General features: G+C 49.1%; 1 protein-coding gene across 1 annotated transcript; it reads left to right on the forward strand.

Moving 5' to 3' along the window:
• Window positions 1-1,058: 1,058 nt before the first annotated feature.
• LOC134948471 (torsin-1A-like) lies at window positions 1,059-48,311 on the forward strand. The gene is made up of 5 exons (XM_063936462.1): window positions 1,059-1,367; window positions 8,985-9,250; window positions 11,533-11,708; window positions 20,060-20,187; window positions 47,461-48,311. Exons 1-5 carry the CDS (start codon window positions 1,205-1,207, stop codon window positions 47,751-47,753), a joined length of 1,026 nt encoding a protein of 341 aa, XP_063792532.1. The 5' UTR covers window positions 1,059-1,204; the 3' UTR covers window positions 47,754-48,311.
• Window positions 48,312-72,089: the final 23,778 nt, after the last annotated feature.

Here is a 72,089-nt window from a genome sequence, read left to right on the forward strand (position 1 = left end):
GCCCAGAAACACCCACTTCCTGTCAATCACATTACGATCACCAGAACGAAGAAAAAACCTCGTAATGCCGTGAGTAAAATACCTAACTACATAGCAAATTTACTTGGCGCAGTCTCACTGCGGACATTGCGCATGCGCATTAGCGACTAATCGCTCCGTTGCGAGAAAAATATAACGAGCGAACAACTCGGAATGACCCCCATAGTCCTTTGTACCCGTACGTCGCGCGTGCGCATTGCGGTGCATACACATGCGCAGAAATGCTGATCTTTAGCCTGATCGCTGCACTGCAAACAACGGCAGCTAGCGATCAACTCGAAATGACCCCCTATGTTTCTTAGATGTGCTATAAACTGCTGTGTGTTTGTACCGCTGGTCTAAAACAATATTGTGAGATGTGAGGTTGTCAAAATTTACTGCAAATGAGTGGATATGAAAGTTATTGAGGTTAATAATACTCCAGGAACAAAAAAACAAAACAAAAAAACTCATGTGATTTTAGTATGTCTTGTCAATTAAAAAAATAAAATCGAAAAACAGTAATGGCCGAAATCCAAAACCGGGCAACGGATTAGAATTAAAACCAGCAAAAATGATACGGCGCACATCTCTACTTTTGACAGGTCTGAATGTTGTCATCCTCAGCTCTTCCCCTGCTGTTCTCAAAGGTGTGCATGTTCAGATCTTGCTGATGGTATTCAGTTGTCAAGTAGACATTCAAAACGTTGACAGTCTTACCCTTGAATGTCGACCAGTGACATAACAAGGTTGGGGCAAGCAGGCGTGTGCCCTGGGTGCCGGTGCAAAGTGGGTGCAGATGTTTTGCCTAATGGTAGAGCCGGCCCTGCCATCACATATGAACACACCACACCTCTTACATAAGTTTACTTTCTTTATTTGTGACAAAATACACACATTCCCTATTGCCATTTATGCTCCGTTTTTATTTGCCTTTACAATACTTGTATGACAAAGGTAAGGAACTCTACAGTCTAAGAAATCTACGCCCCTTACTGCAAAATGAAACTCATAACAAAACTATACAGTGCATATTTGTGCCTGTGAGGTGCTGCTTCCTTTTCTTAGGTCACAGCTGAAATGTAACTTCCTCCAGGAGACGGCAGGCATCCTGCACTGGGACAGACAGCAGACCGCAGGCATCCTGCACTGGGACAGACAGCCTGGGTCACTATCTGAATATACAATGCCTGTGGCTCAGGGGTTACTTACTAAGACATGTGTCCTGCTCACATCGCTGGTTCTCCTGCTGAAACCTACTGTGGCATTTTCAAGCTTTTTCTCTCCCAGAGGCTTGTACTGCAGCCTGACGGAGTGCTGTGAGGAGGAAAAGCCATATAACAGCACAGGTAAGACCCCCTAGTGAGAGACAGAGCCCTTTGGGTTGTGTGAGAGGTTGGGGGGAGCACATGTAATAATGAGGGGGTATGGTGACTGGAGAAAGATTATTACCTGGTACAATCATTCTAGCACATGCATTATACAAAGCAGGGCTGTGCTAACGGTACCACAGAGGTCCCTACAAGGACTGACTATGCCACAGCCATCTTGGACCACGTCCATTGCATGGAATGTATGACATAACATAGGCAAACGCAGGGGGGTTTCTGGTTGCCCAGAAAATTCCCTCCTCTTGGCAAGTGGCTCAAATGATTACAATAGCAATGGTATATAATGCGACTACTTGAGCTGCGCCACATCATGTAGTTTAAGAGACATGCCCAATGGTAGCAGCTTCTTCTACCAAGTTTGGTGTGTGTGTGTGTGGATCTGAGTCCTCAATCAGTGCACTGGGCCAGAGGTTAGCTACTAAGAAGAAGAGACAGGAGCCTAACCATGAGGTGGGAGAATGTGTGCTTAGAAAATGCAGCACTGGTTTTATTATGTTTCTGTATTTATTATGGCATGTTTTCCTGACGACTTATCTATATTACTTAAATTTTCAACCTATACAATAGACTATAGTGTTAAAAATTAATACTGTATTCCAGTATATAAAAAGACCAATGTGTACATTAATGTCCAGGGTCATTATTAGGTTCTTCTACCTCTCCTCCAGATTCCCACAATTGCTCCAATGTTCCGCAGAGTGGGAGAATGTGGACTGCATTAGGAAACCCCCCCCTCTAGAAATCCTGCATTTGTTACTGTATAAATCAGTGGTTCTCAAACTCGGTCCTCAGGACCTCACACATCTCACGTTTTCCAAGTCACCCAGTAGGTGCACTGTGTGTCACCAACTGTCACATTTTAATAATCCACAGGTGACCCGGAAAACATGAACTGTGTGGGGTCCCGCGGACAGAGTTTGAGAACCTGTGACATAAAAGTTAGCAAATTGGCTAGCGATCACACAGGATAGATGCTGCCCTGGTCTTATACATGTGGACTATGCACCTAATGCTTTTCATACCATTCAAAATTGGCTGACATGCTCATCGGAAGTGTAGTCAACATAAAGGGGGAGATTCAAATGTTTGAAAAGTCAGATGGGTGTCTGTTTTTTCCTATCTCATACCCCTTTTCCACTAGCGCATTTACCCTTGTTTTTCCCTAGTGGAAAAGGGTCCCCCGGCAAATTCCCGGATCAAGTGATCCGGGAATCCTACCCAGGTAGCTAGCCGGGTTGAACACGTGTTCAACCCGGCTAGCTGTCTAGTGTGAACGGGAGCCGTGTCGCTCCCGTTCACAGTGTATGGGTGGGCGGTGCTGGGAGATCATGTGATCTCCCAGCGCCGCCCCTGCCACGCCACTAGCAGCGTCACCAACCCGGCAATATGCCGGGTTGGTGAGCGCTGATGAAAGGGGTCTGTAGCACGGGTCGCAGCCGTGTCAGGCGACACGGCTGCGACCCGTGCTAGCAGTGGAAAAGGGGTATAATAGACAGGAAAAAAACAGACTCCCAACCGACTTTTCAAACATTTGAATCTCCCCCAATGAGTCATTTCACAAATTCATTACATTGCATAGCTCACAACCATTCTGCTTTTTGCAGGACAGTCCCGTGTTTGGAGGAATGCCGCATGGTCCTCCAATCAGGATGTTTGTTTTGGTCCGTGAAGGAGTTGGGATGTGATGCCCAGCAGCAGGCTATGGAGGCAGGTGGTTTCACAGTGTGTGGCATTGATAATAAATAAATTCCACCATAGTCACATCAGTATTTCTCTGCAGCCATGCTTCCTGTCCCGTCGTGTAGACTTCCAGTATTGGGATTCTGGGAGAATGCATTCTCAACTGTATAAAGGAACCTAAAGGGGGGCACACACGGAGCAATGTTCAGCTAATTTCTAAGCTGCTTAGAAATTAGCTGAACATCGCTCCGTGTGTAGGGGTGCCAGTGACAGCGATGCGCGGTCCCGCGCTTCGTTATCGCCGGTGCTAGATTGGCCTGCATGCAGGCACAATCTGGCAGGTCACTCATTTCACTGCGTCCGTCCCCCTCGCTCAGCACACATCGCGCTGTGCTGAGCGGAGGCAGAGATGTGTGCTGAGCGGTCTGTGCTAGATCGCTCAGCACACATCTCTGGGGAAATCTCCCCGTCAGTACGGCCCTTAACACACAGGCTTTTCTTATATCAGCGAGCAATACTATCCATATCTTATCATCCATTCAAAGAAGTCATAAAAGTTTTCCAACTGAAGATTTTACTCCTGGTGCTTTTACTAAATACACTGATTTATCTTTACAGCTTCTGTCTATCTGTTTATATTCTTCCCTTGGATATGACACAGCTAGGCAATGTGATCTGTCCAGTAGATAGAGTGGTATCAATATGGATAGGGGTACTTTGCAGCAGTCTGAAAATAGTTTGACGGAATGATGATTAAACATATTCTACTGTATATTAAGGAAAATATATACATTAAACAATTTGTTACAGACGGTGCTACAGAAGACCCCATAGCAACTCCAGACGTTTGCAGGTAGTACCGCCCATCGAATAAAAAATAGTTTTTAGACACGATAAGCTCCAATAATGTCATAAAAACTAACTATGGTAGTACCATTTAGGAATTTCTGGAATAAAAATAATGTGCTTCCCTCATAGGTTGTTAACCATTTCGGGGGGGAATCAGCACAGAGAATGAATGATAGTGCAGTATTTTGTATAAAATGAGAAAAGTTTTAATACAAAATGCACTTACAACAATTAAGAATAAAAATCACATATAAACATCCTTTCGTGGTGACACTGGAACACTACAAGCAAATCACCCAAATCCTGTTGATGTAGTTCAGGAAGGGATTGGCAGCCACAGGTCCGGAATCTGCAGAGGCTTCTCCAGAGTGACAATGCAGGGTGAGTAAGTGTCCGACAGGCAGGAGTTTGTAGACCACACTTAACACGTTTCGGACCTCGCTGGGTCCTCACTGCACTATCATTCATTCTCTGTGCTGATTCCCCCCCGAAATGGTTAACAACCTATGAGGGAAGCACATTATTTTTATTCCAGAAATTCCTAAATGGTACTACACTCGGCATGTACTGAGAAGCTATCCACAGAAATTTGTGACCCATTCATCATTTATAAAAGCTCAGTATATTATTTTTCATTTGGAGGTGGTGCTTTGCATGTGTACACCAATTTTGCATGTTTCTTTCTGTGCACAGCCCTTTGGTATATGTTTGTTCATGGTTTGAGCAGAATAGCGCAGGATTAAGCACGTAATAAATCTTCCAGAATATTACCTAGTTTTGGAGTGTTGGATGAACACTCTATTTTTATGTGTATTCCTGCTGCATGATTTTGCTTGATTTGCGCACACTTGTAACACCTGAAACATATTTTTCATAAAAATTTGGACATCAGGCCCCACATAGTTAACATTATTGGATATCAACCTCCTTACTGATTGCAAGCCTAAATCATGAGGTATACATGTATACAGGCTGCATACATCAACCGAGTTTGGCTTGTCTGACGTCATTCCCTAGCGCCACTGGAGCTTCGGAGGGCGTGGCGGGAGGCGGCCTCAGAGACGCCGGTTCACTGGGTCTATTTAGGGGGTAAGTGTTCCTTGTATGTTTATTGTGACACATCTTGGTAAAAGTGCGCAAGCACTGAAACGTTGAGAAAGCATCTTCATGTGTCAGTGATTTATTTCTGAAAGATAGTCCTGAGTGCCGCCGTTGGAGACACATGTATGGAGCTGTATGCAAAGTGCAGCTTAATACGGAGGGCACCGGGCAAGTTATTTGTGGAGATATTCTGAGTGCCGGATTGTTGCATTTTATATATATATATATATATATATATATACTAGGTGCTTCATCGCGCCCTACGGGCACTCTTCACACCGTCGCAAGGGGCTACGCCCCCTTAACCCTTGCATGCCTTTGTGGGGTTCAATATTTGTATTATATGGAGTATTACCTGCATTCCTTTGTTAGTGGTTAAATATTGCACAATGAAAGGGCATGCGATGGTGAAGGAGGCGCAGCCCCTTGCGACGGCGTGAACAGCACCTGCAGGGCACGATGTACACAATGCAGCGGGTGCGAGGGGGACTGCGAATGGGGGAGGGTGTCTGTAGATGCTGTGGGTGGAGGGGGGGGGGGCGGAAGCGGGGGGGCCCGGATGGGGAAGGGTCGGGAGGTGCTGCGGGTGGCGGAGGGGCAGAGGAGTGGGGCTGCAGATGGGGGAGGGGTCCAGAGGCACTGTAGGTCGGGGAGGGGCAGGGGTGCCACGGGTGGGAGAGGGGCAGGTGCGGGGATGTTGCAGATGGGTGAAGGGTTCCGTAGGTGCTGTGGGATGGGAAAAGGCAAGGGTGCCGGGGGCGGGGTTCCAGAGACTGGGAATGACTGGTTAGCCCCCAGGAGATGCTGCGACTGGAGGGAGGGGGGGGGGGGTGTATGTACGCGGTGCAGACCTCGCGGCCTCTGGGCACTGTGGTAAGGGGAGACTGGGAGTGACTGGTTAGCTCCCAGGAGACGCTGCAGCTGGAGGGAGGAGGGGGTCGGAGCCTGCAAGCAGCTCGGACTTCTGCAGCGCTACCCGCTGGCTAAAGTGTGTGAAGGAGTTGGGCGCACCTCACTGCGGGCGGCAGCGCTGCAGCTAGCGTTGGGGTTGCCGGGGCTGGAGATAACAGAGGCTGTACGGAAGCTGCACAGCGGCAGGTGCCCCACAAAACTGCAGCTAAGAAGCGTGGAGTGTGCCAGAAAGTGACGCTCCTCCGCGCCAGAGAGACCCTGCTGAGTATGCTGATGAGGGGGGTCAAGCACACAGTGAGCCGGTGCCCGTCTGTCTGTATGGCATACCCCCTCACACACCCTCATACCTCCCAACTGTCCCGATTTTCGCGGGATAGTCCCATTTTTTGGGGTCTGTCCCGCTGTCCCACCCGCGGGTCGCAGTGTCCCACGTTGGGGAGGGGGGGGGCAGTTGGGAAACTCCTGTACTCGCTGTTCTGCTTAGCAGGGCAGCGGTGAATAGACGCTGTGCGCATGCGCACAGCGTCTATTTAGTGGAGACAGAGGGAGAGAGGGCATCAGGGGGTACGGATTAAGGGAGGGTTCCGGCAGCAGAGCCGGATTAAGGGGGGGCCAGGGGGTACGTACCATGGGCCCCACAGTTTTAGGGGGCCCCCCGGCTGGAGTAGCTTTGTCCCAGCTCTGAAGCTCCCCCGTCCTGCCAGCAACAGCGGCAGCATTGTGCTACAGTCAGCACACGCTGCTGCGTGTTGGCAGGTCTGTGGTGTTGCAGGGAGGCAGCAGCCTCCCTGCTTTCTTCTGCCTGTGCGGGTGTGTAGGGGAGAGCGACCACCTCCTCTGGATTTAGCCCTAGCTGAGGGGCCAAAATTCCATAAAAAAACAAACAAACAGCAATTTGCATAATGGGCGTGGCCACATGGGTCACAATTAGGCCACCCCCCCAACCCTACAGCAGGCACAGCAATGAGATAGGGCTCCCCTGTCTCAAGTGCCCTGGGCCCCCCGGACTCATAATCCGCCCCTGGAGGCATGCCAGCAGCTCACAGAGCACTGGGCATGCCCCCTCACTGACAAAAACGGGGGCCCTCCCATTAAGCCATGCCCCCTTTTCATTGGTCACGCCCCTTTTTCGCCGAGCGTGTGTCCCTCCTTCTGCCTGAAGAAAGCTGGGAGTTATGCACCCCTGTCTGCCTGAAGAAAGCTGGGAGGTATGCACCCCTGCCTGTGCCATACCCATACTATCGGCTTCTGCTCCTAGTCTCCTATAGATTTGCCCAGATCTGTGACTCATTTGACTAACTCCGCCCAGTGTTGTGACTCCGCCCAGCGTTAGCAAATGAGTCACAAAGTCACAGATCTGGGCTATTATATAGAAGAAGATATTTTACTGTTAGTTTAGTCATGAAAAAAAGTTGTCATAATAACTTTAATGATAACTTACAAACCAAATGGGAACGTTTTGCAACTTCCATTTGTACTTCTATCCCACTTCTAGCGGCAATTTGACAAACATAACAATAAAATAGATGAAAGGTACACAGAGTAAATGCAGTCCCTATGATCTCTCACTGTGATGAGTCATTTAGTCAATAAATGCTAATATTTAAATCATATTACAGGTTGAGTATCCCATATCCAAATATCCGAAATACGGAATATTCCGAAATACGGACTTTTTTGAGCGAGAGTGAGATAGTGAAACTTTTGTTTTCTGATGGCTCAATGTACACAAACTTTGTTTAATACACACAGTTATTAAAAATATTGTATTAAATGACCTTCAGGCTGTGTGTATAAGGTGTATATGAAACATAAATGAATTGTGTGAATGTAGACACACTTTGTTTAATGCACAAAGTAATAAAAAATATTGGCTAAAATTACCTTCAGGCTGTGTGTATAAGGTGCATATAAAACATAAATGCATTCTATGCTTAGATTTAGGTCCCATCACCATGATATCCCATTATGGTATGCAATTATTCCAAAATACGGAAAAATCCGATATCCAAAATACCTCTGGTCCCAAGCATTTTGGATAAGGGATACTCAACCTGTATATTAGAATCGTCTTCAAAAAATTAATCACAATCCATTGATAATGTACACATACATGTGTGATCAAGCAAGAAGACTTTAAACTGTAGACTATTCTATAAGACCATGTTATATACTCTGTGGGGGTCATTCCGAGTTGATCGCTAGCTGCCGTTGTTCGCAGCGCAGCGATTAGGTAAAAAAAGCGGCACTTCTGCGCATGCGTAGGTCGCGCAATGCGCATGCGCGACGTACTTTCACAAAAGCTGATGCAGTTTCACACAAGGTCAAGCGACGATTTTCAGTCGCACTGCTGGCTGCTGAGTGATTGACAGGAAAGGGGCGTTTCTGGGAGGTAACTGACCGTTTTCAGGGATTGTGCTGAAAAACGCAGGCGTGTCAGATACAAACGCAGGCGTGCCAGGGAAAACGCAGGCGTGGCTGGCCGAACGCAGGGCGTGTTTGTGACGTCAAAACAGGAACTAAATAATCTGAAGTGATCGCAAGCTAGGAGTAGGTCTGGAGCTACTCAGAAACTGCTCGAAAATATTTTGGTGCCGCTCTGCGATGCTTTCGTTCGCACTTCTGCTAAGCTAAAATACACTCCCAGAGGGCGGCGGCTTAGCGTTTGCACGGCTGCTAAAAGCAGCTAGCGAGCGAACAACTCGGAATGACCCCCTGTGTTCCTAAAGAGTGAGCTGACAAAGAACAAAAAAACAGTAAAGACCTACATCAGCTCGTTGTCCAATGAATGTGCATATCCCCCCACAGTCCCAATTTTCATTGGATAGCCTTGTTTATTTGCTGGGAAAAGGGCGTGGCCTACAGGATGAGAGACTATAAGGTATGGTCTATGATGCCTGAAAGTGTAGCCGATTGGGTCAAAATTGTGTATTGTGTGGATCTGGACATGGAATTCTTGGTCCAGATCTATTTTATTGATGTTGGAGGGTATGAAGAATCAGCCTGTGATTTCCAATTCTTCTTTCCTTTCAGCTATGCTTCAAGATTTGAACACAAAACTGTTCGAGCAGCACTTGGCTCATGAAATTATTTTCAAAGCCCTGACAGGATTCCTGAGCAATGAGAGCCCTGAGAAGCCCCTGGCATTATCCATGCATGGCTGGTCCGGTATTGGAAAAAGCCATGTTGCCAAAATCATTGTGAAGAATATATACAAGCTGGGAATGGAAAGCAAGTTGGTTCATTTATTTTTGCCTGAATTGCATTTCCCAAACAAAAACCTGATTTCTAAGTACAAGGTGGGGTTAGAATGATGAATTTGTTCATCAGTAGATTAGTATTTACAAGATGTAAAAGTCTCAGTTGTCTGTGGATGAAGGTGTTATGTTACGGCAGTGGCAAATGCAGGATTTCTAGACGGGGGTTTCCAACTACTTTATTTTAGAGCGCATGTGGCCAGTCCATGAAGAGGGCGTAATTAGCATGAAGCAGCTACAACATGCATCATACAAAGTGAAATGTACTGTATGTCATATTTCCCATATACTGTATACAGGGCCAGCGATCACAGTAACCCATTAGATGTGGCAGTAGGGACATATTGTCTGAGCTTTATATCAGATGTGGGCACCAATTCAGAGCATTGGAGCAAGGCTGCGGGATTGGCATAAGAAAATAGAAACTACCCTGGATGTATATGTACACATTACAGTATGAATAATTAACCCTGTAGATGATTTATAGCAGAGCATCCCTAACAGTGCATGTTTTACAGATCTCCTAGTTGGTGCACACACGTGTATTAATTACTGGCTAACACATTTTAAAAGATCCACCGGTGTTCCTAATTATCTTATTTATAATACTGAGGAGATCTTTAAAACATACAGCTCTAGTAAAATTGTAATATATACAATTGCTATAGTGGTCATCGTGTGGGCTAGAGAGGGGGGTTTCCAGGCAATCGGAAACCCCTCCTGCATTTGCCTATGTACGGTTAGAAAAAAATGAGATATTTACAATTAAAGATATGTTATTAGAACTTTTTATTGGACATAGCACTTTAATTCACAAAATATATCAGTAAATAGACTATGAACGTTTGAAATAACATTGTTACCATGATCCATAGGTCATAACACCTTCATTCACTCTCCTATTTAATTGCCTTACCCCTTCTTCCAATGTCAGGTACAAGACAGTGCAGTCAAATTATACGTTGTTACTCTGGGTGCAGTATGGCTGCCCGGCAGTCGGGGAGGCCGCCGGTCAGCATACCGACGCCGGGATCCCGGCAGCATACCGGGATCCCGGCGATGAGGGGCGAGTGCAGCAAGCCCCTTGCAGGGTCGCTGCGCTCACCACGCAGCGGGCTTGGTGGCGACCTGCGGTTGCCCCGGGTTCTATTCCCACTCTATGGGTGCCGTGGACACCCACGAGTGGAAATAGTCCCTGTTGGTCGGCATGCCGACCATCGGGATAGTGAGGGGGCGGGATTTTGGTGGAGGTCATGTGACCATCGGTCTCCCGACCGCCGGTCACATGAATACCCCCCGTTACTCTATTAGAGGGTCAGATACATGGTCTCTAATGGCTGTCCAAGCCTCTGTGCGGGCTGGCCTCTGCCTGTGGTTCTGCATTCCCCCGATGGGCCCTTCATACCCCACTCCAACACCGGCCTAGGGTGCTTCTACAGAGCTGCAGCAATCCTCGTAATCTGATTGAACATATGATCCAAAATAATTATTTAAACAAAAAATAAAACAAGGGCGCCTCCTAGTGTAATATATCACATACCACCACTGTGAAAAAGGAAGAAAAAAAAACCCAGAATAAATTGGCCTTGTACCAAAATAAGTAAAATGACTTATTTGAACCAACAAGGAACATGACCATCAATTCCGTGACTCGGTAACATCCAAGGGAGAGTATCTTCTCATATTTCAGGGAAGAGAAAGCATAACACAACCATAACACAACCATAGTGTGCAAAATGTAAACACATATTTATATGGTGGTTAAACTGCACATTCATCAAACAAATAATAAACACGTTTATCTGATGGAATGACAAAAGCGAGTTCTCCTGGCTCTATCATCCAAGACCAATCCACTAATAGCACCAACAACTACCAACGCATTTCGCCCTAACTTTTGCCTTTCTTATACAGATTCAGACATCCTACATCAGCATTACCTTCGGAATAGCTACTTTGAAGAAAATTACCTGGTGGTCATAATAATTTGGCCACTCACTATATTTGGCTCCAGATTAAGAATTGGCCCCTCTGTACTTTGCAAGTAATCCCTGCACCCTCCTCAGCTCTTCCCCTCTGCCTGTGCAGACCTCTGCAATGCTGCCATATTCCTCCACAGACTTTTGTGCCTTGGTGTAAATCTAAAAGATATCATGGAAACAGAGTCACATGTCCAACCTTGTCTAGCCCTGCGCAGCTAACATTTTATGCTGCGGAAATGCCCTCCCATATTCTCCCTCTCCTCGGTAGTAAGAATTAAAAGATCGCCTGAGACCAAAAAATGAATAATAATTATTACACTAAATCCCCTCTCTCTTTGACAGGTGCAGTTGCAGTCCTGGATTAGAGGAAACGTCAGTAATTGTGCCCGCTCTATATTTATATTTGATGAGATGGACAAGCTTCACCCTGGACTTATCAATGCTATCAAGCCTTTCCTGGACTATCATGATAATATTGACGGAGTGTCTTATCGCAAAGCTATCTTCCTCTTCCTCAGGTACAGGAGAAGACAGGGGTGGATTGGAATGGAAAGCAAGCCCGGAAAATTTATGGAAGCAGCCCTAATGGGGGTGTAGTTTTATGAGGGGTGGGGCCTGTTGAGGGGGGCATGGTCCCTCCTCATAGGGCCTGTACACAACTGTGGCCTTCCTTTGCATCTTTTGCTGCAGTTTTGTCTGAGACCAGGGGCAGATTGTGAATTAAAAGTGGCCCTGTAAAATTTTTCTAGAAGTGGCCTGACATGGGCAGCACAAGGGGTATAACATACCGTGTAGCCATGGCAGCATCACTGGATGGCAGAGGTTCTGTACTACAGAGATGGAATAGCAGAATAAATGGGGATCTTCCTGGTGAGCAGTAGTGATGTGCACCGGAAATTTTTCGGGTTTTGTGTTTTGGTTTTGGATTCGGTTCCGCGGCCGTGTTTTGGATTCGGACGCGTTTTGGCAAAACCTCCCTGAAAATTTTTTGTCGGATTTGGGTGTGTTTTGGATTCGGGTGTTTTTTTTACAGAAAAACCCTCAAAAACAGCTTAAATCATAGAATTTGGGGGTCATTTTGATCCCATAGTATTATTAACCTCAATAACCATATTTTCCACTCATTTCCAGTCTATTCTGAACACCTCACACCTCACAATATTATTTTTAGTCCTAAAATTTGCACCAAGGTCGTTGGATGACTAAGCTAAGCGACCCAAGTGGCCGACACAAACACCTGGCCCATCTAGGAGTGGCACTGCAGTGTCAGACAGGATGGCAGATTTAAAAAATAGTCCCCAAACAGCACATGATGCAAAGAAAAAAAGAGGTGCACCAAGGTCGCTGGATGGCTAAGCTAAGCGACCCAAGTGGCCGACACAAACACCTGGCCCATCTAGGAGTGGCACTGCAGTGTCAGACAGGATGGCAGATTTAAAAAATAGTCCCCAAACAGCACATGATGCAAAGAAAAAAAGAGGTGCAATGAGGTAGCTGTGTGACTAACCTAAGCGACTCAAGTGGCTGACACAAACACCTGGCCCATCTAGGAGTGGCACTGCAGTTTTCTAGCGAGAGGATGAGTGCTTCCATCCTCATGTGAATCTGAACCACTAGCCATGAACATAGGCCAGGGCCTCAGCCGTTCCTTGCCACTCCGTGTCGTAAATGGCATATTGGCAAGTTTACGCTTCTCATCAGACGCTTTTAATTTTGATTTTTGGGTCATTTTACTGAACTTTTGTTTTTTGGATTTTACATGCTCTCTACTATGACATTGGGCATCGGCCTTGGCAGACGACGTTGATGGCATTTCATCTTCTCGGCCATGACTAGTGGCAGCAGCTTCAGCACGAGGTGGAAGTGGATCTTGATCTTTCCCTATTTTACCCTCCACATTTTTGTTCTCCATTTTTTAATGTGTGGAATTATATGCCAGTAATATATCAATAGCAATGGCCTACTGTACCGTACTGCTATATATTATATACTGGTGGTCAGCAAAATTATGCACTGTCCTCCTACTATATACTGCGCACAACAACTTAAATGCACCACAGGTATGGATGGATACTAGTATACTTGACGACACAGAGGTAGGTAGAGCAGTGGCCTACTGTACCGTACTGTTATATATTATATACTGGTGGTCAGAAAATTATGCACTGTACTCCTACTATATATACTGCGCACAACAACTAAAATGCACCACAGGTATGGATGGATACTAGTATACTTGACGACACAGAGGTAGGTAGAGCAGTGGCCTACTGTACCGTACTGCTATATATTATATACTGGTGGTCAGCAAAATTATGCACTGTCCTCCTACTATATATACTGCGCACAACTTAAATGCACCACAGGTATGGATGGATAGTATACTTGACGACACAGAGGTAGGTAGAGCAGTGGACTACTGTACCGTACTGCTATATATTATATACTGGTGGTCAGCAATATTATGCACTGTACTCCTACTATATATACTGCGCACAACTTAAATGCACCACAGGTATGGATGGATAGTATACTTGACGACACAGAGTTAGGTAGAGCAGTGGCCTACTGTACCGTACTGCTACATATTATATACTGGTGGTCAGCAATATTATGTACTGTCCTACTACTATATATATACTGCGCACAAAAACTTAAATGCACCACAGGTATGGATGGATAGTAGTATACTTGACGACACAGAGGTAGGTAGAGCAGTGGCCTACTGTACCGTACTGCTATATATTATATACTGGTGGTCAGCAAAATTCTGCACTGTACTCCTACTATATATACTGCGCACAACTTAAATGCACCACAGGTATGGATGGATAGTATACTTGACGACACAGAGGTAGGTAGAGCAGTGGCCTACTGTACCGTACTGCTATATATTATATACTGGTGGTCAACAATATTATGCACTGTACTCCTACTATATATACTGTGCACAACTAAAATGCACCACAGGTATGGATGGATAGTATACTTGACGACACAGAGGTAGATAGAGCAGTGGACTACTGTACCGTACTGCTATATATTATATACTGGTGGTCAGCAAAATTATGCACTGTCCTCCTACTATATATACTGCGCACAACTTAAATGCACCACAGGTATGGATGGATGGTATACTTGACGACACAGAGGTAGGTAGAGCAGTGGACTACTGTACCGTACTGCTATATATTATATACTGGTGGTCAGCAATATTATGCACTGTACTCCTACTATATATACTGCGCACAACTTAAATGCACCACAGGTATGGATGGATAGTATACTTGACGACACAGAGGTAGGTAGAGCAGTGGACTACTGTACCGTACTGCTATATATTATAAACTGGTGGTCAGCAAAATTATGCACTGTCCTCCTACTATATATACTGCGCACAACTTAAATGCACCACAGGTATGGATGGATAGTATACTTGACGACACAGAGGCAGGTAGAGCAGTGGACTACTGTACCGTACTGATATAATACTGGTGGTCCCCAGTCCCCACAATAAAGCACATTGAGCACAGATATTTGCAGCACACTGAGCACAGATATGGAGCGTTTTTCAGGCAGAGAACGTAGATATTTTCAGCACACTGAACACAGATATTTGCATGCACACTGAGCACAGATATTTGCAGCACACTGAACACAACAGAGAGAACGCTGCACGTCCTCTCCCTATCATCTCCAATGCACGAGTGAAAATGGCGGCGACGCGCGGCTCCTTATATAGAATACGAATCTCGCGAGAATCCGACAGCGGGATGATGACGTTCGGGCGCGCTCGGGTTAACCGAGCAAGGCGGGAGGATCCGAGTCTGCCTCGGACCCGTGTAAAATAGGTGAAGTTCGGGGGGGTTCGGATTCCGAGGAACCGAACCCGCTCATCTCTAGTGAGCAGTATGGCCAATCCGCCCCTGGAAGAAGGATTGTGGGTTACTGCATATCTCTTGGGCGGGTTTCATTTAAGAATGAAAGGAAAAAATATACAAGGTGTTTTCTTCTTCTATTTATGTACAGTAAAAAAAATCAATATAATTGCAAAATATATCTGTAAATTAAGCTGCATTTATGTGACCTATTCAGAGTTCTCCAGTCAGCAAGTTGGAATATGGAGTGTGCTATTGCATTCCTCCTTAATGCTCCAGTAGATGAAGCATCCACCTTTACCAAGATGGCCGCCGTTCTTCAGTCTGCACATGAGCGGCACCATCTTATCACTGTGTTTGAGCGATGCAGTGGTACATAGACATTTACTACTCAGTTCCATGCAGGGCCGTCTTAACAGCAGTGTGGGCCCCTGGGCACAGCAACGCACTGGGGCCCCTACCCATCCTCCAGCAGTAGGGGTGGGGGGTGCTATCAGCGGCAGCTTTGATGTCCCGCGGGCAGTAGGGGATGTTCTATCTTCCGCTCAGCATATAGGACCTGGAGCAGTAATTTCTGCTAATTACTCCTTTACTGCACAGATGGTGGGAGATGGGGCAGGAGGAAGAACACTAAACTGTAGAAGGGGGCATTGGACTGAATGAAGGGGCACAGTACATGACTTCCAGGGTGGTAGGGGGTGTTTAATACGTAGGGGATAAGTGGATGGTTGTGTGGGCTTAATATTAATCATTTTCTGGTGGGAGGGCAGCTTCCCTGACTGCAGATATCTCAAGTTCCTTGAAATAGATTTCTTAGCTTTTAATAGGATAAAAAAAACTATAGAAACCCACCTTTCAGGAGGTACTGGGGACACCTTTCAGGAGGTACTGGGAACACCTTTCAGGAGGTGCTGGGGACACCTTTCCATACCTCCCAACTTTGTCCCGTCGTTAAGAGGGACACACGCGCGGCCCCGAAAAAGGGGGTGTGGCCTATGAAAAAGGGGCGTGGTTTCACGGAGGACCCGCAATCGCGAGCCACGCCCCGTTTTCGGCACTGAGGGGGCATGCCCAGCTCTCTGTGAGCCGCTGGCATGCCCCCTCTCCCTTGGTCTGCACTGAATAGACGCTGTGCGCATGCGCACAGCGTCTATTCACCGCTGCTCTGCTAAACAGGGCAGCGAGAGACAGAGCCTCCCAACTGCCCCCCCACCGCGGGACACTGCGGCCTGCGGGTGGGACAGCGGGACAGTCCCCAAAAAACGGGACTGTCCCGCGAAAATCGGGACAGTTGGGAGGTTTGCCTTTCAGGAGGTGCTGGGGATTTGTAGATCAGAGTTAGGAATCAGAGCAATCCTCCAATGAAAATATAAAACTGTATATTAGGTGTGTGGAGCTGGAGCAGGGACCGGCTGCTTGGAGGCTGATATCTCTGGTTCTGGGCATAGTAGAGACAAGCTGCCAGTGTGCACCAAAAGGGGAGAGTCCCAGCTTTTGGAGTATACCCTCAGAAAAACTTTAAGTCAGACAGAACTTGAGATATCTGGCTGGGAAGAGCAACTAACAGGCTCTGATGGGGACCACTGCTTTGAAGGCGGATATCTCCAGTTCCCCAGGGCAGATTTTAAAAAATCTGGTACCCCTGGAAAGAGGGGACCCTCAGCTATTAGCCTATGGCCCTTAAACTCTTGGGGCCCTTGGGCAAGGACCCATTGAGCCCATATTAAAAAAAAGACGGCCATGGTTCCATGGGGAACCCTGTGTAATCCTGCTTTATAATGCCTACATACATGACCGGCTGGTCCGCTGTATGCTCCACTCCATCTCAGCTTCATGCATATGTAATAATGTAACAGTGAGTACGGCTGTACCCAATCTGTGCACTACAATTAATATAAGCTTCTGGCATGTCTAACAAACTTTTTTCTACTATTTAACATCCATATCCAATACAGAGGGTTAGGGTGTACTGCACATCGTGTTGTGGATGTGATACATCCTGTCACTTATCGGGTACATACGAATAATAATAATAATAATAATAATTTTATTTATATAGCGCTCCAATAGGAGTCAAGGCACTTTAATACCAGCATTAATAAAGCCCGTATGTACCTAGAATTGTCATCAGAATCGCAAAGGACAGCTCTCCCGATACGAGCTGCCCTTTGCGATACAAGGACTTACGGGTATATGACCCGGAAGTCCTGCTGTGTGAGGGTGGCAGTGCGGTGTATTGTCTGCTGCCGTGCAGGTGTAGAATCACTACTTACCAGGCGCCGCACTCTCTCACCTTCAGGTCACGGAATCTTCAACGGACCTGGAACCTTCAGTTGGACCCGGACACGATGATCTCCTTCCAGATGCAGATGACAGCCGAACTGGGGAGGAAAGGAGATAAATGAAGGAGTATCAACTCTTTTCCCAAAGGGAAAGAGGATACTCCCAGGGTGGCGGCGACCTTCACCGTTTAGGTGAAAATCTTCATCGGCACAAAGGCTCACCAAACAGCGCTCTCACGCTGAGGTGTATTCTGGACCTCGCACGGCCGTGCAAGGTCCACCGAACCGGCGCTCAGGGGACAGACAGACAAAGGGACAGACGGACACAGATGATGCTCACCATTGCCAATCTTGAACTGCGATCTTCCTCTTCACTTACAGGTCCCTGTAAGGAGGCAAACAAACAACAGCCGTGCAGGGCCTAACTTTACCCTAGTGTGCGTCCGCTACACTAGCTTCATTAACAGAGCCCTCAAACTAGCTCAGGTGTATGTGGTGCAACACAACTATGCACAACTGTAAACAAACTTTAAAACACTTTGCCCTGCACGGTCAGAACACACATCACAATATAACAGTACAAGATCAAACTGTGCTGTCCCTTTAAATCCCTACCTACTCTTTGGGGAGTGGGCGCCACACAGCCTACCCACCTCTCGTACAGTAACTTACCAGGGTCTCAGGCCAAGCGGGCCTGCCTACATGTACACAATGGAGTGGCCTGAGCCTAGTGCCCAGCACCACCCTTATTCATCTGTTGAGCACTCCCTTTTTACACTGGGCCTAGTGCCCCCTAACTACACACACAGGCCGTAGGCCTGACTTTACCCACGGGCCTAGCGCAGGCCTATTGTGGGGCCAGGTGGAGTGACCTGGGCCTAGTGCCCAGATCACTCTTATACAGTGGAGCTCAGGCTTACAAGCCTGCCTACTTTGGGCACGTTGGTGTGCCCAAAGTACCACCCTTACTCACCTGGGGGGAACACTTATTAACTGGGCCTAATGCCCTCTAACTATCCCCACAGGCCTTTTGCCTGAACTTGCCCACGGGCCTAATGCCCGCCTACCTTGCGCCACAGGCCTGTGGCCTGACTGTCCCCCACGGGCCTAGTGCCCGATCCCTGATGGTCTAGGGTGGATGGGTGGGTGACAGGTGCCCTCACCGAGGGCCTACCTGTTCCGATGGGAGAGGCACCACCCCTGGTGACCTCTCCGGCACTCCTCTTCACTCTTCTGCCGCTGGCCCGGCTTGGCCAGCAGCGCCGCCTCTCCGCGTCCAGCCGCCGCTGGACATCTTCTTCCTCGACCGCTGTGTCTTCTGGCCTCTTTCCGCGGCCACCGGAGCTCTTCCCACGGCATCCATTTCTGCTCGGCGCCGCCCGGCTCTTCTGCTCTCTTCCGCATGGTCTTCTTCTTCCTGCTCCCAACGGCGTCTGACGTCACTTGCCTGGGGCGGGGTCTATGACGCGGCGAGCACCGTTTGGCTCGCCGCGGCCGCCCGTGATTGGCCGGCGAATGGCGCAGGATTTCAAATGCCGCAGACCGCGCTTCTCATTGGCTGCCGATTCGGCGCCAAGTTTGAAGTGCCGCTTCCGCGGCGCTGCCCGTCGCCGCCTCCGGTCCAGTGCAGGGAACCAATGCACGGTCCCGGCACCTGACACCCGCCACCACTGTACAGCCAGCGCTGGGGACAGACAAGGTGCCCCAGCGCTGTCTACGGCCTGGAACTGCAGGGGATACAAATCCCCTGCATACTGCCGCTCTGGTGTGCCCTGTGATACATCTCTACACACGCACAGAATGCATAGGACACTGGGAGGGACTCAATTGATCCCTCTCAAAGGAAAATGCAGAAAAGAAGACCATAGGCTTCTATTGGGCAACACCATCTATAAATGGCCACCGGGTCCAAGCCCCAGAAAGAATCACATTCCGGAGCTTTGTACATACGGAGAATGTGGCCAATACCCAGAAAACGATAGTTTGGGGATTTTTGGCCGCATTTTTCTTTTAGTACATCCCACCCAGAATAGTATACACATATCAACATAATGCACCCTCTCCTCTAACCTTGAACACTGGTATCTAATTCCCAACCCAGGGCACTGTTGGCCTGGCCTGACATCCTGGAGCTCCCAATTTACACTTGCTCAGATGGGGTGATCATTTCCTATGTGTTGAAACAGCAGCATGAGGGAGACTCAGCATGGAAATACTCAGAGGGACTGATGTGTGGTCAGTTCTTCTATGGAGGGTGAGAGGTCAGGCAGATGATTCTGGTCAGCCAGATAATACAAGGGTTTAATGGAGACTGATGATTAAAAAAAAGGGCTAATGATGGAGCATGAAGAATTAATGATTATTGCAGGATGAGTTTTAAGGGTCTATTCATGAAGCAGTGAAAAGTGTGGAGAAGTGAGCCAGTGGAGAAGTAGCCCATGGCAACCAATCAGCATTGAAGTAACATTTATAATTTGCATACTTTACAATTGTACGGAGCAGCTGATTGGTTGCCATGGGCAACTTCTCCACAGGCTCGCTTCTCCACTCTTTTCACTGCTTCATGAATAGACCCCTCAATGAAGAATGATGATGAGATGGGGACGGGTTCATTTTGTACTGAGAATTTGTTATATACATATGAATATATATTATATATCTGGTCCTGTTTCATATCAGTCTAATCTATAGTTTTTCTTCTGGTTTCAGCAATCAAGATGGCAATCTGATAAATAAAAAGGCGATGGAATATTGGAAAACAGGGAAAGAAAGGGAAGAGATAAAGTTGCAGGATCTGGAATCTGGGCTCTCTCTAGAACTTTACAACAACTTGAACAGTAAGTTGCCATATTGTGCTATCAGTAAAAGTAAACCATTGATTTTAACTTTGGATAAGAACAGGCGTCTGGGAAATGCGATTTGAATTTCAGTGGGCACAGCATTTACCCAAAGGACAATCCTGAACAGCAGCAATATGATTTTGCTTGTTGATCACAGAAAGTAGACTAAGGTGGGAATTCAGACGCTAAATAAATTGAAACAAATAAGGACAACTACTGTAGTTGCACTTACTTTGTCCAATATGATCCTCAAGACTCATTATAAAAATAAGCATTGTCCATTCTCCAGTAGAACAAATGGAAAATCCTAGGACAACCAGGAGACATTGCTACCTTATAAGAGAAGAGATACTGGACCTAATTCATGTTTGTACATCCGTGCTAAAGCAAGTGCGATTTTCTAGGCTACGGAATGGCTAACGTTAGTAAGTGAAGCTAACGCCCTGAAATAAAAAGAGATGCCCACCGGAACCGCCGCAAACTCATTCGCAACTGCGTACTCATTCTCAGCCTATATGCAAGAATGAGGAACATCGACTGTAAGGGTTGTCCTATGGCTACGCAGACTGGGGCAGTACTAGCGACTCTGGCGCCATGTTTCTCTATGTTCATGATCGCAGATGAAGGCAGATACATGCCCCAAAAACGACCATGATACACCTGCGTTTTTGTCGCCACTTCCCATTAACTCACTCACATGGTCACTTCCTGTGAATCACTCTGTGATGGAAATCCTCACTGCGCGCACAATCGCAAAGTGTGCAGTCTGCTGGTAATTACTCCGTTGCAAAAACATCGGCATTGCGTATAAACATGAATTAGGCCCTGCGCAGTGCCTCCCCCAAAACCTCATTACTGTCGGGTGCTCAAGCATAGTGCTCTGATCTCCTTTATATGGCCCACCATATAAAAGGTCATTGACCCCCCATTTCCAATCGATGTTGACTAAGTTTGCTTTCTTTTTGGTCCCACGCAGGTTCCAGACTGTGTTCTTGACTTATACATTATACATATTACCTTATAGTGCACAGGACTATGCTGTATTTTGTACAGTACATTGCTGTTATTAATCTGGTACATTATCATGCATGCGCTAGCTGTATTTACTATATATATATATTTACTAGGCGATTCATCGCGCCCTACGGGCGCTCTTCACACCGTCGTTAGGGGCTTCGCCCCGTTAACCTCTGCACGGCTTTGCCGCGGGTGGGGGAGGGGGCAGTTAGCCGGGGTGGTGCGGTTGGGGGTGGGTGGGTGTGAGGGTGCTTTGGTTGCAGGGGCGGGTGGGGGTGGTGCTGCAGGTAGGGGAGGGGTGGGGGTGCGGGAGCAGGGGTGCTGTGCGTAGTGGAGGGTCAGGGTGCCATGGGTGGGGAGTTGGGAGCAGGGGTGACGTGGCTTTGGGAGGGCTGTGGGAGAAGCTGGTGTGGGAGTGCCGTGGGTAGGGGAGGGGGGGGTTCTGGGCGTGGGGGCGTTGTGCCATGGGTGGGGGACAGGTGTGGGAGGGCAGTGGTGGTGCGGATGGGGGGTGGAAGGTGGCTGCGGGGGTTCTGAGGGTTGGGGGTGTGGCGTGGGTGGGGGAGGGGGTGCAGGAGCAGGGGTGTGGCGGATGGGAGAGGGGTGGGTGCAGGAGGGGCAGATGCGGTGGTGGTGCGGGTGGAGTGGAGGATGCAGGGGTGTAGTGGGGGAGAGGTGGGTATGGGGGTGGAGTAGGGGGGTGCCACGGGTGGAGGGGGCGGTTTGCCGGTGTGGTGGGTTTGAGGGTGCCACGGTTGCAGGGGCGGGTGCTACAGGTAGGGGAGGGGTGGGGGTGCGGGAGCAGGGGTGCTGTGCGTAGGAGAGGGGCGGGGGTGCCATGGGTGGGGGGTTGGGAGCAGGGGTGATGTGGGTGTGGGAGAAGCTGGTGTGGGAGTGCCGTGGATGGGGGAGGGGGGGTGCTGGGGGTGGGGGCGTGGTGCCATGGGTGGGGGCTGGAGCAGTGGTGGTGCAGTTGGGTGGTGGGAGGCAGCTGCTGGGGTTCCGAGGGTTGGGGGGGGGGGGTGTGCGGGTGGGGGAGGGGGGGGTGCAGGAGGGGCAGATGCGGTGGTGGTGCAAGTTGGGTGAAGGGTGCAGCGGGGGGGAGAGGTGGGTATGGGGGAGGGGTGCTGCAGGTGTGGGAGCTACGGGTGGGGGCGGGAGTGCCGCGGGTGGAAGCGGATGTGGGGGATGCGTTGGGTGCCGCAGGGGGGGGCAGTGGGTGTTGGTGCTGTGGGTGGGGGAGGGGGCAGAGTGCCACGGGTGTTGGTGCTGTGGGTGGGGGAGAAGGAGTGCCACGGGTGGATGCGGTGGGTGCCGCGGGTGTTGGTGCTGCGGGTGGGGGAGAGGGTGGGAGTGCCGCGGGTGGGGGGCGAATGTGGTTGGCTGCCACGGGTGTTGGTGCTACGGGTTGGGGGCGGGAGTTCCGCGGGTGGGTGGCGCGGGTGTTTGTGCTCTGGGTGGGGGAGGGGACGGGAGTGCCGCGGGTGTTGGTGCAGCGGGTGGGGGAGGGGTGCCACGGGTGGTGGGTGGATGCGGTGGGTGCCGCGGGTGTTGGTGCTGCGGGTGGGGGAGGGGGTGGAGTGCCACGGGTGGTGGGTGGATGCGGTGGGTGCCGCGGGTGTTGGTGCTGCGGGTGGGGGAGAGGGTGGGAGTGCCGCGGGTGGGGTGCGAATGCGGTTGGTTGCCGCGGGTGTTGGTGCTACGGGTTGGGGGCGGGAGTTCCGCGGATGGGTGGCGCGGATGTTTGTGCTCTGGGTGGGGGAGGGGACGGGAGTGCTGCGGGTGGTGCGCGTGTTGGTGCAGCGGGTGGGGGAGGGGGGGAGTGCCACGGGTGGTGGGTGGATGCGGTGGGTGCCGCGGGTGTTGGTGCTGCGGGTGGGGGAGGGGGTGGAGTGCCACGGGTGGTGGGTGGATGCGGTGGGTGCTGCGGGTAGGTGGCGCGGGTGTTGGTGCTGCGGGTGGGGGAGAGGGTGGGAGTGCAGCGGGTGGGGGGGCGAATGCGGTTGGTTACCACGGGTGTTGGTGCTACGGGTTGGGGGCGGGAGTTCCGCGGGTGGGTGGCGCGGGTGTTTGTGCTCTGGGTGGGGAAGGGGACGGGAGTGCCGTGGGTGGTGCGAGTGTTGGTGCTGCGGGTGGGGGAGGGGGGGGAGTGCCACGGGTGGTGGGTGGATGCGGTGGGTGCCGCGGGTGTTGGTGCTGCGGGTGGGGGAGAGGGTGGGAGTGCCGCGGGTGGGGGGCGAATGCGGTTGGTTGCCGCGGGTGTTGGTGCTACGGGTTGGGGGAGGGGGCGGGAGTTCTGCGGGTGGGTGGCGCGGGTGTTTGTGCTCTTGGTGGGGGAGGGGACGGGAGTGCCGCGGGTGTTGGTGCAGCGGGTGGGGGAGGGGGGGGAGTGCCACGGGTGGTGGGTGGATGCGGTGGGTGCCGCGGGTGTTGGTGCTGCGGGTGGGGGAGAGGGTGGGAGTGCCGCGGGTGGGGTGCGAATGCGGTTGGTTGCCGCGGGTGTTGGTGCTACGGGTTGGGGGAGGGGGCGGGAGTTCCGCGGGTGGGTGGCGCGGGTGTTTGTGCTCTGGGTGGGGGAGGGGACGGGAGTGCCGCTGGTGGTGCGCGTGTTGGTGCAGCGGGTGGGGGAGGGGGGGGGGAGTGCCACGGGTGGTGGGTGGATGTGGTGGGTACTGCGGGTAGGTGGCGCGGGTGTTGGTGCTGCGGGTAGGGGAGAGGGTGGGAGTGCAGCGGGTGGGGGGCGAATGCGGTTGGTTACCGCGGGTGTTGGTGCTACGGGTGGGGGAGGTGGCGGGAGTTCCGCTGGTGGGTTGCGTGGGTGTTTGTGCTCTGGGTGGGGGAGGGGACAGGAGTGCCGCGGGTGGTGGGTGAAGACGGTGGGTGTTTGTGCTACGGGTGGGGGAGGGGGCAGGAGCAGTGGCGCCACAACGTGGGTGCGGGGAATGCGGCCCGCACCCGGGTGTTACCCTCTGAGGGGTGACACCAAAGTGCCGGCTCCTGTCACAGCGCAGAAGCCAGCACTGCAGATTCAGCAGTGTCCCCCGAACCACAAAGTGCGGAAAACGGGGGTCGGGACGCGAAGCCACGCCCCCTTCCGCGAAGCCACGCCCCCTTTTCGCCCGCGACCGCAGCGGGTGTTATAAAAGTGAAGACTCTGGGCGGGAGTGCTGCGGATGTTGGTGCTGCGGGAGGGGGAGGGGACAGGAGTGCCGCGGGAGGGGGGCAGATGCGGGTGGTTGCCGCGGGCGGGAGGGAGGGGGGGGGGGGGCGAGTTACTGTTCAGCATGTCTCCCTGACTCAGTGCCAGCCGCAAGACTGTGAGGCGGGTAATGCGAGTTCCGCTCACAGTCAGCGGCTGCGGTGTCACCACTCACCAGGGGCAGTACGGGGAGAAGGGAGACAGGGGACTGGGCGGAGATCGGGAGGGGACTGGGCGGAGAGAGGGAGGGGACTGTTCCTGGCCAGATCTGTGCCTGTGACTCCGCCCAGCGTTACGGCCAGCACAGAGTCACAGACTTGGGCAAATATATAGGAGATCAAGAGGTCCAGCCCATGCACTCTCTAATGCTTAGGCAAACCAATGTGGTAGCTGGCCACACCCCTTCTGGAGACTGGCCATATCCCTAAACATGGGCCCCTACCACTGCATTAACCCGGCTGGCCCTTTATGTCCCAGTCCAACACGGTTCCGGTATGAATGGTCGACCATGTTATGGTCGACAGTCATTAGGTCGACCACTATTGGTCGACATTGACATGATCGACATGGACACATGATCGACACATGAAAATCGTCGACACATGAAAGGTCGACACATGAAAAGGTCGACATGAGTTTTTTAACTTTTTTTGGTGTCGTTTTCTGCGTAAAGTGACTGGGAACCCCAATTAGTGCACCGCGTCCCCTCACATGGCTCGCTTCGCTCGCCATGCTTCGGGCATGGTGCCTTCGCTCCGCTACCGCTTCGCTTGGCACAGATTACCGTTCCAATCGTAGTCCACGTGGATCGTAAAGTATGGAAAAGTTCCCCAAAAGAAAAAAAAGTAAAAAAAAATCATGTCGACCTTTTCATGTGTCGACCTTTCATGTGTCGACCATTTTCACGTGTCGACCATGTGTCCATGTCGACCATGTCCATGTCGACCAATAGTGGTCGACCTAATGACTGTCGACCATAACATGGTCGACCATGTGAACGGATACCGTCCAACACTGCAAGTCTCCTCAACCACCAATAGCCCGAGAGTCCGGACTGAGAGGTTAGAGGGCCCTGCTTATCTGGAAGACTCACATGTATCAAATTCCTATTCCCTTAGATGTGAGCAGGGCCTTCTGACCTCTCTGCCTGTCATTACCCTGTCTTGTTTTTATAGTTTTTCACATTTTATTATTTTCAAAGAATGTTTTACAGCAAAGATTAGCCAGTCCTGTTCTATTATTGTGTTGTTCTATTACTGCTTTGTTCACAATTAGAAAGTATAAGGCAGGGGTGGGGAACCTTTTTTCTACCGAGGGCCATTTGGATATTTATAAAATCCTTCGGGCGCCATACAAGTCTGCCCCCGCGCGCGCCCAAAAAATGGGTGTGGCCAGTTAAAATGGGACGTGATACACATATGCCCCCAATAGTGCAGTGCCAGATCCACAATTGCCCCCACAGTGCCAGGTATACAAATGCCCCCACAGTGCCAGGTATACAAATGCCCCCACAGTGCCAGGTATACAAATGCCCCTCACAGTGCCAGGTATACAGATGCCTCCACAGTGCCAGGTATACAAATGCCCCCACAGTGCCAGGTATACAAATGCCCCCACAGTGCCAGGTATACAGATGTCCACACAGTGCCAGGTATACAGATGCCCCCACAGTGCCAGGTATACAAATGCCCCTCACAGTGCCAGGTATACAGATGTCCCCACAGTGCCATGTATACAGATGTACCCACAGTACCAGGTATACAGATGCCCCTCACAGTGCCAGGTATACAGATGTCCCCACAGTGCCAGGTATACAGATGTCCCCACAGTGCCAGGTATACAAATGCCCCTCACAGTGCCAGGTATACAGATGTCTCCACAGTGCCAGGTATACAAATGCCCCCACAGTGCCAGATATACAAATGCCCCCACAGTGCCAGGTATACAGATGTCCACACAGTGCCAGGTATACAGATGCCCCCACAGTGCCAGGTATACAGATGCCCCCGCAGTGCCAGGTATACAAATGTCCCTCACAGTGCCAGGTATACAGATGCCCCCCCACAGTGCCAGATATATAGATGCCCCCCCCCCCCCCCGTCCCCGTCCTGCTTACCGCTCCTTTCGGCGGGGACACGGAGGAGAGCGCGGCTATGTTGGGCGGCGGCGTGTAAGACTTGAAACCAGCCGCCGGTTCGAGAGCCAATCAGAGCTCGCGGACCGGCAGCTGCGGCTCCTGATTGGCTGCCGGTCCGCGAGCTCTGATTGGCTCACGAACCGGCGGCTGGTTTCAAGTCCTACACGCCGCCGCCCGACAATAGCCGCGCTCTCCTCCGTGTGGTGACAGCTGAGACACGCTGCCGCCGGGCTGGACCAAACGGCTTCGCGGGCCTTATACGGCCCGCGGGCCGAAGGTTCCCTACCCCTGGTATAAGGGAATGTGCCAGAACTATATATATATATATATATATATAATCTACTTGCAAGTAAATTTACCACTGAACTCCTGCACCATGGGAACGCGCATGCCAGAAGGTAACACTACGCTTACAACTTGGCACATTGTGGGAGTATCTTCACTAGAGCCGCAGCAGGGAGAGGTATGCACACAGAAAATAGTCACCGCACGTAGTATGTATGGCTGTACTGGCCCAGACTGCAGTCTGCCTGATCTGTGTGTTCTACAGGTAGTCCTGCACAATCACCCCAATACTGTATACCACAGTATGTGGGTTCCCAACTCCTGACACACATTCTCTACAGCCTTCCACAGCCTTTCCCATCCCCATAATATCCTACCAATGGATAACAATAACACCTGCATCACAGAGATGAACTTCATATTAATAGGCTAATTTATCAATGAGTGATAAATTTCACTGTGAGTGATAAATTGCACCAGCCAATCAGCTCCTAACTGCCATGTTACAGACTGTGTTTGAAAAATGACAGTTAGGAGCTGATTGGCTGGTGCAATTTATCACTCAGAGTGAAATTTATCACTCATTGATAAATGAGCCCTTAAGCTTCTACACTATCTTAAGTCTATAGGCCCATACACACTGGGTGATTTTGAGCTGAAAGCAGATCACTGTTGGTGTGTTGAGCTGATTTCAGCTCAAAACTGCCCAGTGTGTATGCCCCGGTGATGAGCGATGATGCGTGCCCCCGCTACATCGCCGGCGTCCGCCATTCATCTACTAGTTTCTCTAACGTCCTAGTGGATGCTGGGAACTCCGTAAGGACCATGGGGAATAGCGGGCTCCGAAGGAGGCTGGGCACTCTAGAAAGATCTTAGACTACCTGGTGTGCACTGGCTCCTCCCACTACGACCCTCCTCCAAGCCTCAGTTAGATTTCGTGCCCGGCCGAGGTTGGATGCACACTAGGGGCTCTCCTGAGCTCTTAGAAAGTTATAGTCTTAGAATTTGTTTTTTTCAGTGAGACCTGCTGGCAACAGGCTCACTGCAGCGAGGGACTAAGGGGAGAAGAAGCGAACTCGCCTGCTTGCAGCCGGATTGGGCTTCTTAGGCTACTGGACACCATTAGCTCCAGAGGGATCGACCGCAGTCCCAGCCTTGATGTTCGGTCCCGGAGCAGCGCAGCCGTCCCCCTTACAGAGCCAGAAGCAGGAAGATGGTCCGGAAAATCGGCGGCATGAAGACGTCCTGTCTTCACCAAGGTAGCGCACAGCACTGCAGCTGTGCGCCATTGCTCCTCATACACACTTCACACTCCGGTCACTGAGGGTGCAGAGCGCTGGGGGGGGGGCGCTCTGAGGCAGCAATAAAAACACCTTGGCTGGCTAAAATACCTCAATATATAGCCCCTGGGGCTATATATGAGGTAAATACCCCTGCCAGAATCCCAAAATAAGCGGGAGAATAGGCCGCGAAAAAGGGGCGGAGTCTATCTCCTCAGCACACTGGCGCCATTTTTCCCTCACAGCTCGGCTGGAAGGAAGCTCCCTGGCTCTTCCCTGCATTTCTACAATACAGTAAGAGGGAAAAAGAGAGGGGGGGCACTAAATTGGCATTGTATACAGTATAAGCAGCTATTAGGGACATAACTCAGTTAGTCCCTGTATATATATAGCGCTCTGGTGTGTGCTGGCATACTCTTACTCTGTCCCCCCAAAGGGCTTTTGTGGGTCCTGTCCTCTATTTGAGCATTCCCTGTGTGTGTGGAGTGTGTCGGTACGGCTGTGTCGACATGTTTGAGGAGGATAATGATGTGGAGGGGGAGCAGATGCCTTTAGCAGAGATGTCACCCCCTGCGGGGCAGACACCTGAGTGGATGGTATTATGGCAAGAAATGAGTGCACGTATAGACTCCTTACATAAAAAATTTGCCGACATGCCGACTGTGGGACAGCCGAGTCTTCAGCTCGTGCCGGTCCAAGGGTCTCAAAAGTCATCAGGGGCTCTAAAACGCCCGTTATCTCAGGTGGCACAAGTAGATGTCGACACGGATACTGACGCCAGTGTCGATGACGATGAGTCAAATTTAATGCCCGTTAAGGCCATTCGCTGCATGATTGAGGCAATGAAAGAGGTGTTAAATATTTCTGATTTACATCCAGGTACCACAAAAAAGGGTATTATGTTTGGGGAGAAAAAACTACCTGTAGTTTTTCCCCCGTCAGATGAATTAAATGAAGTGTGTGAAGAAGCGTGGGCTTCCCCTGATAAGAAATTGGTGATTCCTAAGAAATTACTAATGGCGTTCCCTTTCCCGCCAGAGGATAGGTTACGTTGGGAAACACCCCCGAGGGTGGATAAAGCGCTCACACGTTTGTCAAAAAAGGTGGCACTACCGTCCCAGGATACGGCCGCCCTTAAGGAACCTGCTGATAGAAGGCAGGAGGCGATCCTGAAGTCTGTATATACACACTCAGGCATTATACTCAGACCAGCAATTGCGTCAGCTTGGATGTGCAGTGCTGCCGCTGCATGGTGAGATAACCTGTCAGAAAATATTGACACACTAGACAGAGACACGATCCTGTTAACAATTGACCATATAAAAGACTCAGTCTTATACATGAGAGATGCACAGAGGGAAATCTGCCGGCTGGCATCTAAAGTAAGTGCACTATCTATCTCTGCTAGGAGATGCTTATGGACTCGCCAGTGGACTGGAGATGCAGATTCCAAAAGGCACATGGAAGTTTTGCCTTATAAAGGGGAGGAATTATTTGGGGATGGTCTCTCCGACCTAGTTTCCACAGCAACGTCTGGGAAGTCAGCATTTTTACCCCATGTCCCCTCGCAGCCTAAGAAGGCGCCATTTTATCAGGTTCAGTCCTTTCGATCCCAGAAAAATAAGCGGGGAAAAGGAGGGTCTTTTCTGTCAAGAGGCAGAGGCAGGGGAAAAAGGCTGCAGCAAACAGCAGGTTCCCAGGAACAAAAGTCCTCCCCCGCTTCCTCTTCCAAGTCCGCCGCATGACGGTGGGGCTTCACAAGCGGAGCCGGGTACGGTGGGGGCCCGCCTCAGGAATTTCAGCGATCAGTGGGTTCGCTCACAGGTGGATCCCTGGATCCTTCAAATAGTATCTCAAGGATACAGGCTGGAATTCGAGGCGATTCCACCCCGCCGTTTCCTAAAATCCGCCTTGCCGATTGCTCCCTCAGACAGGGAGGCAGTGCTAGCGGCAATTCACAAGCTGTATTCCCAGCAGGTGATAATCAAGGTACCCCTACTCCAACAAGGCCGGGGTTACTATTCCACACTATTTGTGGTACCGAAACCGGACGGTTCGGTGAGACCCATTCTAAATTTGAAGTCCTTGAACACATACATAAAAAAATTCAAGTTCAAGATGGAATCGCTCAGGGCGGTTATTGCAAGCCTGGCCGAGGGGGATTACATGGTATCCCTGGACATCAAGGATGCTTACCTACATGTCCCCATTTACAATTCTCACCAGGAGTACCTCAGATTTGTGGTACAGGATTGCCATTACCAATTCCAGACGCTGCCGTTTGGACTCTCCACGGCACCGAGGGTATTTACCAAGGTTATGGCGGAAATGATGATACTCCTTCGAAAAAAGGGAGTTTTAATTATCCCATACTTGGACGATCTCCTAATAAAGGCACGATCCAAGGAACAGTTGTTAGTGGGAGTAGCACTATCTCAGGAAGTGCTGAGCCAGCACGGTTGGATTCTGAATATCCCAAAGTCACAGCTGGTCCCCACGACACGTCTAATGTTCCTGGGAATGATTCTGGACACGGCCCAGAAAAAAGTGTTTCTCCCGGAGGAGAAAGCCAGGGAGTTGTCTTCTCTAGTCAGAGACCTCCTAAAACCAAAACAGGTATCGGTGCATCACTGCACGCGAGTCCTGGGAAAGATGGTAGCTTCCTACGAAGCAATTCCATTCGGCAGGTTCCATGCCAGAATCTTTCAGTGGAACCTGTTGGACAAGTGGTCCGGATCGCATCTTCAGATGCATCGTTTAATAACCCTGTCTCCACGAACCAGGGTGTCTCTTCTGTGGTGGCTGAACAGTGCTCATCTTCTGGAGGGCCGCAGATTCGGCATACAGGACTGGGTCCTGGTGACCACGGATGCCAGCCTACGAGGCTGGGGGGCAGTCACAAAGGGAAGAAATTTCCAGGGACTATGGTCAAGTCAGGAGACTGCCCTTCACATAAATATTCTGGAACTAAGGGCCATTTACAATGCCCTAAGTCAAGCAAAATCCCTGCTCCTACACCAGCCGGTGCTGATCCAGTCAGACAACATCACGGCAGTCGCCCATGTGAATCGACAGGGCGGCACAAGAAGCAGGACGGCGATGGCAGAAGCCACAAAAATTCTCCCGATGGGCGGAGAATCATGTACTAGCACTGTCAGCAGTGTTCATCCCGGGAGTGGACAACTGGGAAGCAGACTTTCTCAGCAGGCACGACCTCCACCCGGGAGAGTGGGGACTTCATCCAGAAGTCTTCCAAATGATTGTAAATCAATGGGGTCGTCCACAGGTGGACATGATGGCGTCCCGCATAAACAAAAAACTAGAGAAGTATTGCGCCAGGTCAAGAGACCCTCAGGCGATAGCGGTGGACGCCCTAGTGACACCGTGGGTGTACCGGTCAGTGTATGTGTTCCCTCCTCTACCTCTCATACCAAAGGTACTGAGAATAATAAGAAAGCGAGGAGTAAACACAATTCTCGTGGTTCCGGATTGGCCAAGAAGAGCGTGGTACCCGGAACTTCAAGAGATGATCTCAGAGGACCCTTGGTCCCTGCCGCTCAGACAGGACCTGCTACAGCAGGGCCCCTGTCTGTTCCAAGACTTACCGCGGCTGCGTTTGACGGCATGGCGGTTGAACGCCGGATCCTGAAGGAAAAGGGCATTCCGGAGGAAGTCATTCCTACGCTTATTAAAGCCAGGAAAGATGTTACGGCAAAACATTATCACCGCATATGGCGGAAATATGTTGCATGGTGCGAGGCCAAAAAGGCCCCAACAGAGGAATTTCAACTGGGTCGATTTCTGCATTTCCTGCAAGCAGGAGTGAATATGGGCCTAAAACTAGGCTCCATTAAAGTACAGATCTCGGCTCTGTCGATTTTCTTTCAAAAGGAACTAGCTTCAGTACCTGAAGTTCAGACATTTGTGAAAGGAGTGCTGCATATTCAGCCCCCATTTGTGCCTCCTGTGGCACCGTGGGATCTCAACGTGATGTTGAATTTCTTGAAATCACATTGGTTTGAGCCACTAAAAACCGTGGATCTGAAATATCTCACGTGGAAAGTGGTCATGTTATTGGCCCTGGCATCAGCCAGGCGAGTGTCAGAATTGGCGGCTTTATCATGTAAAAAACTTATCTGATTTTTCATATGGATAGGGCAGAATTGAGGACTCGTCCCCAGTTTCTCCCTAAGGTGGTGTCAGCGTTTCACCTGAACCAGCCTATTGTGGTGCCTGCGGCTACTAAGGATTTGGAGGACTCCAAGTTGCTAGACGTTGTCAGGGCCCTGAAAATATATGTTTCCAGGACGGCTGGAGTCAGAAAATCTGACTCGCTGTTTATCCTATATGCACCCAACAAGCTGGGTGCTCCTGCTTCTAAGCAGACTATTGCTCGTTGGATTTGTAGTACAATTCAGCTTGCACATACTGTGGCAGGCCTGCCACAGCCTAAATCTGTCAATGCCCATTCCACAAGGAAGGTGGGCTCATCTTGGGCGGCTGCCCGAGGGGTCTCGGCTTTACAACTTTGCCGAGCAGCTACTTGGTCAGGGGCAAACACGTTTGCAAAATTCTATAAATTTGATACCCTGGCTGAGGAGGACCTGGAGTTCTCTCATTCGGTGCTGCAGAGTCATCCGCACTCTCCCGCCCGTTTGGGAGCTTTGGTATAATCCCCATGGTCCTTACGGAGTTCCCAGCATCCACTAGGACGTTAGAGAAAATAAGAATTTACTCACCGGTAATTCTGTTTCTCGTAGTCCGTAGTGGATGCTGGGCGCCCATCCCAAGTGCGGTCTATCTGCAATACTTGTACATAGTTATTGTTAACTAAATCGGGTTATTGTTGAGCCATCTGTTAACTGGGTTTCATATCACGAGTTGTTCGGTGTGATTGGTGTGGCTGGTATGAGTCTTACCCGGGATTCAAAATCCTTCCTTATTGTGTACGCTCGTCCGGGCACAGTACCTAACTGAGGCTTGGAGGAGGGTCATAGTGGGAGGAGCCAGTGCACACCAGGTAGTCTAAGATCTTTCTAGAGTGCCCAGCCTCCTTCGGAGCCCGCTATTCCCCATGGTCCTTACGGAGTTCCCAGCATCCACTACGGACTACGAGAAACAGAATTACCGGTGAGTAAATTCTTATTATTACCAGCAGATGAGCGGCGGGAGAGAACGGCTTTCCATATCGTCCTGCTATGGAAATCCGTTCACCCCCGCTGACATCGCTGGGCAGGGGGGAAAAGCGCTCAGTGTGTATGCACCTTATGACTGTATAGATCAGTGGATTACCACCACAGTTAAAAAGCCTGCTAAATACTGGTGGCCAACTTGCTGTAGCCACTTAGAGACTGAGCAAAGTGGCATCACTTCTACCCTGATATATGTGTGCCGGGAATCCATAATCAGCTTATATATGCCTCAATATTGGTTATAAACATAATTATCTGTTATCATTCCACATAAAAAGAGAATGTATCCGGTCTCTAGGTCGACAAGACTTAGGTCGACAGTGTCTAGGTCAACCACTATTGGTCGACAGTAACTAGGTCAACAGGGTTTCTAGATCGACAGGGTCTCTAGGTCGACATGTTCTAGGTCAACAGGTCAAACGGTCGACATAAGTTTTTCACATTTTTGTTCTTTTTTTTTAAACATTTTCATACTTTACGATCCACATGTACTACGATTGGGAACGGTAACCTGTGCCGAGCGCAGCAGTAGCGGAGCGAGGCACCTTGCTCGAGCATGCGAGGGGACACGGTGCACTAATTGGGGTTCCCAGTCACTTTACGAAGAAAACGACACCAACAAAAAGTGAAAAGACCTAATGTCATGTCGACATAGTACATGTCGACATAGAGTCCCTGTAGACCTAGAACCCATGTCGACCTACTTACTGTCGACCAATAGTGGTCGACCTAGACACTGTTGACCTAACTCTTGTCGACCCTCCATACCACACCCAAAGAGATGCTTAAAAACTAAATAGATAGAAATGAATCTCTACTGCCCTCATGTGGTCACAGGTAAAATCACAGTGCCCCAGTTTCTAAACTCAGTTTCTTCATCAAGACTTGGCAATGAGGTAGTAAAGCCAAACACATTTCTGCATCTATTCCATATCAGGTGGAGTGGCCAGTGATAGCCCTGCCAGCAAACTCTACTCTCTACTGGAGTGACAACTGCTGATCCTGAGAGTTATCTGACACTTGTCATATACTTGCATAATGGCAAACACAAGAGAAAACCTATAATGGGCCCTACACACTTAGCGATTACACTGATAGATATGAACGATCTCGAGATATCATTCATATCTTTCAGTGTGTAGGCGCACTCGTTCATCGTTGGTGCCGGGTCATTTATACATGCATTTCAATATGGACAATCTTGTCCATATTAGCATGCAGGGCTATGGGGCCGGGTGACCAGGGGGAGTGAGGAAACTTCACTCCCCCCATCACCCCTCCCCCCTTCCCCGCCGCTGGGCGGTCGGGCGCCTCGTCGGTAAATCCGCCAGTGTGTAGGGCTCTTCAGCAGGATATCAGGAAATCAGCGGATCCAGCTCATCGTCTAGACCTATGACACGGTTTGAAGACATTAATCACCTTTAGTATGAGCAATAATACCCAGCCATCCTCTCCTACCTCTCCTATTTTCAAACTCTACCTAGTGAACAAGACTTACCAGCCCAGAATGACTTAAAAGTGTTGGAATTGACACTGCAGCATGTAATACATACAGGGCGGGATGTATTAAAATACACTGCCGCCCACTGCAGCGATGCTAAATATGTACTAACATGTGCCATTTGGGTGGTGCAAGTTGCGATGGTGAGTCCGATGGTATAAGAACGCGCTAATCGGTTACTACAGAGTGCATGGACGGTGACAGTGGGCGTCCCTGTCCTCGCACATTCAACGGATGCACATTCAAGCTGCAGACACTTCTACCTCCAGCTCGGAATGAGGTCCATAACATGTAAGGACAGTAGGACACAAAGACCTTTTCCCAATTGGTGCATCGATAGACCAAGGGATGGAATCTCCAGATGGAGGAGATCCTTAAGAAATGAGAAACATGTACGGTCTGGAATTTGATCTATTGACAGTACAGGGCAGTACGGATGGCGTAGTGGTTAGCATTACTGTCTCACAGCACTGAGGTCATGGGTTCCATTCCCACCATGGCTCTACCTGTGTGGAGTTTGTATATTCTCCCCGTACTTGCGTGGGTTTCCTCCGGGTACTCCGGCTTCCTCCCACAATCCAAAAATATACAGGTAGGTTAATTGTCTCCCAACAAAATTAACCCTAGTGTGAATGTGTGAGTACATGTGATAGGGTTCAATTCCCACCATGGCCCTAACTGTGTGGAGTTTGTATATTCTCCTTGTACTTGCGTGGGTTTCCTCCGGGTACTCCGGTTTCCTCCCATACTCCAAAAATATACTGGTAGGTCAATTGGCTCCCAACAAAATTAACCCTAGCACAAATGTGTCTGTGTGTACATGTGATAGGGAATATAGGGGGTCATTTCGACCCGATTGCTCGCTGCAGTTTCTCGCAGCGCAGCGATCGGGTCGGAACTGCGAATGCGCCAAATGCGCCAGAGCTGCAGTGCGTCGGCGCATGGCAGTTGTCGTTGCCTAGCGACCACCTCTGAGGCAGAGGCGGTCGCTGGGCAGGAGGGGGCTGGATGGCGTCGTTAAGCCGCCGTTTAGGGGGCGCGGTCTGGCCAACGCAGGCGTGGCCGGACTGTTGGGGGGGCGGTCCGCGGCGGCTGCGTGCGGGCTGTCACACGCAGCCGCTGCGGGCTGGGGAGCGACGAGTAGCTCCCGGCCAGCGCACTAAAGCTGCGCTGGTCGGGAGCTACTCTGAAAGTGCAAAGGCATCGCCCTGTGCTGGGCGTCAGTGTGAATGATCGTAGATGTGCCAAATTTAGCACAGCTACGATCAAATAACTGATAATAAATATTGAGATCTAATAAGATCCAGATATACTAAGATCTTTCTTTGCATACACTCCAATTACACAGCATACTGAAGCCCTAAACTGTCGACAGTCATTATGATGTCTGACACCCACATGCCGCTTTGTGGATCTGGCCTAGGGGACGTGACTGAGAGGGGTGTGGTTCATTTTTTTTTTTTGTGTCGTTTTCTTCGTAGAGTGACCGGGATCCCAAATTAGTGCACCGCGTCCCCTCGCATGGCTCGCTTCGCTCGCCATGCTTCGGGCATGGTGCCTTCGCTTCGCTCGGCACACTTTACTGTTCCAATCGTAGTCCACGTGAATCGTTAAGTATGAAAAAATTCAAAAAAAGAAAAAAAAATGTGAAAAACTCATGTCGACCTTTAGACCTGTCGACCTAGCACATGTCGACCTAGAAACCCTGTCGACCTTCCATCCATGTCGACCTAGTGACTGTCGACCTATAGTGGTCGACCTAAACATTGTCGACCTAGACACTGTCGATCTTCAGACCGGATCCCGACTGGGAGCATCTGGCTGAGGTATGGCGGCTGGTGGAGCACTGGGATCAGTGTGAGTTAAAGGGAGGATTTCCTTTTTGCCTTGGGAGCTATGCAAAAGCCCACAGGCCCTGGTCCACATGCTCTCCAGTGTTGCACACTGTTAGTAATAGCAAAATATGGCGTTTGGGCGTCAATGCTCTTTCTTACATAGGGCCAAAATGTCTAGTTATGGCTCTGTATAGGTCAATATATCTTTATTCAATGCAGACATGAAGCTTTTTGCAAAACTATTAGCAAATACATTAAAAACTCATCTTGCAAAAAAATAGGATTTTGGTACTTACCAGGTAAATTCTTTTCTTTGAATCCATAGGGGGCACTGGAGTACTCTTGGGATATGGACGGGGCGTAGCCGGGAATGGCACATATTTAAATTAGTAACTGGCCATCCCCTCCATACTCCCATAAACCCTTCAGTATTTTTACTGAGCCGAACAGGAGCGATAGAGAAGATGAACAATAGAGAATTACATATAACAGTATTATATAACGGTCAACACTAAAGTTGACACATAACGTAACTGACAACTAAGCAGTTGACACCATAATAGATATCACCGTAACACATACTTGCCTACCTGACCCTCTCCATGAGGGAGAAAATGCTCTGTTCCTGGACTTTCCTGGTAATGTATGATTGCCATCACCTGTGGTGAGCTGGGTAATTGATAAGAAAGGTGTTTCACCACAGGTGATGGCAATCATACATTACCAGGAAAGTCCAGGAACAGAGCATTTTCTCCCTCATGGAGAGGGTCAGGTAGGCAAGTATGCCGTAACATCGTATCCATTGGTGATAATGGGGGGTCATTTCGAGTTGTTCGCTCGGTAAATTTCTTCGCATCGCAGCGATTTTCCGCTTAGTGCGCATGCGCAATGTTCGCACTGCGACTGCGCCAAGTAAATTTGCTATGCAGTTAGGAATTTTACTCACAGTTTTTTCCTCGTTCTGGTGATCGTAATGTGATTGACAGGAAGTGGGTGTTTCTGGGCGGAAACAGGCCGTTTTATGGGAGTGTGTGAAAAAACGCTACCGTTTCTGGGAAAAACGCGGGAGTGGCTGGAGAAACGGAGGAGTGTCTGGGCGAACGCTGGGTGTATTTGTGACGTCAAACCAGGAACGACAAGCACTGAACTGATCGCAGATGCCGAGTAAGTCTCGAGTTACTCAGAAACTGCACAGAGATGTCTTATCGCAATATTGCGAATCTTTCGTTCGCAATTTTTAGAAGCTAAGATTCACTCCCAGTAGGCGGCGGCTTAGCGTGTGCAAAGCTGCTAAAAGCAGCTTGCGAGCGAACAACTCGGAATGACCCCCAATGTGTTCCCATAAGATCCACTGAGCTTACCACAAGACAGGTAAAACTGCTCTGGGTGGGCGTCCAGTGCCCCCTATGGATTCAAAGAAAAGGATTTACCTGGTAAGTACCAAAATCCTATTTTCTTTTTCATCCTTTAGGGGTCACTGGAGTACTCGTGGGACGTACCAAAGTTCCCCCTTGGGCGGGAGAGCTGTTTGGCACCTGTAACACTAGACGGCCAAAGCAAGATGCTGATGCCATAAACGTATTAAACTTGTAACAACGCACAAACGTATGCACTGATGACCATGCACTCATGACCTTGTAGCAGCGCGTTTAAGTTGTTTCGTAGAAACTTCAGAACCTGCTGGCCATGACGTTCCCAAAGAACTTGTGGAATGGTCTGACACTGATGTAGGCGGTTGTAGCCTGCCTATGACGTTCCGAAGAACGTGTGGAATGGCCTGACACTGATGTAGGCGGTTGTAGCCTATTATGAAGCTAAGCCTGACGTATGGTATAAGGTCTGCTTGGAAGCTGGCTAAGCTATCTTAACTATATTATAGAGAACAAACAATGTAACTGTTTAACGTAAATGTTTGGCTACATAAACGCGTACCACATCTAAAGTAGCTGAATTTCCTGAACCTACTGATAACAGAGGAACTACGATTGATTAAGTGATGTGTAACATTATACCATCTTTGGTAGGAAAACGGAATTCGTGCGAAGTTCCGCTCTATGATTATAAAACACCAGATAAGGTGGCTTGCATGACAAGGCACCCAATGTAAAAAGTTAAACACGCCTTGCTGAGGCTAAGGCTAAGAAAAAATGTTTTCCAAGTGAGAAACTGAACCTCCACTTGTTGTAAGGGTTCAAAATATGAAGACTGTAAAAAATCAACAACCAGATTCAAGTCCCATGGCGCTGTAGGTACTATAAATGGAGGTTGTACTCTGAGGACACCTTGCTGGAAAGTAAGTACAGTCAGCAAAAGAGCCAAACGCCTTTGCAGGTAAATTGACAAGGCCAAGACCTGCACCTTGAGTGTAGAAACGTAGTCCTCCACCTAACTCAGTCTGTAAAAATATTAAAAGACGGGATAATGATAAAGATAATGTCGGAACTTCCGAGCTTCACACCAACCTATATAGGCACGCCAAATTCTGTGATAATGAGCTGGCGTAACTGGCTTCCTAGCACTTAACATGGTTGGGAGAACAGATTGTGGAATGCCCTCCCTTCTTAAGAGGACGGTTTCAACAGCCTCCCCGTCAAGCGCCGCCTCGCGAAATCGGGGTAAGGGCACGGAGCCTGTTGTAACAGGTCCGGACGTGGCAGGAGCGGTTAAGAATCGGCTGCGAGTAGGTCGCGGAGATCCGAGAACCATGCTCTCCGAGGCCAATGAGGCGCCACTAGTACGACCGTCGTGGACTCTCGTTTGGTCTGTTTTAGCAATCGAGGAAGCAGCGGAAACGGTGGAAACAGATGCACAAAGCTGTACGGCCACGCGATCATGAGAGCATCCACTGCCTCTGCCTTTGGAGCTCTTGTTCTGGACACATTCTGAGATGTTTGATGATTTTTTTGGCAAGATGCCATTAGATCCCCCTGTGGGTAACTCCACCGCCGGACCAACATCAGGAACGCTTCTGAATTTAATGCCCTGTTTCCTGGATGAAAATCCTGACCGCTGGGATAATCTGCCTCCCAGTTGTCCACTCCCAGAATGAACACTGCCGACAATATCACCTGGTGACGCTCGTCCCAATTGAGGATTAGAGCACTTGTCACATTGCCATGCGACTTCGAATTCCTCCTTGTTTGGTGATGTATGTGATTGCCGTCGCGTTGTCTGACTGCACTTGGACAGTCTGAGCCCGGAGCATGTGCACCACTTGGCACCCAATGCAAAAAGTTAAACACGCCTTGCTGAGGCTAAGGCTAAGAAAAAATGTTTTCCAAGTGAGAAACTGAACCTCCACTTGTTGTAAGGGTTCAAAATATGAAGACTGTAAAAAATCAACAACCAGATTCAAGTCCCATGGCGCTGTAGGTACTATAAATGGAGGTTGTACTCTGAGGACACCTTGCTGGAAAGTAAGTACAGTCAGCAAAAGAGCCAAACGCCTTTGCAGGTAAATTGACAAGGCCAAGACCTGCACCTTGAGTGTAGAAACGTAGTCCTCCACCTAACTCAGTCTGTAAAAATATTAAAAGACGGGATAATGATAAAGATAATGTCGGAACTTCCGAGCTTCACACCAACCTATATAGGCACGCCAAATTCTGTGATAATGAGCTGGCGTAACTGGCTTCCTAGCACTTAACATGGTTGGGAGAACAGATTGTGGAATGCCCTCCCTTCTTAAGAGGACGGTTTCAACAGCCTCCCCGTCAAGCGCCGCCTCGCGAAATCGGGGTAAGGGCACGGAGCCTGTTGTAACAGGTCCGGACGTGGCAGGAGCGGTTAAGAATCGGCTGCGAGTAGGTCGCGGAGATCCGAGAACCATGCTCTCCGAGGCCAATGAGGCGCCACTAGTACGACCGTCGTGGACTCTTGTTTGGTCTGTTTTAGCAATCGAGGAAGCAGCGGAAACGGTGGAAACAGATGCACAAAGCTGTACGGCCACGCGATCATGAGAGCATCCACTGCCTCTGCCTTTGGAGCTCTTGTTCTGGACACATTCTGAGATGTTTGATGATTTTTTTGGCAAGATGCCATTAGATCCCCCTGTGGGTAACTCCACCGCCGGACCAACATCAGGAACGCTTCTGAATTTAATGCCCAGTTTCCTGGATGAAAATCCTGACCGCTGGGATAATCTGCCTCCCAGTTGTCCACTCCCAGAATGAACACTGCCGACAATATCACCTGGTGACGCTCGTCCCAATTGAGGATTAGAGCACTTGTCACATTGCCATGCGACTTCGAATTCCTCCTTGTTTGGTGATGTATGTGATTGCCGTCGCGTTGTCTGACTGCACTTGGACAGTCTGAGCCCGGAGCATGTGCACCACTTGCCGCAGCGCGTTGTAAATTGCCCTGAGTTCCAGGACATTTAATTGACAGCAATCTTCCAGGATCTGTGAAGTTGCCAATTTTGGACTACAGCGTCCCAACCTCTGAGACTCGCGTCCCTCTTTAGAATTATCCAATTACAGACGCCGAACATTCTCCCTGCCGTAAGATTGTATACGTGGAGCCACCAGAGTAGTGATACTCTGGTCCTTGGAGACAAATGCACTTTCTGATGAAGTTGTAGATGCATGCAATAACATCCAGGTGAAAATTACGTGAGTAAACTCTTGCGAACTGGAGTGCGTCGAAATATACCACCCTCCTTTGTGTTGTGGTCAGGCAGGTAAATCCGTTTATCCACGGAATCATTCCTAGGCATGAATCCTTTGTGACGGAATGAGACTTGATTTCTTGAGGTTGACAATCCAATCGTGCTGAACGACGGCATTGTACATTAGTAAGTCACGTTGCAGGAATAAGCGTGGAGACGGAGCTTTGATGAGCAGATCTGCAAAGCAGGGAACTGTTATCACTCTCAGGGGTCTGAGATGAGCTATCCTGACTCATGTGACTACCCGAGGCGCCGATAAGAAGCCAAACGGTAGCACTTGAAAGTAAGCATTGTTTCTACAGCAAACCATAAGTAGGCCTGATTCGTCTAAGTACGAGATCCATCCTAATCCAGAATTACTGTGGATTCCAACATGCCGACCGCTAGTATTCCATGTTGAATCTGTAGTAAGTGACGTACTGTCTGTAGTGTCAGTAGTGGACTGACAGAGTCATCCAGTTTTGGAACTATCCAAAACTGGAATAACTGTAACTCGGGTGTTAACTGCGGTATCAAACTGCTGAGCCTAATAGAGTCTGTGTCACGGTCTGCAAAACCGCCATCTTGTTTTATGACGTAGGTAGACCTGTCCTGCAAATGGCAATGATGGAAACCCGTCAAACTGTATTTTGTACGCTGTGAACCGAAAATTTGCGGATCAACCCAACTGTGGATGCCCACAACTGACGTTCGGCGATGGCCTGGTACTCCATTATGTCAGTGGCTTAGGTGTAAAGGCCACTGAAACTTGGTTAGAGATGTCTTGAAGTATATGGCAGTACCTTACCCGTATTCTACCCCATGGTCTGGGTATGGCTGCTGCTGTAGCACGGCCTTGAAAGGACTGAAGTGTAAAGCCTATATCCTGAGCATTTCTAGTCAGGAATTTGTAAAGACAAAGGTATGAAATCAGATTTTTCCCCCCTCGTGGTCTGCGAAAAGCCTGTGTCCAAGACAGGACCAAACCTGTAAAGTAAAGCTTCTATTCTCGTTTATAATCTGACTCCGCCTGTTAAGAACGTAGCGAAAGTGCACATCGTGCCGTAACTAGTGAAGCTGTAAGGCGAGATGAGCAGAATCACAAACGTGATCAGCGAGAAGTCTAAGGTGTTCTTATTGTAGGGCAAACGTGACCTGTATTGCCATGCCACTACAGCCTTGGTAACCTGAAACCCCCACCAAAGCAGGGCGAAGCAACACCCATACTGCTGTATACTGTAGGGTACGCTCTAACGGGTATTTAAACATCGTAGCCTGAAACTGGCAAGGTATAACACCAATAATAATAATGGTCTCTCATTGGAAGAATGTGGTTAAGTCTTCGTGGAGAACCTGACGTACTGCCCTGTTGCCTGCTATGTGATATGAGGGCTGGCGTCGATTCGACAGCAAGCAACGTAGCTGAAACACTCAAATTATAAGACAAATAATAACAATTTTCCCCAGGCAGTACATGCGCCAGCCTTCCCCCCAAAGAGGATCGGCAAGGGTGCAGTCGTATTTGCCCGACATACTGTCTGACCGACTCTACAGTGAAGCTGCTTGCTTTGTATTTAGACCTACTGATTATGTACACTGACAAGCCAGTCTAGAAGGACAGACCAGTACCGTGACTTAGTACCACGTTAGGTGTGTATAAATCTGCATTACATTGCACGTGTTTAACTGCAATAGTGAAACCTGCACTACAAAAACAAAGAAAATAAAATTCCTAACACCACCCCGGCTCCTCCAGAGGCTGAGTGTTGTAGGGCAGCAACTTCCTGGGAAGAACCAGGAAGTAATGTTAAAATGGTGTCCGGCCATGTGCTTGCTATTGCAAGAATAGATTTTCAATGTTAGCTGATACACCAATCTCCATATACATATATCATACCTCCCAACTGTCCCGATTTTCGCGGGACAGTCCCGTTTTTTGGGGACTGTCCCGCTGTCCCACCCGCGGGCCGCAGTGTCCCGCGGTGGGGGGGGGGGGGGGGGGGGGCAGTTGGGAGGCTCATGCACCCGCTGCCCTGCTTTGCAGAGCAGCGGTGAATAGACGCTGTGCGCATGCGCACAGCATCTATTCACTGCAGCCAAAGGGAGAGGTGGCATGCCAGCAGCTCACAGAGCGCTGGGCATGCCCCCTCAGTGACGAAAACGGGGGCGTGACTCGCGATCGCGGGTCCCCCTGTGAAGCCACGCCCCTTTTATTCGGTCACACCCCTTTTTCGGGAGCGCGCGTGTGTCCCTCTTTATAGGAATCAAAAGTTGGGAGGTATGATATATATATATATGCACCCAAGCACACCTCTGTAAACATATGCATATCCATGTACACACACACAGTATATAATCATATATATATACCCCTCTACAGGTAACAGAGGCTCTTGTAGTGCCCAGCAGCACTTAGTAATAACTTTTACCCCCTTCCAGGCTTAAAGCCTGATCTGTTTGCTACCTTTAACACAGCTTAGTTATAGGGCCTCCCTGCGGGTAATCCTCCCCCCCTCTCTCACCTGCAGCGTCGGACCGCGGCAGCCATTAGAGATGTCCGCGGTCATCTGTCCGTTAAGCGCCGACTTCCCCCACTGCTCCCCCCCTTGTTTCAGCGGACGGGAGTCGGGGAGCAGCGGAGTTGTATACGGGGAGCGGCGAGTGCAGGGAGCCGGGGAGCGGCGTGTGCGCACCTGTGCTAGTAGCTCTAAAGCGGCGTGTGCGGCTTCTACCCCCTCACCCCGTGCTGGGATCCGGGGAGCGGCGTGTGCGCGGCCTGTGCTGGGAGCCGGGGAGCGCGGCATCATCAGAGACTGGGGAGCGGATGAAAGAGCGGACCGCGGCAGCAGGGAGAGCTGTCCACGGTCAGCTCACCCGCTCTCTCCTTTGCAGAAGCTATTCACCGCAGGATGGAGGAGGAACGTGTGCGGCCGCCTGAGAGCCGGGGAGTGGCGAGCGTCCCTGCGGCAGTGCCGGGGACTGCTCGCTGGCTCCCCCTGCAAGCGCCCAGCGGCACCGGTTTACAGTGGCCGGCAGCAGGGAGAGCGTTCTGTGGCAGGCAGGATATGAATAAAACAGCTTTTGTGAATAACAATATATACAATCACATAATGGACGGCAGCGTGAGCTGACCGTCCGGCATAGAAAGTAAGTGAGTGAGCGGCGGCAGTGAGAGCTGCCTAACCGCTCAGTACCTGCACCGCCCGTGGAGGCCATGACAGGGCTTCTCTGCTAAGCTCCGTCCTGCTTCCTTGTGCAGCCAGAGGCTGCCATCAGCTCGGCTGATTTTGGTCAATGGCGGGGCTCCTTTTATGAGCACCGACAGACCATCTGCTGCCCTTCTGCAGCACCAACAAACCCGGACCCAAGTATCTTTATAAACTGGGAAGGGAGTGTGGAAAAAAAATGAGAAAAAATAAAAACCTTGAAGTTTCTGTGGAACTCTCGTCCACTAGTACCTTCCCGACTGGAGGCACAAAAAAATACTGAAGGGTTTATGGGAGTATGGAGGGGATGGCCAGTTACTAATTTAAATATTTAAATATGTGCCATTCCCGGCTACGCCCCATCCATATCCCAAGAGTACTCCAGTGACCCCCTAGTGGATGAAAAAGAAATAGTACATCCTGTCTAAGGTAAGTGACCTGATACACCTACATCTATGCTCCTTAGAGGTTGCCAAAAAGACATTTGATAGAACAGACTGGAACTTCATGCAGAGCTTGTTGGGACACCTGGGACTGTGTGAAAGTAGTATGTAGTAGAGTTTCTGTACACACCAGCGGATGCCTTCCAACTACCAACAGCACAGTTACTTAACAAGTGAAGTAGTTTATTGAGCATAAAGCAGCCATACTCCCTGTTGTATTCACACTAATAGATGAAGCAGAGCTGGGTGTCATACAGCTCACCAGCCGGTGAGTGTATGTAGGTACTGAGTAGCGGTGCAGGATGCTGGAGCCGCGTCTGTAATGGCAGGTAAATGCAGGTCTCTCTGGAGCTTAATGAAAACTACTGTCTTCCACTGTGGTACTCCCACACAGTCTCACGATGGTTCCACACATGCTCAGTAGTAGCAGCCTCAATGGCCATCTTGGTACAGGGAATGAAGCTTTAGTGGAGCAGTAGCAACATGGAGTCTGCGCAGTAGGGGCACGGCACTTTCAACAAAAACTTGACAGCTTATATAGGTGCATATATGTGGGAGGACTTAAACTCACTTATTTGACTACCTATTATGGGTAGGCTTGATTAGGATCCTTGACATGACGAGACCGAGGGAAGACAAGCAGAGGTTAGAATTTTAGAAACTTTCCCTTTAAGTTCCTGCTAACATTTTGCCATGGTTTTTCCAGTTTGCCAAGTTCACCTCCACCAACAGATAGCCTTACATTGGCAAGCTGGGGTATTCTGCAACAACGAGAATACATCTACTCCTGACCTCTCCCTCAAGAGATTCAGATGGGGCCTTCAGGCTTTGGTGGGAGACTTCCACACACCTAGCTGGTGGCTGCCGTGGCTTTTAACCCTTTGAACAATCTACATTACTGCTCCACAAGTATGAGGGGAACTAAAACCTAAGAAATTAGGGAATGGCTTGATGTCCAGATAACATCCTTGAATAATGGAGGGAATATGATTGTTTGGAAGAAAGATTTGATGATGGTGTAAGCTACTGTATGATACAACGTAATAACACAGTGTTACAGACTGCTCCTTCTGATCACTAGCGTCAGCTGTAAAGTAGAGTATGACAGGATGATCGTAAGAACTTACCATAATGGTATTATCACTAAGTCTGAGCTATTTTTTGGGCAAGTCACCTTCCATCCCTACATACACATTTACTGCAATTCTAAGGTCTTAACAAACTTGCTTTGCCTGTTCACCCTCTATACTGCAGGCCACAGTCATAGCTAGGGTTACTTGGCTCTAAAGCCGTGAGGTAAGTAGAATGGACCAACCCCCTTAGCAGGAGGATTATTTAGCCAGAAGCAACCTTTTAGGCCTCATTTGTTCTTGAGCCTGCAACCAAACTTATCAACCCTAACAAATTTTGTGGAGTACCAAGGACTGTCAAAAGAGTCCCGCCATTCACCCCATTCGCTGTGTAGTGGAAAGTGCCTGGCCCCTTCCCCATAGTAATCAGCTGTATCTCCCCTTTAGGAACTCTCATTAAGAAGATAATTTTAAAGTTGTCAGGTATGCTGGACTTGCCCCTGACTCTAAGGAGTCTATTCATCATCACTTCATTTATACAAAAGCAGATGAAAATTAACATTTTCACCCCCTTTTTAAAATTAAGTCAGAGCCATTGAGATGACGTACTGCTCCTGAATCTGGTCACAAGCTGCAGTTTACACAGCAGTTTATACAGGAAAAGGATCTTTTCAGATCCATTCCCACTGCCATTGGCTGCCTGAGCCACTCCTGGGCCAACGCCATCCAATCTCCCTCTGCAGCACCTGCAGTCATCAATCCAATTACAGTATCACCTTATATTATACACTTTAGAACCCGCCGGTGTTTAAATGTATGGAGCACACCCAATCAGTGGCACACACGCTTGCCTGGACACTTGCTGGTGCTGCACAGTGTATGGAGCACACCTGATACCCACTGTTGTGACTCCTGCTGCCACGCTGCTGTGACCCCAGCTGCTGTGATCCCTGCTGCTGTGACCCCTGCTGCTACGCTGCTGTGACCTGCTGCTAAGCTGCTGTGACCCCTGCTGCTAAGCTGCTGTGACCCCTGCTGCTCCAAGGCCATATTTATGGTGGCAGGCGTAGGATGGGAACTTTTACATATATGCAGTATTGCTGAATGTTACTAGGGGCTCACTACGATATGCCGGCGGTCGGGCTCCCGGCGACCAGCATACCGGCGCCGGGAGCCCGACCGCCGGCTTACCGACAGTGTGGCGAGCGCAAATGAGCCCCTTGCGGGCTCGCTGCGCTCGCCACGCTACGGGCGCTACGTGCGCCACACTATTTTATTCTCCCTCCAGGGGGAGTCGTGGACCCCCACGAGGGAGAATAAGTGTCGGTATGCTGGCTGTCGGGATCCCGGCGCCGGTATACTGTGCGCCGGGATCCCGTCAGTCAGCATACTAGATAGCAACCGGTGGTAATAATCTGAACCCCACTCTTCTCACTCTGTTACTTCCTTATCTCCAGGTGGATTTGGGCGGAGCACCCTCATTAAACAGAACATGATCGATTTCTTCATCCCTTTTCTGCCACTGGAGCGTCGCCATGTGGAAATGTGCATCAAGGAAGAGCTACGACGGTATGGGCAGCAGGAGGATAGAAATATAATAGACACAGTGGCAGATATGCTACAGTATGACCCAAAGGAATACAAATTATTTTCTGTCAGTGGCTGCAAGCATGTTCCATCCAGAGTGACCCTGGTACTCAAGCCCTGCCACCTGACTACTCCACCCAGCTGCCAGTCAGATTACACATGAGCATTGTCACTAGTCAGTTGCAGTAATGTAAAGGTTACTCTAACGCAGTTTCTGGGACATTTTGGGCAGCGCTCCCAGGAGAGTGGACAACCTCCTGCACCCTCTAATGGGCAAAACCATGTGTAATGCAGGGGGGGGCCCGATATAACATGTACAGAGAAAGTTAGATTTGGGTGGGGTGTGTTCAAACTGAAATCTAAATTGCAGTGTAAAAATAAAGCAGCCAGTATTTACCCTGCACAGAAACAATATAACCCACCCAAATCTAACTCTCTCTGCACGTTATATCTGCCCCCCCTGCAGTGCACATGGTCTTGCCCATTAGAGAAAGATTTTGCTGCTGTGATCAGGTCTGAATTAGGCCCTTTATCTTGTCTGTTACTACCCAGTCCATGTTTTACTGCTGTTTGTTTACAGTTGTAAAGCGCTACAGATTATGCCAGTGCTATATAAATAAATATGGCCATATATATTTGCTGAGTTCTACCTTGAAGAAGGTTCTCCAGAAGGACCAAAACGTTGATGATGTGTGAATAAAGTTACACTTAATCTGTTTAATGCTGAGTGCCCTCTCTGTCATTCACTATAACATTGTGACCTGGCCAGGATTAATTGGGAAAGCACCCCCACAGTTGTAATGAGGATCTATGAGTGCAAGCATACATACACATACATATCTTATGCTACAGGAACGCAGTTCAATACTATATTACCAGAAATCAGAAGATCCCTCACTGGCTGGACTTTCACCTTAGGGATAACAAACTAATACCAGGAGTCCCTCTCCAGAAACAATTGCGAATTAGTAGCCCATAGGCTACTGTAGGGTAACACCATCTGTAGATAGCACTATCCTGTCGATGCAAAGTACCACAGAATGATTTATGGTTATCCCCTGAAAATAATTATTTGATAAATAGGCCCCTATATATTAGTGATGAGCGGGTTCGGTTTCTCGGAATCCGAACCCGCCGAACTTCAGCTTTTTTTACACGGGGCCGAGCAGGCTCGGATCCTCCCGCCTTGCTCGGTTAACCCGAGCGCGCCCGAACGTCATCATCCCGCTGTCGGATTCTCGCGAGGCTCGGATTCTATCGCGAGACTCGGATTCTATATAAGGAGCCGCGCGTCGCCGCCATTTTCACACGTGCATTGAGATTGATAGGGAGAGGACGTGGCTGGCGTCCTCTCCGTTTATAGAGAAGAGAGTAGAGAGTTAGAGACACTATTTACTAATTTTGGGGAGCATATTAGGACTGGAGTACTACTACTTGCTGATAGTGTGACCAGTGACCATTGACCACCAGTTTAATTAATCCGTTCTCTGCCTGAAAAAAAACGATACACAGTGTGACACAGTCACATACCATATCTGTGCTCAGCCTCAGTGTGCTGCATCATCATATGTAATACTGTATATCTGACTGTGCTGAGTGCTCACTGCTCACACAGCTTAATTGTGGGGGAGACTGGGGAGCAGTTAGAGCAGGAGTACATAAATAATATATTTTAAGTACAGTGCACACTTTTGCTGCCAGAGTGCCACACTGCCAGTGTGACTGACCAGTGACCACACTGACCACCAGTATATTGTGATTGTCTGCTTAGGACGGAGTACTACTTGCTGATAGTGTGACCAGTGACCACCACCAGTTTAATTAATCCGTTCTCTGCCTGAAAAAAAAAACCGATACACAGTGTGACACAGTCACATACCATATCTGTGCTCAGCCAGTGTGCTGCATCATATGTAATACTGTATATCATTATCTGACTGTGCTGAGTGCTCACTGCTCACACAGCTTAATTGTGGGGGAGACTGGGGAGCAGTTATAGCAGGAGTACATATTTTAAGTACAGTGCACACTTTTGCTGCCAGAGTGCCACTGCCAGTGTGACTGACCAGTGACCACTGACCACCAGTATATTGTGATTGTCTGCTGACCACCAGTATATTGTGATTGTCTGCCTGAAAAAGTTAAACACTCATCGTGTGGTGTTTTTATAAACGCATTCTGCAGACAGTGTCCAGCAGGTCCGTCATTACATAATATATACCTGTCCGGCTGCAGTACTAGTGTGATATATATATATTTTAATTTTATCTCATTATCATCCAGTCTATATTAGCAGCAGACACAGTACGGTAGTCCACGGCTGTAGCTACCTCTGTGTCGGCAGTCGCTCGTCCATCCATAGTTGTATACCACCTACCCGTGTTTTTTTTTCTTTCTATCTTCTTGATACTAGTAGCTTACTTTAGGAGTCTGCAGTGCTGACAGACAGTGTCCAGCAGGTCCGTCATTACATAATATATACCTGTCCGGCTGCAGTACTAGTGTGATATATATATATATTTTAATTTTATCTCATTATCATCCAGTCTATATTAGCAGCAGACACAGTACGGTAGTCCACGGCTGTAGCTACCTCTGTGTCGGCAGTCGCTCGTCCATCCATAATTGTAATCCACCTACCCGTGTTTTTTTTTTTCTATCTTCTTGATACTAGTAGCTTACTTTAGGAGTCTGCAGTGCTGACAGACAGTGTCCAGCAGGTCCGTCATTACATAATATATACCTGTCCGGCTGCAGTACTAGTGTGATATATATATATATATTTTAATTTTATCTCATTATCATCCAGTCTATATTAGCAGCAGACACAGTACGGTAGTCCACGGCTGTAGCTACCTCTGTGTCGGCAGTCGCTCGTCCATCCATAATTGTATACCACCTACCCGTGGTTTTTTTTTTTCTATCTTCTTGATACTAGTAGCTTACTTTAGGAGTCTGCAGTGCTGACAGACAGTGTCCAGCAGGTCCGTCATTACATAATATATACCTGTCCGGCTGCAGTACTAGTGTGATATATATATATATTTTAATTTTATCTCATTATCATCCAGTCTATATTAGCAGCAGACACAGTACGGTAGTCCACGGCTGTAGCTACCTCTGTGTCGGCAGTCGCTCGTCATCCATAAGTATACTAGTATCCATCCATCTCCATTGTTTACCTGAGGTGCCATTTAGTTGTGCCTATTAAAATATGGAGAACAAAAATGTTGAGGTTCCAAAAATAGGGAAAGATCAAGATCCACTTCCACCTCGTGCTGAAGCTGCTGCCACTAGTCATGGCCGAGACGATGAAATTCCATCAACGTCGTCTGCCAAGGCCGATGCCCAATGTCATAGTACAGAGCATGTAAAATCCAAAACACCAAATATCAGTAAAAAAAGGACTCAAAAATCTAAAATAAAATTGTCGGAGGAGAAGCGTAAACTTGCCAATATGCCATTTACCACACGGAGTGGCAAGGAACGGCTGAGGCCCTGGCCTATGTTCATGGCTAGTGGTTCAGCTTCACATGAGGATGGAAGCACTCAGCCTCTCGTTAGAAAAATGAAAAGACTCAAGCTGGCAAAAGCACAGCAAAGAACTGTGCGTTCTTCGAAATCCCAAATCCACAAGGAGAGTCCAATTGTGTCGGTTGCGATGCCTGACCTTCCCAACACTGGACGTGAAGAGCATGCGCCTTCCACCATTTGCACGCCCCCTGCAAGTGCTGGAAGGAGCACCCGCAGTCCAGTTCCTGATAGTCAGATTGAAGATGTCAGTGTTGAAGTACACCAGGATGAGGAGGATATGGGTGTTGCTGGCGCTGGGGAGGAAATTGACAAGGAGGATTCTGATGGTGAGGTGGTTTGTTGAAGTCAGGCACCCGGGGAGACACCTGTTGTCCGTGGGAGGAATATGGCCATTGACATGCCTGGTGAAAATACAAAAAAAATCAGCTCTTCGGTGTGGAAGTATTTCAACAGAAATGCGGACAACATTTGTCAAGCCGTGTGTTGCCTTTGTCAAGCTGTAATAAGTAGGGGTAAGGACGTTAACCACCTCGGAACATCCTCCCTTATACGTCACCTGCAGCGCATTCATAATAAGTCAGTGACAAGTTCAAAAACTTTGGGCGACAGCGGAAGCAGTCCACTGACCAGTAAATCCCTCCTCTTGTAACCAAGCTCACGCAAACCACCCCACCAACTCCCTCAGTGTCAATTTCCTCCTTCCCCAGGAATGCCAATAGTCCTGCAGGCCATGTCACTGGCAATTCTGACGAGTCCTCTCCTGCCTGGGATTCCTCCGATGCATCCTTGCGTGTAACGCCTACTGCTGCTGGCGCTGCTGTTGTTGCTGCTGGGAGTCGATGGTCATCCCAGAGGGGAAGTCGTAAGACCACTTTTACTACTTCCACCAAGCAATTGACTGTCCAACAGTCCTTTGCGAGGAAGATGAAATATCACAGCAGTCATCCTGCTGCAAAGCGGATAACTGAGGCCTTGGCATCCTGGGTGGTGAGAAACGTGGTTCCGGTATCCATCATTACTGCAGAGCCAACTAGAGACTTGTTGGAGGTACTGTGTCCCCGGTACCAAATACCATCTAGGTTCCATTTCTCTAGGCAGGCGATACCGAAAATGTACACAGACCTCAGAAAAAGAGTCACCAGTGTCCTAAAAAATGCAGCTGTACCCAATGTCCACTTAACCACGGACATGTGGACAAGTGGAGCAGGGCAGGGTCAGGACTATATGACTGTGACAGCCCACTGGGTAGATGTATGGACTCCCGCCGCAAGAACAGCAGCGGCGGCACCAGTAGCAGCCTCTCGCAAACGCCAACTCTTTCCTAGGCAGGCTACGCTTTGTATCACCGGTTTCCAGAATACGCACACAGCTGAAAACCTCTTACGGCAACTGAGGAAGATCATCGCGGAATGGCTTACCCCAATTGGACTCTCCTGTGGATTTGAGGCATCGGACAACGCCAGCAATATTGTGTGTGCATTAAATCTGGGCAAATTCCAGCACGTCCCATGTTTTGCACATACCTTGAATTTGGTGGTGCAGAATTATTTAAAAAACGACAGGGGCGTGCAAGAGATGCTGTCGGTGGCCAGAAGAATTGCGGGACACTTTCGGCGTACAGGCACCACGTACAGAAGACTGGAGCACCACCAAAAACGCCTGAACCTGCCCTGCCATCATCTGAAGCAAGAAGTGGTAACGAGGTGGAATTCAACCCTCTATATGCTTCAGAGGTTGGAGGAGCAGCAAAAGGCCATTCAAGCCTATACAATTGAGCACGATATAGGAGGTGGAATGCACCTGTCTCAAGCGCAGTGGAGAATGATTTCAACGTTGTGCAAGGTTCTGCTGCCCTTTGAACTTGCCACACGTGAAGTCAGTTCAGACACTGCCAGCCTGAGTCAGGTCATTCCCCTCATCAGGCTTTTGCAGAAGAAGCTGGAGACATTGAAGGAGGAGCTAAGACAGAGCGATTCCGCTAGGCATGTGGGACTTGTGGATGGAGCCCTTAATTCGCTTAACAAGGATTCACGGGTGGTCAATCTGTTGAAATCAGAGCACTACATTTTGGCCACCGTGCTCGATCCTAGATTTAAAACCTACCTTGGATCTCTCTTTCCGGCAGACACAAGTCTGCTGGGGTTGAAAGACCTGCTGGTGAGAAAATTGTCAAGTCAAGCGGAACGCGACCTGTCAACATCTCCTCCTTCACATTCTCCCGCAACTGGGGGTGCGAGGAAAAGGCTCAGAATTCCGAGCCCACCCGCTGGCGGTGATGCAGGGCAGTCTGGAGCGACTGCTGATGCTGACATCTGGTCCGGACTGAAGGACCTGCCAACGATTACGGACATGTCGTCTACTGGCACTGCATATGATTCTCTCCCCATTGAAAGAATGGTGGAGGATTATATGAGTGACCGCATCCAAGTAGGCACGTCAGACAGTCCGTACTTATACTGGCAGGAAAAAGAGGCAATTTGGAGGCCCTTGCACAAACTGGCTTTATTCTACCTAAGTTGCCCTCCCACAAGTGTGTACTCCGAAAGAGTGTTTAGTGCCGCCGCTCACCTTGTCAGCAATCGGCGTACGAGGTTACTTCCAGAAAATGTGGAGAAGATGATGTTCATTAAAATGAATTATAATCAATTCCTCCGTGGAGACATTGACCAGCAGCAATTGCCTCCACAAAGTACACAGGGAGCTGAGATGGTGGATTCCAGTGGGGACGAATTGATAATCTGCGAGGAGGGGGATGTACACGGTGATATATCGGAGGATGATGATGAGGTGGACATCTTGCCTCTGTAGAGCCAGTTTGTGCAAGGAGAGATTAATTGCTTCTTTTTTGGTGGGGGTCCAAACCAACCCGTCATTTCAGTCACAGTCGTGTGGCAGACCCTGTCACTGAAATGATGGGTTGGTTAAAGTGTGCATGTCCTGTTTATACAACATAAGGGTGGGTGGGAGGGCCCAAGGACAATTCCATCTTGCACCTCTTTTTTCTTTAATTTTTCTTTGCGTCATGTGCTGTTTGGGGAGTATTTTTTTGAAGGGCCATCCTGCGTGACACTGCAGTGCCACTCCTAGATGGGCCAGGTGTTTGTGTCGGCCACTAGGGTCGCTTAGCTTACTCACACAGCTACCTCATTGCGCCTCTTTTTTTTCTTCTTTGCGTCATGTGCTGTTTGGGGAGTGTTTTTTGAAGGGCCATCCTGCGTGACACTGCAGTGCCACTCCTAGATGGGCCAGGTGTTTGTGTCGGCCACTAGGGTCGCTTAGCTTACTCACACAGCTACCTCATTGCGCCTCTTTTTTCTTTGCGTCATGTGCTGTTTGGGGAGTAGTTTTTTGAAGGGCCAGCCTGCGTGACACTGCAGTGCCACTCCTAGATGGGCCAGGTGTTTGTGTCGGCCACTAGGGTCGCTTAGCTTACTCACACAGCTACCTCATTGCGCCTCTTTTTTTCTTTGCGTCATGTGCTGTTTGGGGGGTGTTTTTTGGAAGGGCCATCCTGCGTGACACTGCAGTGCCACTCCTAGATGGGCCAGGTGTTTGTGTCGGCCACTTGGGTCGTTGAGCTTAGCCACAGCTACCTCATTGCGCCTCTTTTTTTCTTTGCATCATGTGCTGTTTGGGGAGTGTTTTTTGGAAGGGCCATCCTGCGTGACACTGCAGTGCCACTCCTAGATGGGCCAGGTGTTTGTGTCGGCCACTTGGGTCGCTGAGCTTAGTCACACAGCTACCTCATTGCGCCTCTTTTTTTCTTTGCGTCATGTGCTGTTTGGGGAGTGTTTTTTGGAAGGACCATCCTGCGTGACACTGCAGTGCCACTCCTAGATGGGCCAGGTGTTTGTGTCGGCCACTTGGGTCGTTGAGCTTAGTCACACAGCTACCTCATTGCGCCTTTTTTTTTTTCTTTGCGTCATGTGCTGTTTGGGGAGTGTTTTTTGGAAGGGCCATCCTGCGTGACACTGCAGTGCCACTCCTAGATGGGCCAGGTGTTTGTGTCGGCCACTTGGGTCGTTGAGCTTAGTCACACAGCTACCTCATTGCGCCTCTTTTTTTCTTTGCGTCATGTGCTGTTTGGGGAGTGTTTTTTGGAAGGGCCATCCTGCGTGACACTGCAGTGCCACTCCTAGATGGGCCAGGTGTTTGTGTCGGCCACTTGGGTCGCTTAGCTTAGTCATCCAGCGACCTCGGTGCAAATTTTAGGACTAAAAATAATATTGTGAGGTGTTCAGAATAGACTGAAAATGAGTGGAAATTATGGTTTTTGAGGTTAATAATACTTTGGGATCAAAATGACCCCCAAATTCTATGATTTAAGCTGTTTTTTAGGGTTTTTTGAAAAAAACACCCGAATCCAAAACACACCCGAATCCGACAAAAAAAATTCGGTGAGGTTTTGCCAAAACGCGTTCGAACCCAAAACACGGCCGCGGAACCGAACACAAAACCAAAACACAAAACCCGAAAAATTTCAAGTGCACATCCCTACTATATATAGCCCTGTAATAACTTAAAAAAAAAAAAATGGCATACTCTTTTGTCCCAATACTTACAATTTGTTACTGGCTCTTATAGTGGCAATAAGAAATTAAGGATCTCTGGAATGTACCACAGATCACTTAGGACAACCTCGCTGCCATGTGGGCCATAGTTGAGGTGAAAAGCAGGGTGACCATGGACCAGTTAGAGAAGGAGATAGGCATCTCATGGGGATCCATCCGCTTGATACTCCATGGAAAGCTTGGTCTGAGGAAGGTTTCTGCACACTGGTTGCCCCATCATTTGACTCAAGAGCAGAAGGAGGCTAATGGACAGGCCCACCGGTCTCAGCACCAAAGACGTTTCGACCCTAACTGGTTAGACCAGTGGGCCTGTTTAGGACAATTCCAAAGACCCTGTTTTTCACTAGTTCCCTGGAGGTATGCAGAGATTTTGAACTCAGGTCTTAGTCTGGACTTTTACCTGACTTTTGAATTGCATTTCATACCAGCCAGAACTTTATAACATCTTATTTGGACTTTTGATCAACATCTATCAGATTGTCACTGGCCTATTCTGGTTTTATCTTAATTTATATCTGTGTGAGATCAGCACTTAAAAGAAACAGCTATGTGCGGATCGCAACCTATTAACAAGTGAGTTGGGTACGCATCATTTTCCTGATACTGTCTGCGTATATAGGTCTGTTTCTCTCTTGCCTTCCGGTATGAAGATACCGTTACGTGCTTTATACTATACTCGAGATACAAGTTTGTTGGTACGCGCCGTTGATTATATTGTGGTGCTGAGGTTCTATCCCATCCATTCTTCTTGGAAGCTATTTACATCACCCCTATTTTTCTGTGCACAAGGGGATTGAGTCCATTGATTTGTTTACATTACTACACATTATTGTTCATTTTTGTTTCTTTCACATGTACTTACCTGGACTACCATACACCTATTAGGAAACACTGAGTTTTGGACATTCCGTCTAAAAATAGAAGTCAAGTGATGTTTCTTATTGTTATTTCATCAATCTAAAAGTGTTGTATATTGAAAGTATTAATGCATTTGACTCTACTATTCTCTATCGCCCTTGATCCACCACTACCCTACCTCTTAATTACATAATAGTTTAATAATGCCTGGGTACTGTTTAAAGCACCACCTAATTGAGAGAGAACTATTTTATAAAGTGTTCTTGTAGTGGAACAAAGATAACTTAAACAACGTTAAAATACACATAGAAAAATAAAATCTATAATTTATCTTGCGACATGGAAGAATAGCAGCAGCCTCTGTACTACTTACACACTGGGACAGGACTCAGGAGGACTCTCCGTGTGGGTCTCAGGGTTTTATCACCAAATTGCATCATCATTTTATAATTGACCTTTAACCCCTGTGCAACTATTTGCTCTATCACCCGATAATCGGAAAACTGCCTGAAAGTTGCTACATCTATCGCACCTGTATCAGGCCCACTGTGCAGCTATTTATCCTATGCTATTGACTATAAAGTGTCTGCAGTTCTAAATATATTTGGACTCAACAGTAGGCGCCTATAGCTACAGTGTTTTGTTATTTATTTCACTGCTTTCTCTTTTGAACAGTAGATGGCGACAAAGTCTTTAACATCTGAACTAAATAGTGATAGCAGCACCCATACTGTAGGTTTCTATAGGGGCTTGTGAATGTTCACATTTTTAATAGCTTTGGAATATGAATCTTTCCCAGACTTGGCCATAGTGGCTAATGCCATCTTCAGATGGCATTAGCTCAAGGTAACCAATAGACTACTCCTATGCATGTTTTCCACAGAGGGAACCAGAGGATCCCTTTCCATCAGCCCCGCCTAATGCATGCGCACAGCAATGGCTGCGCATCTAAGGTATGAGTGGTAGCTATCACCTTGCTTCAACCCATTTACCAGGTCAGGGCTTTATCGGATGCTCTATCCCAGTACCTACAGAATAGTTAATGCAAGAGTTAATTAACAAGTCCCAACCAGCTTGCAATAAATATGCCCCATAGTGAAGTAAAATACTGCTTAATGATGTACTTCTACCCTACACGAGCTTTGGCCACGCAGGGAAACTTGGGAAATTATATGGAATTGTATTAGCCTGAATTGATAAGCAACAACCACAGCCTCAGTATTAGGTCATTGTACTGTAGCATACGACCACCGTGGACCAAAAATGTTGCTCAGACAGAAGCTCCAACAAACCCCAAAACACTTCCAAGGTTTTATTCTAGGGTAGACTGAAACTCACCATCTAGGATTAAGCTCCTTTGTTGAACAAGGATGATGACGACGACCGTATGGTACTGTTATCTGCAGGCTTCAGTAAGCCATATGAGATGCAGAGCCTTGGTCATGTTCCACTCTCAAAAGGTAAAGACCACCCATCCTAACCACTGGATTTGTGGGTCTCCTTCTGCTGACCAGCAACATAGCCCAAACTGAATGGAGTATTAAAGACAAGCACTCATCCAAGTTGTCAGTGGTAGTTGACAGGACTGGCTGGGGGTACAGCTGATGTTGGATTGCCCACAAGGATTACTGCAAGGCTTCACACTGAATCTGAAGAATTGCTAACCAGACCACAATACCTCTATAGATCTGTATGATGATGATGATGATGATGGTGATTATTATTATTATTATTATTATAATCTGTAGCCACTCTAGGAGTATTGAGGAATGGTGAAAATGCCAGCAGAATAAGTCCAGGGGTGATCATCCATTACTGGAGTAATTTACAGTAAATCAGCTGAGTTTGGGCACATTCACCACCGGTTGGCATGAGCGCTGAGCCATGAGGAGACCTGGGACTATTTATTTAAAGTAAAAAAATAAACATGGTATGGAGCTTCCCACAATTTTGGCACTTAGATAACACCCTGTAATCTCTCGGCATTGGGATCTGCTCAGTGGAGGGGTTGACACCAGCTGACTGTCATCCAACAGGTTGTCAGCAGACCTTCTCAGCTACTGTTGTATAGAATGTACTTGGTAAATGTTAGCTGTAAGCTGATTGGTTGATCTCTTTAGAAGGTTCGCTATATCTGCCCCTAAATCACTGAGCATGCTCAGTCGGTATTCCTGCACTATACTACATTACGGTGCCTCAGCACCCAGCTACCCCTCATGTCTGTGACCATCTTTTCCTGTACCCTGTACCTCAGCACTTCCACACTCCCTGTTCTACCTGGCTGCCAGTCGCTGTGATCCATCCCCTACTACCAGGACAATAAAACCCCCGGCTAGGGGCCTAATTCAGCATCAGTTGCAGTTTTTCTAAAATAGCTAAACTGCTACTGCTTGCGTTCGCATGCTGGGGGCCGCCAAGCAAGCTAATTATCGTCCAGCGATGCGATCGCAATTCAATTGCGATCACATTGCAGAATCTGCAATTAGAGGTAGACCACTGCCATGCTGCATACGCAGGTGCACCGGCGCTTTGCTTCCACCGCAGCAGCCGCGTGTGACATCACGCGGCCACCTCTAAAACACCTTCGTTGTCCACACCACTCCCCCCTGATACCACGTCGCAGCCCCCCACCCCACCCCCCGACGGTCGCCTCCTGCCATTCAAGTTGCGATTGCATCCTTCCGGTATGTGATCACAATCTGAAGGTCCGTTTGCGATTTTCGCATATCAGCGACGGAAGCTGAATTAGGCCCTATATCTGTATTTCCATCTAGCGACATTTGCCGTGGTATGAAAGGTACGAACTGGTACTAGATATGTACAGTAGGGGTTCACTACGGCTGGCCGGCGGTCGGGCTCCCGGCGACCAGCATCCCGGCGCCGGGAGCCCGACCGCCGGCTTACCGACAGCTTGGCGAGCGCAAATGAGCCCCTTGCGGGCTCGCTGCGCTCGCCACGCTACGGGCACGGTGGCGCGCTACGCGCGCCACACTATTTTATTCTCCCTCTATGGGGGTCGTGGACCCCCACGAGGGAAAATAATTGTCGGTATTCCGGCTGTCGGGCTCCCGGCGCCGGTATACTGAGCGCCGGGAGCCCGACCGCCGGCAAACAGAAGACCACCCGTACAGTAGATATAGGATTAACAGGTTGATCTGTATAAAAGAGAGAGTTTATACAAGTCCATATGTATGTGTATAATTTATCATCGTTCTCATATGTTACCTGGAGAGATACACTATGGTATGTATCAACATTTCCTAGGAATCCAAAAACATCCTGTATTATAGAACGTTTGATTAATCCCCAGCCATAAAAATTAGGCTTTACTTGTATCTCATGTATCTTTAAGGCCTCATTTGGGGTTGGAAGCATTTCACATAAAAAAAAACACATAAAGATTAAAAAAAAGAAAAGACAATGACCTGATCGCTGCTGTGCGTTTTCACACAGGGGGGGTCATTCCGAGTTGTTCGCTCGCTAGCTGCTTTTAGCAGCATTGCACACGCTAAGCCGCCGCCCTCTGGGAGTGTATCTTAGCTTAGCAGAATTGCGAATAGAAATTTCTTAGCAGTTTCTGAGTAGCTCCAGACTTACTCAGCCATTGCGACCAGCTCAGTCCTTTTCGTTCCTGGTTTGACATCACAAACACACCCAGCGTTTGCCCAACCACTCCCCCGTTTCTCCAGCCACTCCTGCGTTTTGCAACTCGAACGCCTGCGTTTTTCCGCACACTCCCATAAAACGTCCAGTTTCCGCCCAGAAACACCCACTTCCTGTCAATCACACTACGATCAGCACAGCGATGAAAAAGCTTCGTTATGCCGTGAGTAAAATACCTAACTTTTGTGTAAAATAACTAAGCACATGCGCTCTGCGAACATTGCGCATGCGCAGTTAGCGGATAATCGCCGTATAGCGAAAATCGGCAACGAGCGAACAACTCGGAATCACCCCCAGAGTGTGATCAGATCTGAACCGTGCATGCGTATGCACCGCAATGCGCAGGCGTGACAGACCGCAGCACAGCCACTTGTGAGTCCAGAGTCTCAGTACAGCCAGTACATCAGAGTATAGTGCAGTGTGCCCCCTATACACAGTCACAGCACAGCCACTTGTGAGTCCGGAGTCTCATTAGAGCCATTACAGCAGAGTACAGTGCAGCTTTCAGCAACGTGCCCCCTATACACAGTCATAGCACAGCCACTTGTTAGTCCGGAGTCTCATTACAGCCATTACAGCAGAGTACAGTGCAGCTTTCAGCAGCGTGCCCCCTATACACAGTCATAGCACAGCCACTTGTGAGTACAGAGTCTCAGTACAGCAGAGTATAGTGCAGCTTTCAACGGTCTTCCCCCTATACACAGCCACAGCACAGCCACTTGTGAGTCCGAAGTATATTTATATATATTGTAGGGGCTCTGCACTCACTATATTAACTAACAATAATAATAAACAGTGGAGTTTTAGTTCATGTATTGCTCAAAAGCAATAGAGTAGGACCTGTAGTAAAGTGGGGTCTCTTGCCAGGGGCTGCATGCTTAAATGCATTGATCAATACATGAACTAAAACTCCACTGTTTATTATTGTTAGTTAATATAGCGGGAGCAGAGCCCTTGTGATTTCTATTTAAACAATGTGGTCACAAACCATGTTGCACCCCAAATCTAGAAATAGGTGAGTGCCGTGGAATTGTGTTTAGATAGATAGATAGATAGATAGATAGATAGATAGATAGATATATGTAGTATATTTATTACTGTGGGTATCAGGCACATCAGAGCATGAATTATGAGTTACATTTTCCCTAGTGTACCCATCAGTCAGTCTCATAACACAATGGGCCTGATTCAGAGTTCTACGCAATGCCGATATTTACGCAGCTGGGTGATAATTGTCCGACTGTTGCACTGTGCCAGATACTTTTGCACTGCCGCTCACAGTGAGGATTTATTCACATACAGGAATGGACCATTTGGCAAGAACGCAGGCGTGTTTCGACCATTCTCGGGACATGTCTCTGCCTATATTTGCGATTGTGCACGTAGGAAACATAGCGCCAGCGTTGCAGCTCCCGTGGCCATTCTGCGAGAGCACAGACACACTCAGGCATCTGCGTTGATGTTGCGTATGTGTACGCAGTTGCTGGGTTGGTGTGATGGGTCCTTAGGGCGTCTCTGTTCCTTTCTGGGCAGCTGCTACACTTGCGTTGTTGCGCATGTCCGTAGGCTGTAATAAAATCCCAGCTGCATAGCTGTACAAATCGGAGTGAGGCCAAATATAAAGAGATAATGTGGAATTTGCCATTTATGATGAAAGGAAAGTAAAAAGTGCTCTGTACAAATCGTACTAACAAAGTTCCAGTGAATGTGAAATACGACTGCACAGCACATTTTTACCTTCATTCCTCACATTTGGGTTTATGTGATGGACGGTTTTAGTGCCCATTGTGCTACCTGGCAGGACAGCCTGTAATCTAGTGGTGCCCTGTAACAGCCGCGTTGCTTTGTTTGTGCCCAAATACAAATGTTGTGTACTTAACCCTAAATGGTATGCGGTATGTAATGACGGAAGAATGGAATGCTCTGGTTGGGTTTTTGTGATGGCTGTTACTGTGCTTCTTTCTCCTTAAAGAGTGTATGGCCAACCCAGGCACAGAGGGGCTGATTCCAGTGGTGCAATTAAAAAAAAATGTCTGATAGGCACTGTGTGGGCGCGCGCCAAAAAATGGGCATGGCCAAGTGCCACATGGGGCGTGGACAATGAAAATGGGGGCTTGATACACATATGGGGGCGCCAGATACACATATGACCCCAATAGTGCCAGATACACGTTACCCCACAGTGCCAGATATACATTGCCTCCACAGTGCCTGATACACAAATGCCCCCACAGTGCCAGATACACATTGCCCCACAGTGCCAGATACACATTGCCCCCACAGTGCCAGATACACAAATTCCACCACTATGCCAGATACACAAATGCCCCCACAGTTGCAGATACACATATGTCCCCACTGTGCCAGATACACAAATGCCCCCACTGTGCCAGATACACAAATGCCCCCACTGTGCCAAATACACAATTACCCCCACAGTGCCAGATATACATTGACCCTCAGTGCCAGATATATACAGTACATTGCTCCACTGTGCCAGATATGCATTGCCCCACTGTGCCAGACATACAATGTCCCACTGTGCCAGATATACATTGCCCCACTGTGCCAGATATACATTGCCCCACTCTACCCCCCCTGCTCACCGCTGCCTCTGTTGCTTCTTCTATGTGAGGGGAGGAGAGCGCAGCGCAGCACCTCTTCTGCCCCTCAATGCTCCAGAAGTCCGGTGACATCTCCGGCGGCGGGTATCTCAAATGAGGCACCGGTTTGTTAGCCAATCAGAGCTCGAGGACCAGCAGCCAATCAGGAGCCGTGGCTGCCGGTCCGCAAGCTCTAATTGGCTAGCAAACCGGTGCCTTATGGAAATTGACCCCACCACCTCCGCTGGAGAGTGAGACAGTAAGACCGGGCATGACAGAGAATTGAGGGGCAGGAGAGGTGCTGCGCTGCACTGGGTGTGGTTCATCAAATCGACAGTGTCTAGGTCGACAATGTTTAGGTCGACCACTATAGGTCGACAGTCACTAGGTCGACATGGATGGAAGGTCGACAGGGTTTCTAGGTCGACATGTGCTAGGTCTCCTGCCCCTCAGTAGTCTCCATTATTCAAATTATGATGCACAGTAGCACCACTACACCAGGTAAAGCCCCTTTCTCTAACGTCCTAAGTGGATGCTGGGGACTCCGTAAGGACCATGGGGAATAGTGGCTCCGCAGGAGACTGGGCACATCTAAAGAAAGCTTTAGGACTATCTGGTGTGCACTGGCTCCTCCCCCTATGACCCTCCTCCAAGCCTCAGTTAGATCTTTGTGCCCGAACGAGAAGGGTGCACACTAGGGGCTCTCCTGAGCTTCTTAGTGAAAGTTTTAGTTTAGGTCTTTTATTTTCAGTGAGACCTGCTGGCAACAGGCTCACTGCATCGAGGGACTAAGGGGAGAAGAAGCGAACTCACCTGCGTGCAGAGTGGATTGGGCTTCTTAGGCTACTGGACATTAGCTCCAGAGGGACGATCACAGGCCCAGCCTGGATGGGTCCCGGAGCCGCGCCGCCGGCCCCCTTACAGAGCCAGAAGGCAGAAGAGGTCCGGAAAATCGGCGGCAGAAGACGTCCTGTCTTCCACAAGGTAGCGCACAGCACTGCAGCTGTGCGCCATTGCTCTCAGCACACTTCACACTCCGGTCACTGAGGGTGCAGGGCGCTGGGGGGGGGCGCCCTGAGACGCAATAAAAAACACCTTGGATGGCAAAAAATGCATCACATATAGCTCCTGGGCTATATGGATGCATTTAACCCCTGCCAGAATACATAGAAAAACGGGAGATAAGGCCGCCGATAAGGGGGCGGAGCCTATCTCCTCAGCACACTGGCGCCATTTTCCCTCACAGCTCCGTTGGAGGGAAGCTCCCTGTCTCTCCCCTGCAGTCACTACACTACAGAAAGGGTTAAAAAAGAGAGGGGGGGCACTAATTACGCGCAGTATTAAACATACAGCAGCTATAAAGGGAAAAACACTTATATAAGGTTATCCCTGTATATATATATATAGCGCTCTGGTGTGTGCTGGCAAACTCTCCCTCTGTCTCCCCAAAGGGCTAGTGGGGTCCTGTCCTCTATCAGAGCATTCCCTGTGTGTGTGCTGTATGTCGGTACGTTTGTGTCGACATGTATGAGGAGAAAAATGATGTGGAGACGGAGCAGATTGCCTGTAATAGTGATGTCACCCCCTAGGGGGTCGACACCTGAGTGGATGAACTGTTGGAAGGAATACGTAACAGTGTCAGCTCTGTATAAAAGACAGTGGTTGACATGAGACAGCCGGCTACTCAGCTTGTGCCTGTCCAGACGTCTCATAGGCCGTCAGGGGCTCTAAAGCGCCCGTTACCTCAGATGGCAGATATAGACGCCGACACGGATGTTGACGGTGAAGAGACAAATGTGACTTCCAGTAGGGCCACACGTTACATGATTGAAGCAATGAAAAATGTTTTACACATTTCTGATAATACGAGTACCACCAAAATTATGTTCGGTGAGGAAAAACTACCTGTAGTTTTCCTGAATCTGAGAAATTAAATGAGGTGTGTGATGATGCGTGGTTTTCCCCCGATAACAACTGATAATTTCTAAAATGTTATTGGCATTATATCCTTTCCCGCCAGAGGTTAGGGTGCGTTGGCAAACACCCCCTAGGGTGGATAAAGCGCTCACACGCTTGTAAGGGCTCTACCCTCTCCTGAGATGGCCGCCCTTAAGGATCCTGCAGATAGAAAGCAGGAGGGTATCCTAAAATGTATTTACACACATACTGGTGTTATACTGCGACCAGCAATCGCCTCAGCCTGGATGTGCAGTGCTGGCTTGGCGTGGTCGGATTCCCTGACTGAAAATATTGATACCCTAGATAGGGACAGTATATTTTTGCCTATAGAGCATTTAAAAGATGCATTTCTATATATGCGTGATGCACAGCGGAATATTTGCCGACTGGCATCAAGTTTAAGTGCGTTGTCCATTTCTACCAGTAGAGGGTTATGGACACGTCAGTGGTCAGGTGATGCGTATTCCAAACGGCATTTGGAAGTATTGCCTTATTAAGGGGAGGAGTTATTTGGGGTCAGTCTTTCAGACCTGGTGGCCACGGCAACAGCTGGGAAATCCACGTTTGTACCCCAGGTCGCCTCTCAACATGAGAAGACGCCGTATTATCAGGCGCAGTCTTTTCGTGGACAAGCGGGCAAAAGGTTCCTCATTTCTGCCCCGTGACAGAGGGAGAGGAAAAAGGCTGCAGAAATCAGCCAGTTCCCAGGAACAGAAACCCTCTCCCGCCTCTGCCAAGCCCTCAGTATGACGCTGGGGCTTTACAAGCAGAATCAGGCACGGTGGGGGGCCCGTCTCAATGAATTTCAGCGCGCAGTGGGCTCACTCGCAAGTAGACCCCTGGATCCTTCAGGTGATATCTCAGGGGTACAAATTAGAATTTGAGACGTCTCCCCCTCGCCGTTTCCTAAAGTCGGCTTTACCGATGTCTCCTTCTGACAGGGAGACAGTTTTGGAAGCCATTCACAAGCTGTATTCCCAGCAGGTGATAATCAAGGTACCCCTCCTGCAACAGGGTACGGGGTATTATTCCACACTGTTGTGGTACCGAAGCCGGACGGCTCGGTGAGACCGATTCTAAATCTAAAATCTTTGAACACTTACATACAGAGGTTCAAATTCAAGATTGAGTCACTCAGAGCAGTGATTGCGAACCTGGAAGAAGGGGACTACATGATGTCTCGGGACATCAAGGATGCTTACCTTCATGTCAAAATTTACCCTTCTCACCAAGGGTACCTCAGGTTTATGGTACAGAACTGTCACTATCAGTTCAGACGCTGCCGTATGGATGGTCCACGGCACCCCGGGTCTTTACCAAGGTAATGGCCGAAATGATGATATTCCTTCGAAGGAAGGGAATTTTAGTTATCCCTTACTTGGACGATTCCCTGATAAGGGTAAGATCCAGGGAACAGTTGGAGGTCGGTGTAGCACTATCTCAGGTAGTGTTGCGGCAGCACGATTGGATTCTCAATATTCCAAAATCGCAGCTGGTTCCGACGACGTGTCTTCTGTTCCTAGGGATGATCCTGGACACAGTCCAGAAAAAATAAGATTTTACTTACCGATAAATCTATTTCTCGGAGTCCGTAGTGGATGCTGGGGTTCCTGAAAGGACCATGGGGAATAGCGGCTCCGCAGGAGACAGGGCACAAAAAGTAAAGCTTTTCCAGATCAGGTGGTGTGCACTGGCTCCTCCCCCTATGACCCTCCTCCAGACTCCAGTTAGGTACTGTGCCCGGACGAGCGTACACAATAAGGGAGGATTTTGAATCCCGGGTAAGACTCATACCAGCCACACCAATCACACCGTACAACTTGTGATCTAAACCCAGTTAACAGTATGATAACAGCGGAGCCTCTGAAAGATGGCTTCCTTCAACAATAACCCGAATTAGTTAACAATAACTATGTACAATTATTGCAGATAATCCGCACTTGGGATGGGCGCCCAGCATCCACTACGGACTCCGAGAAATAGATTTATCGGTAAGTAAAATCTTATTTTCTCTATCGTCCTAGTGGATGCTGGGGTTCCTGAAAGGACCATGGGGATTATACCAAAGCTCCCAAACGGGCGGGAGAGTGCGGATGACTCTGCAGCACCGAATGAGAGAACTCCAGGTCCTCCTTAGCCAGAGTATCAAATTTGTAAAATTTTACAAACGTGTTCTCCCCTGACCACGTAGCTGCTCGGCAAAGTTGTAATGCCGAGACCCCTCGGGCAGCCGCCCAAGATGAGCCCACCTTCCTTGTGGAGTGGGCCTTTACAGATTTAGGCTGTGGCAGGCCTGCCACAGAATGTGCAAGTTGGATTGTGCTACAGATCCAACGAGCAATCGTCTGCTTAGACGCAGGAGCACCCATCTTGTTGGGTGCATACAATATAAACAACGAGTCAGATTTTCTGACTCCAGCTGTCCTTGCAATATATATTTTTAATGCTCTGACAACGTCCAGTAACTTGGAGTCCTCCAAGTCACTTGTAGCCGCAGGCACTACAATAGGCTGGTTCAGATGAAATGCTGACACCACCTTAGGGAGAAAATGCGGACGAGTCCGCAGTTCTGCCCTGTCCGAATGGAAAATCAGATATGGGCTTTTGTAAGATAAAGCTGCCAGTTCTGACACTCTCCTGGCCGAAGCCAGGGCTAGAAGCATGGTCACTTTCCATGTGAGATATTTCAAATCCACCTTCTTTAGTGGTTCAAACCAATGAGATTTTAGAAAGTCCAAAACCACATTGAGATCCCACGGTGCCACTGGAGGCACCACAGGAGGCTGTATATGTAGCACTCCCTTAACAAAGGTCTGGACTTCAGGGACTGAAGCCAATTCTTTTTGAAAGAAAATCGACAGGGCCGAAATTTGAACCTTAATAGATCCCAATTTGAGACCCATAGACAATCCTGATTGCAGGAAATGTAGGAATCGACCCAGTTGAAATTCCTCCGTCGGAGCACTCCGATCTTCGCACCACGCAACATATTTTCGCCAAATTCGGTGATAATGTTGCACGGTTACTTCCTTCCTTGCTTTAATCAAAGTAGGAATGACTTCTTCCGGCATGCCTTTTTCCTTTAGGATCCGGCGTTCAACCGCCATGCCGTCAAACGCAGCCGCGGTAAGTCTTGAAACAGACAGGGACCCTGCTGAAGCAAGTCCCTCCTTAGAGGTAGAGGCCACGGATCTTCCGTGATCATCTCTTGAAGTTCCGGGTACCAAGTCCTTCTTGGCCAATCCGGAACCACTAGTATCGTCCTTACGCCTCTTTGCCGTATAATTCTCAATACTTTTGGTATGAGAGGCAGAGGAGGAAACACATACACCGACTGGTACACCCAAGGCGTTACCAGCGCGTCCACAGCTATTGCCTGCGGATCTCTTGACCTGGCGCAATACCTGTCCAGTTTTTTGTTGAGGCGAGACGCCATCATGTCCACCATTGGTCTTTCCCAACGGGTTACCAGCAAGTGGAAGACTTCTGGATGAAGTCCCCACTCTCCCGGGTGAAGATCGTGTCTGCTGAGGAAATCTGCTTCCCAGTTGTCCACTCCCGGGATGAACACTGCTGACAGTGCTATCACATGATTCTCTGCCCAGCGAAGAATCCTTGCAGCTTCTGCCATTGCACTCCTGCTTCTTGTGCCGCCCTGTCTGTTCACATGGGCGACTGCCGTGATGTTGTCCGACTAGATCAACACCGGTTTTCCCTGAAGCAGAGGTTCTGCCTGGCTTAGAGTATTGTATATTGCTCTTAGTTCCAGAATGTTTATGTGAAGAGACGTTTCCAGGCTCGTCCATACTCCCTGGAAGTTTCTTCCTTGTGTGACTGCTCCCCAGCCTCTCAGGCTGGCGTCCGTGGTCACCAGGATCCAATCCTGTATGCCGAATCTGCGGCCCTCCAATAGATGAGCACTCTGCAACCACCACAGAAGAGACACCCTTGTCCTTGGAGACAGGGTTATCCGCAGGTGCATCTGAAGATGCGACCCTGACCATTTGTCCAACAGATCCCTTTGGAAAATTCTTGCGTGGAATCTGCCGAATGGAATTGCTTCGTAAGAAGCCACCATTTTTCCCAGGACTCTTGTGCATTGATGTACAGACACCTTTCCTGGTTTTAGGAGGTTCCTGACAAGCTCGGATAACTCCTTGGCTTTTTCCTCCGGGAGAAAAACCTTTTTCTGAACCGTGTCCAGAATCATCCCTAGGAACAGCAGACGAGTTGTCGGCATTAACTGGGATTTTGGAATATTCAGAATCCACCCGTGCTGTTTTAGCACTTCTTGCGACAGTGCTAATCCCATCTCTAGCTGTTCTCTGGACCTTGCCCTTATTAGGAGATCGTCCAAGTATGGGATAATTAATATGCCTTTTCTTCGAAGAAGAATCATCATCTCGGCCATTACCTTTGTAAAGACCCGAGGTGCCGTGGACAATCCGAACGGCAGCGTCTGAAACTGATAGTGACAGTTTTGTACAACGAACCTGAGGTACCCCTGGTGTGAGGGGTAAATTGGAACGTGGAGATACGCATCCTTGATGTCCAAGGATACCATAAAGTCCCCCTCTTCCAGGTTCGCTATCACTGCTCTGAGTGACTCCATCTTGAACTTGAACTTCTTTATGTACAGGTTCAAGGACTTCAGATTTAGAATAGGCCTTACCGAGCCATCCGGCTTCGGTACCACAAAAAGAGTGGAATAATACCCCTTCCCTTGTTGTAGAAGAGGTACCTTGACTATCACCTGCTGAGAGTACAGCTTGTGAATGGCTTCCAAAACCGTCTCCCTTTCGGAGGGGGACATTGGTAAAGCAGACTTCAGGAAACGGCGAGGTGGATCTGTCTCTAATTCCAACCTGTACCCCTGAGATATTATCTGCAGGATCCAGGGATCTACCTGCGAGTGAGCCCACTGCGCGCTGTAATTTTTGAGACGACCACCCACCGTCCCCGAGTCCGCTTGAGAAGCCCCAGCGTCATGCTGAGGCTTTTGTAGAAGACGGGGAAGGCTTCTGTTCCTGGGAAGGAGCTGCCTGTTGCTGTCTCTTCCCTCGACCTCTGCCTCGTGGCAGATATGAATAGCCCTTTGCTCTCTTATTTTTAAAGGAACGAAAGGGCTGCGGTTGAAAAGTCGGTGCCTTTTTCTGTTGGGGAGTGACTTGAGGTAGAAAGGTGGATTTCCCGGCTGTAGCCGTGGCCACCAAATCTGATAGACCGACTCCAAATAACTCCTCCCCTTTATACGGCAAAACTTCCATATGTCGTTTTGAATCCGCATCGCCTGTCCACTGTCGCGTCCATAAAGCTCTTCTGGCCGAAATGGACATAGCACTTACCCGTGATGCCAGTGTGCAGATATCCCTCTGTGCATCACGCATATAAAGAAATGCATCCTTTATTTGTTCTAACGACAGTAAAATATTGTCCCTGTCCAGGGTATCAATATTTTCAATCAGGGACTCTGACCAAACTACCCCAGCACTGCACATCCAGGCAGTCGCTATAGCTGGTCGTAGTATAACACCTGCATGTGTGTATATACTTTTTTGGATATTTTCCATCCTCCTATCTGATGGATCTTTAAGTGCGGCCGTCTCAGGAGAGGGTAACGCCACTTGTTTAGATAAGCGTGTTAGCGCCTTGTCCACCCTAGGAGGTGTTTCCCAGCGCTCCCTAACCTCTGGCGGGAAAGGGTATAATGCCAATAATTTCTTTGAAATTATCAGCTTTTTATCAGGGGCAACCCACGCTTCATTACACACGTCATTTAATTCTTCTGATTCAGGAAAAACTATAGGTAGTTTTTTCACACCCCACATAATACCCTGTTTAGTGGTACCTGTAGTATCAGCTAAATGTAACGCCTCCTTCATTGCCAAAATCATATAACGTGTGGCCCTACTGGAAAATACGGTTGATTCGTCACCGTCACCACTGGAGTCAGTGCCTGTGTCTGGGTCTGTGTCGACCGACTGAGGCAAAGGGCGTTTCACAGCCCCTGACGGTGTTTGAGTCGCCTGGACAGGCACTAATTGATTGTCCGGCCGTCTCATGTCGTCAAACGACTGCTTTAGCGTGTTGACACTATCCCGTAGTTCCATAAATAAAGGCATCCATTCTGGTGTCGACTCCCTAGGGGGTGACATCCTCATATTTGGCAATTGCTCCGCCTCCACACCAATATCGTCCTCATACATGTCGACACACACGTACCGACACACAGCAGACACACAGGGAATGCTCCTAACGAAGACAGGACCCACTAGCCCTTTGGGGAGACAGAGGGAGAGTTTGCCAGCACACACCAAAAGCGCTATATATAACAGGGATAGCCTTATAATAAGTGCTCCCTTATAGCTGCTTTATATATATCAAAATATCGCCATAAATTTGCCCCCCCTCTCTGTTTTACCCTGTTTCTGTAGTGCAGTGCAGGGGAGAGACCTGGGAGCCGTCCTGACCAGCGGAGCTGTGAGAGGAAATGGCGCCGTGTGCTGAGGAGATAGGCCCCGCCCCTTTTCCGGCGGGCTCGTCTCCCGCTATTTAGTGAATCCAGGCAGGGGTTAAATATCTCCATATAGCCTCTGGGGGCTATATGTGAGGTATTTTTAGCCTTTATATAGGTTACATTTGCCTCCCAGGGCGCCCCCCCCCAGCGCCCTGCACCCTCAGTGACTGCGTGTGAAGTGTGCTGAGAGGAAAATGGCGCACAGCTGCAGTGCTGTGCGCTACCTTTAGAAGACTGCAGGAGTCTTCAGCCGCCGATTCTGGACCTCTTCTGACTTCAGCATCTGCAAGGGGCCGGCGGCGCGGCTCCGGTGACCATCCAGGCTGTACCTGTGATCGTCCCTCTGGAGCTGATGTCCAGTAGCCAAGAAGCCAATCCATCCTGCACGCAGGTGAGTTCACTTCTTCTCCCCTCAGTCCCACGTTGCAGTGATCCTGTTGCCAGCAGGACTCACTGTAAAATAAAAAACCTAAGCTAAACTTTTTCTAAGCAGCTCTTTAGGAGAGCCACCTAGATTGCACCCTTCTCGGCCGGGCACAAAAATCTAACTGGAGTCTGGAGGAGGGTCATAGGGGGAGGAGCCAGTGCACACCACCTGATCTGGAAAAGCTTTACTTTTTGTGCCCTGTCTCCTGCGGAGCCGCTATTCCCCATGGTCCTTTCAGGAACCCCAGCATCCACTAGGACGATAGAGAAAGGTGTTTCTCCCGGAGGAGAAAGCCAGGGAGTTATCCGAGCTAGTCAGGAACCTCCTAAAACCGAGCCAAGTCTCAGTACACAAGGGTTCTGGGTAA

The sequence above is a fragment of the Pseudophryne corroboree genome, chromosome 8 (assembly GCF_028390025.1).
Source record: "Pseudophryne corroboree isolate aPseCor3 chromosome 8, aPseCor3.hap2, whole genome shotgun sequence".
Lineage (NCBI taxonomy): Eukaryota > Metazoa > Chordata > Amphibia > Anura > Myobatrachidae > Pseudophryne > Pseudophryne corroboree.

Excerpts from the sequence above, each read along its gene's own strand:
- LOC134948471 (XM_063936462.1), top strand. The coding sequence starts at position 1,205 with ATGCCTGTGGCTCAGGGGTTACTTACTAAGACATGTGTCCTGCTCACA. Across the intron at positions 1,368-8,984 it reads AAAGCCATATAACAGCACAG|CTATGCTTCAAGATTTGAAC; the intron begins GTAAGACCCCCT and ends CTTTCCTTTCAG. Across the intron at positions 20,188-47,460 it reads ACTTTACAACAACTTGAACA|GTGGATTTGGGCGGAGCACC; the intron begins GTAAGTTGCCAT and ends CCTTATCTCCAG.